Consider the following 72,089-nt stretch of genomic DNA (forward strand, 5'->3'; position numbering starts at 1 on the left):
CACTGGTTGTCATGCAAGGCGCCCTAACGGCCGTACGATACGTGAATGCCATCCTCCAACCGATAGTGCAGCCATACCAGCAGCATATTTGCGAAACATTCGTCTTCATGGACGACAGTTCACACCCCCATCGTGCACATCTTGCCAATGACTTCCTTCAGGATAATGACATCGCTCGACTAGAGCGACCAGAATGTTCTCCAGACACGAATCCTATCGCGCATGCTTGGGATAGATTGGAAAGGGCTGTTTATGGATGATGTGACCCACCAACCACTGAGGGATCTACGCAGAATCGCAGTTGAGAAATGGGACAATCTGGATCAACAGTGCCCTGATGGACTTGTGTATAGTATGCCATTATGAATAGAGGCATGCATCAATACAAGAGGACGTGCTACTGGGTATTAGAGGTATCATTGTGTACAGCAATCTGGACCACCACCTCTGAAGGTCTCGCTGTATGGTGGTACAACATGCAATGAGTGGTTTTCATGAGCAATAAAAAGGGCCACATTATCTTCATCTTGATATCTATTCCAATTTTCTGTACAGGTTCCGGAACTCCCGGACTGAGATGATGCAAAACTTTTTTTGGTATGAGTGTATTACACTGAGGTAGCCAAAGTCATGAGATAACGATATGTGCATATCCAGATGGTGGTAGTATCGCATATACAAGGTACAGAAGGGCATTTCGTTGGTGGAGCTGTCATTTGTACTGAGGTGATTCATATCAAAAGGTTTCCGACTTGATCATGGCCGCACCACAGGAGTTGACAGACTTTGAATACAGAATTGCATCTGGAGCTAGATGCACACAACATTTCGGAAATGGTTAGGCAGTTCTGTATTCCCAGACCATAGTGTGAAGAATGTGCCGAGAATACCAAATTCAAGGCATTCACTCTCACAACGGACAACACAGTGACCGACGTCCTGCGGTTAACGACAGAACAACAGCGTATGAGTAGATTTATCAGTGCCAGAAAACAAGCAACACTGTGTGGAATAACCTCAGAAAACGATGTGATATGTACAACGAACGTATCTGTTAGGGCAGCGTGTGAAATTATGGCATTAATAGTCATGGCAGCAGAGGACCAAAACGAGTGCCTTTGCTAAGAGCACAACATCGCCTGCAGCGCCTCTCCTCCGCTCCTGGCCACATTGATTGGGTCCTAGACGACTGGAAAACCGTCGCCTGGTACGATTGAGTCCCCATTTCAATCGCTAAGAGCAAATGGTATGGGTTGGGTTGTTTGGGGGGAGGAGACCAGACAGCAAAGCCATCGGTCTCTTCGGATTAGGGAAGGGGGGGGGGGGGGGGGGGAAGGAAGCCGGCTGTGCCCTTTCAAAGGAACCATCCTGTCATTTGCCTGGAGTGATTTAGGGAAACGACAGAAAACCTAAATCAGGATGATCAGACGCGGGATTGAACCTTCCTCCTCCCGAATGCGAGTCCACTGTGCTAATCACTGCGCAACCTCGCTCGGTAATTGTATGGTTCGAGTGTGACGTGGGCCCCATAAAGTCACGCACTCAGTTTCTCAACAAGGTACTGGGCAAGCTGATGGCGGCACCATAATGTTATTGACTCGACATGGAATGGACTGCATCCTCTGGTCAAACAGAACCGATCATCGACTGGAAATACTTATGTTGGGGTACTTGCAGACCATCTGCAACCATTCATGGACTTCATTTTCCCAAACGATGAGGGATTTTTCTTATGACAGTGCATCGTGTCAGAACATTCTGGACAGTTCGAGTGAATAATTTCGCCACCACGATCACCCGACAATTCCACCTAACATTTATGGGAGGAAATCGAGAGGTCAGTTAGTGCAAAAAATCCCAGACCGGCAACACTTCTGTAATTATGGGCAGCTATAAAGGTGACATGTCTCAGTATTCCTGCAGGGGATTTCCAACGATTTGTTGAGTCCATGCCACAGCAAGCTGCTGCACTATGCTGGGGAAAGGAGGTCCGACACGTTATTAAGAGGCATCCCATGATTTTTCTCACCAGAGTGTAAGGTTTACTCCGTTCTCTTTCGCGGATGGTAAGTGGAAGAAAGACTGTTCGGTGCCATGTGAGCTGTTAGTAATCATAGGTAAGTTCTGTACAAAACCTGGCATGGAATCCGTCAGAAATATGGACGATTTCAATTGCTCTACGACACCATTAGTGCTCTCGTCTTCGCAAAGGTAAGGCAGAGGATTGGTAAAAACATTCCGTGGTTTCGCTTTCACAACATCCGATGACAAAATTCAACATTTTGAATTTCACTTTACTGTGGTATCGGTGCCTGCCTCGTAAATAAATGTTAGGACAATTTTTTGTACCATTGGCAGCCTTAAAAGACCTGAATTTCCCTCAGTTCTGGGAGAGGTTCTACACAAAAATTTCACTGAAGTAGTTGATGAAGTTCTTATGTCGTGTCCCAAAGGCACCATAGCACATTTCCTTTAACACATGCCTTTCTGCGGTTATACTCTGCTTTTCTTTGCACCTGGTATGCAGTAGTGACTATTTATGAAGTAGCTGTCTGATGTTGTTTGTATACCAACGGGCTCTATACGGTTTTTGTAGAGCTTGACCATCTATTTGCTGCCACATCTACTTGCTGCCACATCGTTTTGCAATAATCACCAACGGACATCATCAGAACATTGCCATGGCCCTACATTCCACTCTTAGTGATCATCAAGTAAATGACATTGTCATATTACACTGATCTATGGTTTCTGGCGCTTTTGGGGACAGGCTCCCACAAGCTCACATTAACAGTACTGTGCTTTATGAAGATCCTGAGACTTTTCTTAACGCTTGTGAAGCTGTTTTGGAAAGGAAGACCCCGAGATTCGTCTACAACCCATGACAACCCACCATTAAGGGGGAGACATTATTTAAGTCTTTGGTGTAACTCATAATACACTACTGGCCATTAAAATTGCTACATCAAGAAGAAATGCAAATAAACAGGTATTCATTGGACAAATATATTATACTAGAACTGACTTCATTTTCACTCAATTTGGGTGCATAGATCCTGAGAAATCAATACCCATAACAACCACCTCTCGCAGCAATAACGGCCTAGATACGCCCGGGAATTGAATCAAACATAGCTTGGATGGCCTGTACAGATACAGCTGCCCATGCAGCTTCAACACGATACTACAGTTCATCAAGAGTAGTGACTGGCGTATTGTGACGAGTCAGTTGACCAGACGTTTTCAATTGGTTAGAGATCTGGAGAATGTGCTGGCCAGGGCAGCAGTCGAACATTTTCTGTATCCAGAAAGGCCCGTACAGGACCTGCAACATGCGGTCGTGCGTTATCCTGCTGAAACGTAGGGTTTCGCAGAGATCGAATGAATGGTAGAGCCACGGGTTGTAACACATCTCAAACGTAACGTCCACTGTTCAAAGTGCCGTCAATGGGAACAAGAGATGACCGAGACGTGTAACCAATTGCACCCCGTACCATCACGGCAGGTCATACACCAGTATGGCGATGACGAATACACGCTTCCAATGTGCGTTCACCGCGGTGACCCCAAACACGGATGCGACCATCATGATGCTGCAACCAGAACCTGGATTCATCCGAAAAAATGACGCTTTGCCATTCATGTACCCAGGTTCGTCGTTGAGTACACCATCGCAGCCGCTCCTGTCTGTGATGCAGCGTCAAAGGTAACCACAGCCATGGTCTCAGAACTCATAGTCCATGCTGCTGCAAACGTCGTCGAACTGTTCGTGCAGATGGTTGTTGTCTTGCGAACGCCCCCATCTGTTGACTCAAGGATCGAGACGTGGCTGCACGATCTTTTACAGCCATGCGGATAAGATGCCTGTCATATCGAGTGCTAGTGATACGAGACCGTTGGGATGCAGCACGGCGTTCCGTATTACCCTCCTGAACCCAACGATTCCATACTCTGCTAACAGTCATTGGAACTCGACCAACGCTAGCAGAAATGTTGCGATACGATAAACCGCAAGCGCGATAGACTACAATCCGACCTTTATCAAAGTTGGAAACGTGATGGTACGCATTTCTCCTCCTTAAACGAGGCATCACAACAACGTTTCACCAGGCAACGTCGGTCAACTGCTGTTTGTGTATGATAAATCGGTCGGAAACTTTCTTCATGTCAGTACGTTGTAGGTGTCGCCACCGGCGCCAACCTTGTGTTAATGCTCTGAAAAGCTAATCATTTGCATACCACATCATCTTCTCCCTGTCGGGAAAATTTCGCGTCTGTAGCACGTAATCTTCGTGGTGTAGCAATTTTAATGGCCAGTAATGTATTAGTATTGTGCATACAGCATTAGAAAAAAATTATAGCTTTGCAAATAAATCACTGCACACATGTCATAAAATTAGCTCGTATAAGAAAGAAATAAGTTTTGTAAATAAACCAACAAAAGTAAAAACTTTTAATAAAAATAATGAATATTGTTGTTAATTAATTGTATTGAAAAAAGTGTTATTAAAAGCATTAGTTAATTTGTGATATCACTGTCAATATCTCCAAACGTTGTCACTATAGAGTTATCATTAATAATAATTTGTTTATAACAAGCTGAATCTCTCCTTACAGTGACAGAACTCGAATGAAGAGTCCTAGTCAATTGAAGAAGTTATAAAGGATGAGAAGTGGAAAGATAGCTCGAATTTTATTGGTGCATCGGGTAGGGTGAAGTTTCCTACCATTTTAATGTGGTCCGATTAGGTGAGACATGGGCTGGGTTTCCCACCATGTTTTACATACACAAGATCGTTTAACCGGTATCGGGTTACATCACAACCTTTAATGTAACTAGTCCAATTGCCCCAGGCGCATGGATTGGACCAGGAGCTGGTCTGGGTGACACTGATTCCGTATTTCTACATTTCCGGAAAGCTTTTCACACCGTTCCTCACAAGCGACTCCTAATCAAGCTGCAGGCGTATGGGGTATCGTCTCAGTTGTGCGACTGGATTCGTGAATTCCTGTCGGGAAGGTCGCAGTTCGTAGTAATAGACGGCAAATCATCGAGTAAAACTGAAGTGATTTCAGGTGTTCCCCAGGGAAGCGTCCTGGGATCTCTGCTGTTCCTGATCTATATAAATGACCTGGGTGACAATCTGAGTAGTTCTTTTAGGTTGTTCGCAGATGATGCTGTAATTTACAGTCTAGTAAGGTCATCCGAAGACCATTATCAGTTGCAAAGCGATTTAGAAATGATTGTTGTATGTTGTGGCAGGTAGCAGTTGACACTAAATAACGAAAAGTGTGAGGTGATCCCCATGAGTTCTAAAAGAAATCCGTTGGAATTCGATTACTCGATAAATAGTGCAATTCTCACGGCTGTCAATTCAACTAAGTACCTAGATGTTAAAATTACGAACAACTTCAGTTGGAAAGACCACAGATAATATTGTGGGGAAGGCGAGCCAAAGGTTGCGTTTCATTGGCAGGACACTTAGAAGATGCAACAAGTCCACTAAAGAGACAGCTTTCACTACACTCGTCCTTCCTCTGTTAGAATATTGCTGCGCGGTGTGGGATCCTTACCAGGTGGGATTGACGGAGGACATCGAAAGGGTGCAAAAAATGGCAGCTCGTTTTGTATTATCACGTAATAGGGGAGAGAATGTGGCAGATATGATACGCGAATTGGGATGGAAGTCATTACAGCAAAGACGTTTTTCGTCGCGGCGAGATGTTTTTACGAAATTTCAGTCACCAACTTTCTCTTCCGAATCCGAAAATATTTTGTTGAGCCCAACCTACATAGGTAGGAATGATCATCAAAATAAAATACGAGAAATCAGAGCTCGAACAGACAGGTTTAGGTCTACGTTTTTCCCGCGCGCTGTTCGGCAGTGGAATGGTAGAGAGATAGTATGATTGTGGTTCGATGAACCCTCTGCCAAGCACTTAAATGTGAATTGCAGTGTAGTCATGTAGATGTAGATTGATCAGTTGTCAGAGATTCCCCAGGGGGAGAGGGGACGGTAGAGGGGCTGATCTTGAATGTAACTAGCTGAAGAGTGCAACATGACACCAGAATTTTAAATTGACCCTTTATCTCATCAGCAACCATAGATAAGTTTGTTATGGAGGTCAGAATATGTACTGCATGAATAAAACTCAACTCACCAGTTAAAGTATTATCTTGTCAGTGATCCTTTATTGAGTACTGTTTGAGTGTTTTGTGATCCAGAACTATATAACTACAGTGGACGAGTACTGGTTGAGGGTCCCGACGTCGAGCAACTTACGTTACTTCCAATTTTGATGTTGATGATCTCTGCATGTGTCATTAGCGTCAGTATCACCAAGCTAGGACGAGCTAGAGAAGTATACGATCAGTAACTGAGTAAGGAGGAATTGTTTTTCGATCAACAACTAGTCTCATGTGATTGGTATGCGGGACAAACAGATGAATTACGGCTCTGCTTCAACCAAATAGATGGTCAGGCTCTACAAAAACAGTTTAGAGCCCGTTGGTATACAATAGAGTGGCAGAAAGTGATGACACACTGGGGGTTGGGGTTGTTTATGGGTGTAGCAAATACATCATTGGTAAACTGGAGTAGGGCAATGAAAGCGTCATCAGTGAGTAATGTAGTCGTCGCAGGCACAGACTGAAGTCTGAACACATCCATCACATCTTCAAGGAAAACAATATTGATAAATATCATGCAGAAAAAGATATAAGCAGATTTCTGTAATGATACTTTATAGTTTGTCTTTTTTATTTACATTCAAAATTAGTGATGCCCAAATAACTCCACAAGTTTCTCATTTTTTTCCAAAATTTTATTGTAATATCTTACGCTGTAGACCACTCTAGCACTTAGATATGAAGGTCCATGATAATCATAAGATAGTCCAGGATGCAGAGAGTGCGGCTGCGTTGGCAAACGAGCTGGCATTACCAGCCCGCACCATGCTGGTGTTGGCAGACAGGGCTGTGGTGATATTCGCAGGTATCGCAAATAAATCGTTGGCAGACCAGGCTGGGGCGGACGCCGCCACGCAGACGCTGATGTCCATGGTCTCGCCACCGCGGGTGCCGATGGACGTCGTGTCACCTGGACTGCCTTCACCTGTAGCGGCAGTCCCCCTTACAGGGACAACCCATATTCTTTTACGCCACCAAACGTGCCCAAGCCTCCTCTTCCCCACCGACCGTGCGACCTCCGCCACACTCGTGATCTGTTGCACGAGTTGGTGTCTCGCAAGGAGCTAAGAGCGATTAACGCCCTCCCCATCTTCATTCCCGACGACTGGGAGCACATCTACCAGGTCGCCGAGAAGTGGCTGAAGGAGGAGTGGGTTTCCGGCAGAAGAAAACCTGCCCCAGAGGAAGCAGCCGCCATCGCCCACTTCGAGAAACTTCGGAAGTAACCTGAGGATCCGCGCTGGATTAGCCGAGCGGTTTATAGCGCTGCCGTCATGGACTGTGCGGCTGGTCCCGGCGGAGGTTCAAATCCTTTCTCGGGCATGGGTGTGTGTGTGTTTGTCCTTAGGATAATTTAGGTTAATCAGTGTGTAAGCTTAGGGACTGATGACCTTAGCAGTTAAGTCCCATAAGATTTCACACAAATTTGAACATTTTTCAGCCTGAGGACAATCCGTCCCAGATGCCATCCATACCACCAGCGACTACAAAGGAGTAACAGTAGCTTCGCTGCTTAGACTCCTGCCACATCGGACTTGATGACTAGTCCATGGTACAAGTGAGTGAGTGTCTGGTAGTCAGTTTGAAAGCTACTACTCTCGCAATAACATGAAAGTAATAAAAAGTTATTAACTATTACCACGGACTTGAGTCAGTGTTGTACTTAGTGATATTAGAAAGACGCGGAGTGTGACCGTGTGTGTTTTAGTGCTAAGTGTACTAGTGTTGCATTTTTAGTGAGAATAAAGTGTTTATTCGAGAGCAATTGGCATCTAATTTACCTACATTGTAACGATATAATAAAATGGATCGTTACGCAATAAGAAAAAGAAAAGTAGAAACATCTGAAGATTTTGGTCACTATTTAGCCGCAAAAGCACCAACAGATGTACAGGCAGAGCCCAGCACTTCATCGAAACTTCCACAACAAAGTTCACCGACTGATTACTTTAATCCCACGGATATTGGCAATTATTCGGATGTATTAGACTCAGGAAATATTAGTGACGATATAAAACACGAGCTCTAAGGAAATCTGAAAAAGGTTATATCTTTCCTACTTCCCAGCATAACAAGAGGGGACGGGTTGAACTCAGCCAAGTGCAGGATAATCAATTTGAACAGTCTCCATGGCTGGTGTTCCCACAAGTTAAAAAGAGACTTCTTTGCATTAACTGTTCAATTTTTGTGAATAATAAAATGGCTGGAAAAAAGAAATCCATTATCGCCAAGAAACTTGTGACGGAACCACTGAAAAAGTTTGCCAAACTCAGTGGCAAAGATGGTGACCTTGGCACCCACTCTCAGTTCAACTACCACGTTGAAGCATCAACAGACGCAAAATTATTTTTGGCTGCACAAAACAACAGCGAACTTCAGGTCATAAGTCAATTGTCAAGACAGAGATTGGAAAGCATTAGGGAAAACAGAGACCGTCTTCTACCTATATTAAAAACAATCGTATTTCATGGAAAGCAAAATAATCCTCAGCGGGGGCATAGAGATGATGGGAGTCTATTAGAAAATGAAAATCATCGTGAAAATATAGTAAGTAACGGGGGAAACTAGAGGCCTTCTAAGATCTAGAATTGACGCTGGAGACTTAAGTAAAACATCTTGAGACCACTAAAGCGAAGGCCATGTGCATAAGTAAAACAACGTGTAACGAACTTATTTCATGCTGTGAAACAGTGCTGTCACCGAGAATACTAGACGAAATCAAGGATTCTTGTTATTACAGCATAATTTTCGATAAGACTACGGACATAGCGCACATCGCCCAACTGAGTTCAGTTGCAAGATATGTTGATGGTGACTGCAGATTACACGAAAGATTTTTGGGTTTCGTTGACATTCATAAAGACAATGATTGTAGTGGAAACACTGACGATGAACCTGAAGCGAATCAAGATGTAGAGTGTAGTGTTACTGGTGAGGTATTAGGTACTACGATTCTAAGGCGAATGGAAAGCCTTTCTCTGTCACTGGAGAAATGTTTGGGTGAGTTACATGTGTGAGAAACTCACTTGGTACTGCCGGCTGGTGTGGCCGTACTGTTCTAGGCGATTCAGTCTGGAACCGCGCAACCGCTACGGTCGCAGGTTCGAATCCTGCCTCGGGCATGGATGTGTGTAATTTCCTTAGTTAGGTTTAAGTAGTTCTAGGTTCTAGGGGACTGATGACCATAGATGTTAAGTGCTCAGAGACATTTTAACCATTTCACTTGGCACTATTGAAGAAGTGGTATCGCTCTTTACAGCGTCTAGCAAGCAGTTCGCAACGTTGAAGAGTCACCTAGAACACTCGCTGCAGTCACTTAGTCAAACGATATGGGTTGAGCGACATGATGCTGTCATTCAATTCGCAGCTGATCTCTGAACAGTCTGCAAAGTTCTTAAAGAAATACAGTGTTGGAGGGATAGAGCAACGGCTGCCAATATTCCTCTTCCAGCTCTCTCTAATTGCGAGTTTATCATCACTCTCTTTACACTGAGTGACATTATGAGCATAACATATCCATCAGCAACATCATTCAAGATCCTAGCTTCGACGTTGCGATGGCAGAAGTAAAATTAGATTCGACGCTCAAGGCGTAGGTCGGCATGAGTGTTAATGCTGATAGCCACGTTGATCGTATTGTTGAAGAGGCGAAGGCCGTTGCGGAAGAGTTAGACACAGAGATGAGTGTTCCTCGTCTTACAGGCAGACAAAGACACAGGAAAATCTGCGGTCATAATCATGATGCTATGGCATACTGTTACGACTGACATGAGAGAACGTATTGTTGAAGAAAATATTTATCACTAGAAATTCAACATACTTTTGGCCTCAACTACTGAAACATGACGGTAATGAACTAGCACATAAATTAAGTCAGTGATTAACTAAAGTACCGTTCTTTGAAGAATTACTCCTTGCTATTAAAAGAGACTAATGGGAGAGATCTACAATACAAGCAAACGAGCACAAACGCCCTTGATCGTGATTGTGTTACGTAACCGTTGCCCGTTTGTCCTACTATCCTACTTTGCACACGCTGTACAAAATATTTGCTTGTCTATCTGCATCTATTGTTGCAGCAGAAAGAAGTTTTTCATCTTTTCGGCGTACAAAGACATGGCTGAGGTTGGCAATGAAGGAGGATCGATTTAATGGCTTAGCTCTGTTGAACACCCATCCTGACATTGATTGTACTATTGATGTAATTTAGCAATCTGCCGGGAAGAATAGGTGCATAGAATTCATTTAAGTAAGAGAACTACAATTGTAAGTTTTTCATATAAGATGGCATTGTCTTGTGTATGTGTGTAATCAGTTTAAATAAAACTTACTTAAGCTTTGCGCGCTACTTGATTATTTTTTGTGGTAAAAGTAAAGGTAGTTCAATATATCTTAAGCGCCCTCTCCTTGAGATTCTTGCGTATCTGGCGCTGCTCCTCTGTGCTACAGACAAGAGGGAGACTGAGTCAATAATTAAACCACTCAGGACTAAGGACTCTAATGAATATGATGGAGTACCTAGCAGTATATTAAAGAACTGTGCTAGACATGTTACCTCTGTACTTAGCCATATTTTTAATTTTTCCCCTTAGGAATGGTCAGTTTCCTGAATGATTTAAGTGCTCAATAGTAAAGCCGCTTTATAAAAAGGGCTATAGGAGTGGAAGCTGAATCCCATCTTCAACAGTGTTTCAATTGTACCTCAGAAATTATTTTTATGCGATGTAATGTCGACAACAAAGCGTAAAATTATGGAAGCGCAAAAGGCTATTTGGTCGAAATTACATTTGCTAACATTAGGATAGTTGCGAGATAATAACATCTCTCAGGAACGTTTAAAACAGTAATGGAAAGTCTGAAAAGGATCTCTCAAACAACAGATGGAGGCAGAGTAGTAGTAGTAGTAGTAGTAGTAGTAGTAGAAGTAGTGGTGGTGGTGGTGGTGGAAAAAGAAGAACAAGATGGAAGCACTAGTACTGATGACATTGGTGAACACAAGGGTAGAATGTTAGTCACCATAGGATAGTACAATCAGCTAATATCACTGAGAATGGCACAGTATTTAGGTAGAATAAATCAGCGATATGTGTGGAGACACTGAATAGACGATTCCGTTCATTTAGGGATAACATTCATTCAGTGTTATTATATTGCGGATTTTCGAATAGCACCACTGGATGAAGCTCACAATCTGAAGCCATCCCCATGCTGATATATTTTGTTATATGTTTTAACTGACCATAGACAGCATTATTTGCTAAGACATGATTTGCCTTTGAAAGTTAACACACGACTTGGTGAGAAATTTATGAACAGCTGTTAATAAATAATTTAGAAACGTTTTAGAAACGCATTGAGGAAATTATGATTTCAATCGCCTTTTCTTAATTAATGTAAAATATATATACTCCTCACAGATGCGCTGCAACACATACACTGGGAGATGCAAAGTGCAGTGGCCTTGCCTCTATCCAGTGTCCTGCAACATGCTGTGCATCAGGTGCTACATACTTCTCACAGCCGGTGCACACCAGCGGCGTCTCTCTCCAATTCAAAGGAGCATGTGCAAAAAAAAATCACGACACATTTATATACCAAGGTCAGCGCAGTGCTGCAATCCAGATCACACAGGCAGCAGGTGATATACATCACACATCTACATAGATACCCTGACAGTCACCGTATGGTGCTTGGTGAAAGGTACCCTGTACCACTACTATTCATTTCCTTTCCTGTTACCCTCGCAAATAGCGTGAGGGGAAAATGAATGTCCATATGCCTCCATATGATCCCTAATTTCTCGTGTGTTATCTTTGTGGTCCTTACGCATAATGTATCTTGGTGGCAGTAGAAACATTCAGCAGTTTCAAATGAAGATTCTATAAATTTTCTCTAGAGTCTCTCTTGAAAAGAAGGTTTCTTTCCCTTGAGGGTTTCCCATTTGGGTTTCTAAAGCATCTCCGTAACATTTATGTTTTTTTCGAACCTACCAGTAACAAATTTAGCGGTCCACCTCTGTACTGATCCGATATCTTCCTTCATTCTGACTCGCCGTCAAGGACAACATTATGTGTTCTATTATTTAAGAAGTCTTCGAGTTTCTCACACATCTGTGAACTTATTCCATATGCTAGTATCTGCATTAACTGCACTGTGTCAAATACTTTCTGGATATACAGAAATAAGGAATCTGCCCGTTGGTCTTCATCCATAGTCGCAAAATATCATTTGAGAAAAGGGCAAGCAGAATTCCGCGCGAGTAATGCTTTCTAAAACTACGCTGATTCATGGACATAAGCTTCTCTGTCTCAAGAAAATTTATTATATTCGAACTATATTCTGCAGCAAACAGAAGTTACGAATATTGGTCTGTAACTTTGCGGGTTGATTCTTTCACCCTTCTTGTATACTGAAGTCACCTGCACCTTTTTTCAGATGATGTATGTACTGTGTAAGTGTTTTAATATATGCCATGTAACACACTTATCTGCTAGCATTCTACAGACAGTTTAACCACGAGTTGTGTATGTACAAACAGTCTGATAATCCGATAATAATATCACTTTCATTTTTAAATTCAGAGCAAAAATGGCATGTGTGCTTGGTGGTCCCTCGACTAACATCTCACTACAGACCATAGGCCTTGTATAGAGAGCAACAGCACATGATGGCATTTATATAACATGAGATGGTGTGATGGCACTGTAACTCCAGTGTGATGCCACCATAACCCCGATATAATGCCGTCTGATCATTGAGATGCTTTGGGGCACAGGTCCTCTCATTGGAATTTCAAGCTACACTGTGCGTTGTTATTTTATTCTGACTACATTGTCATGCAATTGGAGTAAGTGGTTATATGCAGTGAGGATGGAAGGTTGGTCTTACCACCGCAGAGTTCAGAACTTGTCATTCCTATCGGACAAGAGCAAAAAGTTGTGGTGGGACAGATCTTATTCACACTGGCTGAATCATCCGTCTGGGTGACTGTGACACATCACCAGCGACCATCGACATGGCATGCACAATTGCATCACCTGTAACATGACATTACAAGTCATTTGACGCTTGTTGAGAACATACACCAATCCTCTAATGCCAATCGAAATCGAGTAGTTTTATCTCTAGCAAAATGATTTTTAGGCAGAATGGCATCCGCTTCGAGCTGTAGGCAGGTGACATTGTCATACCCCAATTCCACAGGTATTCTTAAATTGAGGGTTATATTTTGGTGCAAGTGTGCGAACTGGGCTGTTATGTGTATGGTATCAGAACGTAACATGTGTTGATGAATGGAAAGAATGTTTCTCTGAAACTATGAGGTTTTCTGCGGCATGGCAGCTATCTGCACCGTGCTACACATGCCTCAGATGCTACTTCCTGTGTGTATGCTGACCACTGCATGCCACAGCGAGCGACTTTGCACATCTATAAAAATATGGGAAGCCCACATATTAAACAATAAGGTCATATGTAAGCATCAGGCATCACTCGGAGTGTGCTAGCTATCATGGTATGCATCTTTTGTATCATAAGTTAGAATAATTTATACTCTGCCAGTGAGAATACACAACAGTGTTTCACAATGTCCAGTACTTTTGGATAATTGGTGGCACACAGATCACCCAAACCCCTACCTGCACTGCTCGCTACCAGGAGGGGTAGCAAACATCTGTGTCAAGGCACTGCTAGCCTCTAGTCTATGTTAAAATACGATAAAAACCTGAATGTTTCACCAATAAAATTCTGCGAGGCGTATTTATAAATCACTCTGTAGTATTTTAAATGAGTACACGAAGAACATGAGTTTGCATAATCATTTCCACATTACAGTTAAAATTATAGACTGATAGGTAATATTTTAAGTTAGACGCTCACTTGCAAAACACAGTTGAGTCAGTTATACATACTGAGACACGCACTTGCCGAACACAGTTGAGTCAGTTATACGTGCTGCTATGAAAAACATCTGAGTAAAGGCCTATGACGGCATCAAGATGGCAGCATTGTTTCTTATGCCCTGTAAATGTGAATGTACTTGCAATCCAATTACACTATTTTGTGTTTGTGCTGCGACATGGATATCACAATACTTCACAGCTACGGAAAGAATGAGACTTTTTGTACATAACTTTACTCATACTAATGAAGGAAAATTATTTTAATGCCACCCTGGTCCACTTTGTACCAAAAGTGTAACTGCTTATTTTAAAAAATTTTGATACATGTTGGTAGAGTGCTAAACACTAAAAATATAGGAATGGAAAAGAAGCTTGAAGACTGACATTTAAAGCTATCAAGAGACCTCATAAATTCAGCACTGTCAGAGCTAACCTTCCACACAGTAATGATGAGATATAGATAATAATCATTCCGACAGCATCTTTGTACTTCTGTCTCTCCCTTTCTCCATTGTGCATTAACTCTCACTCTAAACAGTCAGTTGTGGCGTGTCAAAAGTATAATTCCAGCAACTTAACTGATACTGCTGGGAAGAACAATCGATAAAACAATGGAAAACTGTCACTCAAAATGGTGTAACTGAAATATGTGTGTTTACAACAGGATAAAGTCAAATACTCTGTCTCCACAGCAAGCCGTGTGTATGTGTGTGTGTGTGTGTGTGTGTGTGTGTGTGTGTGTGTGTGTGTGTGTGTGTGTGTGTGTGTGTCAGCGATGGCTTTGGTAGTTAGCATTATGTGGGTTAACATTTGGAAGAAGTATAGTTTGTAGATCCTCTGGCTGAATTTGGTAACAGTTTGATGGTGAAAATAGCAAAAATGTAAAAGATGGAAAAATTCATAAAAACTGTATTCAAAATGGTAACAGAATATCTGTATTTATGCAGATGGAGTAGTCAAAATTTGTGGCATAAGCATTAGGTCAAATTGTCTAGAGATCTCTTGCATACTTTCCTAGGAAGCTACAAGTTTGTACCAAGGAAGAGAACTAGTAAAATCACAGCGCCATCTGCTCCCAAAATTATTGAGAAATCTACTCTAAAGGTTGATAGTGCTCGCAATAGTTGAAATTCGTGGTGTAAGAACCAAACATATGCATATATAACAGATATGACGTCACACACACACTTAGAAATAAAAAGTATTATACGGACACTAAATACGTCGTACAGAGGTTTTGTATGTGTTTAATGTAATGGCTAAATATAAGAGACGGAATGACGCAATATATGTTTAGCCGTAGGGCTAGGTACTGGCCCAACCAACCAGTTAGCGTGCTAGTTTGTGACGAATAATGCGCAACGGTATCTCCAACGCTGAGATGACAAGATCTTTATTAATACAGAACATCTTTTAGATGCAGTGTGCTTCAAGGCAAGACTCGCACGAAAGCGAATAAGTGACTTGACTGGTTACTCAAGAACCATGTATAAAAAAGGTACTTAAGAACTAACATGGAGAAAAGAATAACATGTAAAAAAACTATATGCTAAAAATAAATGGCACAGAGAAACGGACACAACACATCACTCCTAGCGCCCAGTGCGTAACTAATTTATCCCCGCAAAATAAATTACTTGCGGTGTGATGCACAGTTGGTGCACTCGTGAACCAAACTGCACTGCACTGGGCTGCACTGCTAATTATGGTCATTACAACAAAAAATGGTTCAAATGGCTCTGAGCGCTGTGGGACTTAACATCTGTGGTCATCAGTCCCCTAGAACTTCGAACTACTTAAACCTAACTAACCTAAGGACATCACACAACACCCAGTCATCACGAGGCAGAGAAAATCCCTGACCCCGCCGGGAAGCGAACCCGAGAACCCGGACGCGGGAAGCGAGAACGCTACCGCACGACCACGAGCTGCGGACGGTCATTACAACAGCCCCCTCCACGGGAGTGGAGCGCCATCCAGAAAGCACGCTGGGAAGTGGACACGCCGACCAGACCTCATGGGCACTGGTCCCCTGGAGCTGACGTCCTGCTTAGTGGTGGTGCCAAGAGTTGCTGTTGCCGGACCAAGTTCTGGGTGAAGCTGTGTTCGCCGAGTCTCAGTGGGGTGTGGCTTGTTGAGGATGTAGGCTGGTTTGACCCTGTCGATTGTAAGAGTGGCTCGTTTTACATTCGCAAGAATATCCAGGGAGCGATCTCTCCTACTGATGATTTGATGTGGCCCGGTGTACGGAGTCTGGAGGGCCGGTTTGACGCCATCAGTTCGTAACGTAATGTGAGTGCACGTCCATATGTTGTGTACAAAGATGGCAACTGTTCCGTGCCTGGATGGTTGCAGAGGAAGGATTTTCCTGACATTATCACGCAGGCGATTGACAAAGACAGATGGGTCTATATCAGGCTGTGTAGTCACGTCTAAAAACTCACCAGGCAGTCGTAACGACTCTCCGTACAATAGTTCTGCAGAGGAACTGTCTACATCTGGCTTGTATGAGTTTCGTAAGCCAAGCAGGACCATCGGGAGAGCTTCTGTCCACACGGCATCGTGGCACATCAAAGCTGCTTTCAAAGTGCAGTGCCAACGCTGTATCATGCCATTACTCACCGGGTGGTAGCTGGTTGTGTTGTGGTGGCTCATCCGAGAGAATGCTGTTAGCTTTGCAGACAAATTAGATTCAAAATCACCTCGTCTCCTACCTTCCAAACTTCACAGAAGCTCTTCTGCAAACCAGTAGAGCTTCTGTGAAGTTTGGAAGGTAGGAGACGAGGTACTGGCAGAACTGAAGCTGTGAGGATGGGTCGTGAGTCGTGCTTGGGTAGCCCAGTTGGTAGAGCACGTGCCCGCGACAGGCAAAGGGGAAAGGTCCCGAGGTCGAGTCTCGGTCCGGCACACAGTTTTAATCTGTCAGGAAGTTTCATATCAGAGCACACTCCGCTGCAGAATGAACATCTCGTTCCGGAAATCAGATTCAAATTGTTTACCACCATCTGTGGCGAAATGCAAAGGACAGCCAAATCGTGACATCCAGTTTAATATTAAGGCATAATACGCCAAGGTTTCTGCTGAGACATTTTCCGCTGGGGCCACTTCTGGCCTACACGTGAATTGGTCGATCATCGTCAGCAAATATCGATGGCCGTTTGACGGTGGTAACGGTCGCACGACGTCGATGTATATGTGCATAAAACGGGTGTTGGTTTCAGGAAAGTTTCCAATAGGTGCGTGCACGTGCTGCTCGACCTTGCTGCACTGACCCTGTATACAACTTCGGGTCCCCTCATGGCAGTCTTCCTTCATCCCTGGCCACATGAAGCCATCTGCGATTAGGTGCATTGTAGTTCCTGCTCCAGGAAAGCACAGGTTTTGCAAAGATGTAAACGAGTTTTTCTTGAATCTTGCAGGTAAAAATGATCGTGGTTTGGCTGCAGACACGTCACGGTACAACTTGATGCCTGTGCCAGGGACATTAACTGCAGATTCAATGTAGACTTGTTTTCTAGGCAACAGTTCTTGTAGTTCCGGATCTGTAAGTTGTGCTTTGTGAGTTCCGTGTAGTCTACGGTGGAGACGCTCCTGGCACAGGAGAGACGATCCGCTACTACTTTCTCGATCCTGGATATATGCTGGATGTTCAAGATGAACTGCGTGTTATAGAGTAATTGGTTGTGCTGCCTTGGTGAACAGTTGATATTATTCTGTCGAAAGGCGTATTTAGTGGCTTATGATCTGTGGATGTGGTGCACTCACAGGCCTCCTTCTGAAGACGTAAGTATTTGATTGCCTTGTATATCGCTAAGAGTTCTAGATCATAGGAACCACTTACATTGAGACTGCGGCAGTTTCTTCGAAGAGAAGGCTAGAGGTTGCCACGCATCATTGTTGTATTTTTACAACGCTGCACCCGCAGCTGTCTGGCTTGCATCTACAACCAACACTAACAGTGCACTTTGTTCAGGATGTGTCAACAATGCAGCTGCCGCTATCGCTTGTTTAGCCCGTTCAAACGCAGCTGTCATGCAGTCTGCCCACTGTATTGTTACGTTCCCTTTGCATTTCGTACCTTCCAGCACAGCCATTAATGGTTCCTAAATATCCACTGCATGTGGTAAATGTCTGTGGTAAAAGTCCACATCCCCAAAAATCGTCACTGCTCCTTAACTGTGGACGGCCGTGAAATCTGCAGGATGGCTTCCACTTTCTCAGGTAACAGTAGTGAGCCAGACAGAGATTCGGTGGCTAAGGAAATCTACTTGTGGTTGACCAAAAATACATTTAGCTGTGTTGAGAATGACGCCGTATTCGTCTAGCCGTTTAAAAACTTGTATGAGTTGTTCGTGATGTTCTGGCGAGACTGAAAATAACTTTCAAACACACGAAATGGCTATCTTCAGGATCTTTGGCGGCGGGAATCTGTATGTATGCCTTGGCGCAGTCCAACACGCTGTACAGGCGGGAACCGCTCAAAGTGTAGTTGCAATCGTGGAGTAACGGAACTGGGTAACGACCGGGCACTGTATAGGCGTTAAGTGCTCTACAGTCCCCGCACAGACACGGCGCACCGCACCACTCTGCCATGAGATATAACAGCGATGACCAAGGGCTACTGGACGGTCACATGATAGCCCCTCGAATCATACTATCAAACCTGGCCTAGGTGATAGTTAACCAGTCTGGGGCGAACCATAGAGGTCTACAGGATAATGGCAGCCTCTCGGTGGTCTTTATACAGTGCACTGTGCTATGCTTCACTTCTTTAGGCATACCTGGAGGTTTCGTCAGCGCCCGAAAATCCCAAAGTAAGACAGCATACTCGGTGTCTCCTGCTTTAATCAGTTTGGCGGATTGGAGGGTTGTATGCCACCGGAATCCTGCAGCTGTCAGTCTAGCGGCTTGAACGACCAGGCGTGTATGAGGCAGCAGGTAGTAATGTGCCAGGAAGTCCGCTCCTTTTATCGGCTTAGCGACGTCTGCGACCGTGAAATCCCACGCAAACGCTCGGCATAGCCTTAAACCTAGCTCAAGATGATATCTACCATACTTCGCAGGAGAACAATTGTTTGTGGCAGCTAGACACACGACGTACGCAGCCTACACTTGTGTAACAATGTTTGTGGGAAAATACACACATCAGAGCCTGTGTCAATCAAATATTTCTGAAGTGTCTACACCTGACCGCCCCTGGCATTTGGGTATGTGCAGGGTTTGGCATAGCAACGAGCTTGATCATCAAATCTTCTTTGATACCAACATAGTCCTTGCAGAGATTCAGTTAGGTGCAGATGAGGCAGCTGATGATCATCTGTGTGAGCAGTTCCGGTATCTTGGCTGGCCACTATCACTGTTGGTGTTACACTGAGACATCAATTGCCTAATCTGTTACATCAACATGTCCACCTTTGTTGTCGACACACGAAACTATGGCTGACTTGCTCATGCATTGCACAGTTGCTACACTAATAGGTGCAGCTGAGACAGCGTACTGTACCTTGTCTGCTCCGCCACCGTGTCTAAAGACGTTTCAGACTGAGACGCTATTACTGCTTTGATGGCAGGCAGCAACAGACTGCTCCAGATGGTTCTCAGCAGGCTGTCAGGCACAGTACCAGCATCGATATTACTTCACAGGCGCCGCAAGTACAGCGACCGTTTACGATCTATGTACTCCTGAATCAGAACTTTGCAGAGGCGTTCTTCTTGCAAAGCTGATACTCTGTCTTGAGCTCAGACTTGCTCTATTGCGGTGTGGTAACTACGTCTTGCACTTCGGCGACATACTGATGAGCGAGCTGGCTCACGACGAGTGCAAACTTGGTAGTGTAAGTGGTTACTCCTGAGTGAAAGAAACTAGCTTGAACTTGTACAAACCATAGCCGTGGACTATGAGGTCAAAAGGTGATAATCTAACGGCGAGTCTGGACACAGCAGGGTTGGTCCCGATCAGATTTTCAATCATCTTACAGTAACACTTCATTCCGTGCGTCAGGCAGGTGATAAATCACGTCGGGGTCACCAGTTTGGCAGCAGGGCTAGGTACTGGCCCGTCCGACCGGTTAGCCTGCTAGTTTGCGATAAATAACACACAACGATATCTGCTATGCTGAGATGGCAAGATCTTTATTAATACAGGACGTCTTGTAGATGCAGTGTACGTCAAGGCAAGACTCACATGAAAACAAATGACTTGTTGACTGGTTGCTCAAGAAATAAATATAGAAAAAAGGTCCTTAAGAACTAATATGGAGAAAGAAGAGCATGTAAAAAGACTATATACTAAGAATAAACAGCACGGACTAACGGACATATTGTTCCTGGCGCCTGGCATGAAACTAATTGATCAGTACAAAATAAAATACTTGCGGCGTGACACACTGGTGATGCACTCATGAACCGAACTGCACTGCACTGCACTGGCCGGCCTGAGTGGCCGAGCGGTTCTAGGCGCTTCAATCTGATAGCCGGCACGGTAGCTCAGCGTGTTCGGTCAGAGGGTTTAGCTACCCTCTGTAATAAAAAAACTGAGTGAACGGATCGAAGAACAAGCTGAACGGATGTCATCGGACGTCCGCAACGAACAAATGAGATTTTTAAAAAACGAACTGCGCGACCGCTACGGTCGCAGGTTTGAATCCTGCCTCGGGCATGGAATGTGTGTGATGTCCTTAGGTTAGATAGGTTTAAGTAGTTCTAAATTCTTGGGGACTGATGACCTCCACTGTTAAGTCCCATAGTGCTCAGAGCCATTTGAACCATTTTTTGCACTGCACTGCTAATTGTGGTCGTTACACATATTTCAACTGTAGGATGACAGTGCGGTTTAGAGAAACATGGTGATAAGATAAATTGTCATATTCCCACTAGTTCTTCTAGGGTGAGGATCAATGATGTTATTCCAAATCCACATTACAGGTTTAAAACATTGCAGTTTTCAAATGCTGTAGCAGTACCCTTACAATACATTCGCAGCTTCAAGACTCCATTGTGTCGTAAACTAGTAAGTATCCATATGGTTGCTAAACTACTAGTTCCATATATACGAACATACGATGAAAATGATGCTGACACATTAAGTCCTGTACCTCAAGTCATTTTATTACTGAGGAGTGCGATTATAAGATACCCTTTACTTGAATTCAAACTGCTGTGATGTTCTACTTCAGTATATGTGAGCTGCAAGTAAAACATTTGGAAGCAATGTAAAGCAGTACGATACCAAAAACGGAAAGCAATACATATGGAACAGATGTAGATACTACTAAAAATGCATTCATTAGAAGTTTACTGACGGAGGTTAAAAGTGGTCTGTGCACGACGTGGTTAAGATAATATTTTATCTATGTGACTGAGTAGAACATAATAGTAGTGCTGGATACTTGTCTAATATTTTGGAGTAGTTATTTTAGTTTCAACCACTTTTAGGTTGTTCTCTCCATCAGTATCGGTTGTACGAGGGTTGGAACTTAAATAGTGGCAACTATTTATTCACAACCGATACAAAGGAGTTACATGTTAGCACTTGTTACTGTCCTTTAAAGTAGTCACCAGCGTTGTGTAGAACCCATTGCCAGCGATGTGGAAGGCGTAGTATACCGTTAGCAGAGCCCGTTCTGTTGATAGTGCGAATGGAACGATTTACTGCCTGTCGAATCTCTGGAACAGTTCTGAAGTGAATGCCACGAAGTGGTTCCTTCATATTTGGAATCAAATGAGTCATAAGAACTTAAGTCCGGGGAGTATGGTGGATGGTACAGCACTTGCGAGTCCCATAGACCAAACAGAGCAGCCAAAGCTTGCACTGTATGTGCATGCTCATCGTCCTGCAAAATGATGGGTGAGTTGTGCAAAAAGTATCGCCGCTTCTTTGGCAAAGCTGGTCCCAGGTGATGCTCCAAAAACGAACAGTAATACTGTGCACTGACGGTCTGCCATAGAGGAACGTATTGCTCTAGGATAGCGCCATCATAGTCGTACACGAGAATCCCAGTAACTTCCAGATTAGATTAATACTTGTTCCATAGATCATGAATACGACACTTCGTAATGATGTGGAACGTGTCAGGTTAATAAAAGATGTCTGTACAAGATATTACATTAGAGAAAATATTGCATGACACTAATGTTTAAGTTAGTTTTTTTATTTATTTATTTTTTTTCCTTCTCCTCCCTCAATTTATATCTAAAAATTCAGCCAATGAGTAGAAGGAGTTGTCATCTAGAAATTCTTTTAATTTATTTTTAAATGTTGGTTGACTGTCAGGCTTTTGATGCTGTTTGGTAGGTGACCAAAGACTTTTGTGGCAGCATAATTTACCCCTTTTAGTGCCAAAGTCAGATTTAACCCTGCATAGTGAAGATCATCCTTTCTCCTAGTGTTATAGCTATGCACACTGCTATTACTTTTGAACTGAGTTGGATTATCAACAACAAATTTCATAAGTGAATATATATACTGTGAGGATCCCTAGATCCTTAAATAGATGTCTGCAGAATGACCGTGGGTGGGCTCCAACAATTATTCTGATTACACGTTTTTGGGCAATGAATACTTTTCTACTCAACGATGAGTTACCCCAGAATATTATGCCATACGAAAGCAGTGAATGAAAGTAGGCATAGTAAGTCCCATACTGAGGCTCTGACACACTTTGGATTTTCACTGTGACCCATAATGACGCCATTCGTTGGATTGGCATTTCAGTTTTGGCTCATACAATGTGGTTTATGTCTCATCCAGTGTTACGATACTGTGTAAGGAAGCCTCTCCTTCGTGCTCATAGCGCTCCAAGTGCGTCTGAGCAGCGTCGTAACGAATCCATTTCTGCATTTCCATCAAGTCATGCGGAGCCCACTGTGATGCAATTCACTTTCATCCAAAAGTTCCGTCGCACCATAATCTCCAGGTCCGAGTTAGTGCTTCCCGCACTAGCCATCAATGATCTAGTAGCATTGGTGGAGACCTCAGTACCACCCTCCTTGTATGATGATGACTTTCTCCTCTACCATTGCTTCTCTAATGTGGGTGTTGCTGAATAACTCGACTGCAAGGTGCCATATGAAAAGTACCAGCATGAGCCCTCACCCATGGCGTTTGATTTCCTGCCGCCAAAACTTACATCAGCAGAGTTTGATGGTGACCATTGTTAGTCGAGCAGTGGTCACGTACCAAATAGTTTTATCTTGTGGCTTTGGTTTTACATATCTTATGGAAAAGAATGACCATGAAAGCAGTTGTCTTTTTATTTTTTGTGACAATGATTTTATATCAGCTGGTTTGCCTCATATTTCATTATATCCAAATGGTTTATAAAAGTTAATCTACATTCAGATCCAATGATGGCACCTTTAGTGTGTTGAAACCGGCTATCCAGTAAACAGCATTTCAGCAATCTTGGCTTTTGAATTATTTCTACAACAGAGTGATCGCCCCAGTATGCACTGTGTGTTCATTGACAATTTGTGGCAAAACTGTCTTTCATGGTACCAGCAGGCACCATAAATGGTAAGAAACGTCTTGCTAATCTCCAGGTGGCTGGAGGGGTTTCAGGGGGAGGGGGGGGGGGGGGGGGGAGTGGGAAGAGGACTGCAGCTGTATGGGTGTGTGCCATGGCAGCTATCAGGTGGGTAGTGGGTAGCCATCGGGTGTGTAGGCATCACGGAGATCATGAGTGCCATGTACACAGTGCTCATGGGTATGCATGGCAGAATCATGCTAACATGCTGGGACAGGTGTGTGCATTTGAGTGTGGAAGTCAGTTTTGCCATCTTGCTGATCATGTGCATCATTAAGTGAGACTTCTCCACAGTGAAGTTGTGAGGTGTAGCAGGTGGGAGTGTCAGAGTTTGCTGCATGTTTGCACTGCCTTATGAATGACTATTGTAGCATTGGGCAACCATCGGTAAATATGGACGTGTGTGAAAGATCTGGGCAGTGTGGTGGTAGTCACTGAGAGGCCAAGCATGTCGAAGACTGACTGCCAAAAGTGCCATCTCATCAATGTTCATGTGATTTTGCATGGCTGGGGCCTGTGGATTGTGGTAGGCAGGCACGTGAGTCTCCTCAGGAACAATAGATGTTCAGGCAGTGATGGCACAGAGGTGTTGGAGAGGGTCACACATGAGCCCATTCTTTGGACAAAAGCAATGTACATGTGTGCAGCATCTCGAATGATGATAATGGTGATATCAAACAGTCTTTCAGCATGTCAAAACTGTTGGATTGTGGTGGGTTTGATATGATGTCATGCACCTCTATGGCAACTGCAGGCTGGAGTTGAGTGATTGTCAGTGCAAACTTTGTGGTTTCACTCATAACAGAGGAACCCACAAATATTGCTTCAGTGGAAGAACATTACATCCAGGAGTCATAGGCTCTGAACAGACTCTTTGGAGTATTGGAGAGGCAACTCACACCTGGGCAGTGATCATATCCTGTTAGCTCTGTGCCGTGACTGATAGAAGCCTGAAACCCAGCCATTTGAGCTTGAAGTTTGGGACTCTTGAGGAAGGGTGTTGCTGACCAGCTGAAGCAGCACTCAAAGGGCATGGCATGTTGGTGTTGGTGTTTGCTATGCAATAGCATCTGTAATTAGTGCTCCAGGTGATATAAGCACCAGAGTGTATGCCAAAATATTCACTAAAGTCATTGCAGCAGGGCACTTTCTTGGTGCAGGAACGTGCATGACACAAGCAGTGGAGTAGCATGGGTGATGAGGTGTGGTGGGAGAAGGAAGGTACTTAGTTTGGGCTGGGGCAATGAGTGGGAGCAGAAGCTTTGTCTGCACTGACGAACAGTACCCCACATGTATCAGCAAACAAGGCACAGCACAACACAGCAGCATGGAGCATACCCAGAGAGGATGAAGAGAAGGAGGGTGTGGAAGGCATTTCACAAAGTTCTATCTATTTCCAGGATCTTTGGTGTAGTGACTGATTTTCTGCTTGCTAGCACAGCTAGAAATACCCTACAAGCAAATTTCTGAAGGGAGATCATGCGCTAGGGAATGAGGAAAAATGAACCAAATGCACTGACATACAAACAGTATTTATTGAAGTAGACATATCTGCCACAGGAGACATAATGAATTAACATACAGCCATGACACATCTGGTTTCAGAGAGAGTTATACAAAATGGAGGGGAAAACACATATACAATGGTCCAGCTACCACATTCCAGCATGAAACAAACCACCTTTAATGACCCAAAGGGCAAAGAACAAAACTGGTGCATCACATGAGGCCTATCTCCATGACTTGCAACTACACACTGTGAACACTACATGCAATAGTTCACCCTCAGCATCTTAGATATGTCATACCTACATGAATTAATATTTACGCAAAGGCAAAGGTGTATTAGATAGTGAATGAACCTACCAGTTCAGACAAATGGGTTAATACATTGTTATTTCACAGACTTGTAGTCACACGCAGACTTGGTGAAAGTGTATGAGGACTCATGAACACTGACAGTGCACCATTTTGCAGATCTTGGTTGGCAAGGTCATGGGTGAGAGGGGGTGAGGACTGCCATTCATGCTAATGTTAATTTGGCAGTAATCAAGAAGTTATTCGTGGAATAACTGTCTAGGAAGAGGGGCTGTTATTACCTAGTTACATTTAAGAAGGGTAGGCTCTCTGATTCTCACTGACCACACAAGATAGCCTGCATTGTTCCTTCCATGTAGTCACACAAGGCTGACTTACCAGTAAGTAGTCTTCAGGCTGTACACCTATCTAGTGGCACTGTGCAGCAGGCCGTTAAGTTCTATGTCACATGATTTAACACTACATATCACTAAGTGACAGCATATTGAATCAAAACCTTCCAGCTACACCTTTCAGCTGTAAAAGCCCACCTACCTCAAAGAGCTGGCCAGAGTGCTTGCTATGCATATAATGTTTGGCACATCCACATGTTTTTTGGTTGGTTGGGTGTGGGATTGAAGGGACCAGACTGCTAAGGTCATCGGTCCCCTGTTCCACGATAAAATCACACGAAATAAAAACTGTCACTCGTTAAAAACGGAGAACTGAGACAAGGGACGACACAATACAAGAAAGACAGACAAAGACCAGACAAACGGAACTAAAATCACACCGAGTGTGAAGGTGGTTGACCGACCATGAAAATAAGGAAAAGCCAACCACCAAATGACATTAAAACCACAGGCCAAAGGCCCAAGTCAATACAGGAAATAAAAGGACAAACACTCAAATCATACGATAAAAACCCCCTGCCCGAATAAAACTCAACACGAGGTCCGCCATAGCAACGTCATCACATAAAAGGGCAGGGAGGGTATCAGGCAGCGCAAACGTCTGCCTGAGTCCTGTTAAAAGCGGGCAGTCGACCAAAATGTGGACCACCGTCAGAGCTGCCCCGCAGCGACATAGCGGTGGGTCCTCCCGGCGCAACAAATGGCCGTGCGTCAGCCACGTGTGGCCAACGCGCAGCCGGCAGAGGACGACAGAGTCCTTCCGAGAGGCCCGCATGGAGGAGCGCCACACACCGGTCGTCTCCTTCACCGCCCGAAGTTTGTTGGGCGTGGGCAGGGTGCGCCACTCGTCACCCCAGGCACCAAGCACTTTCTGGCGCAAAAGCGACAGGAGATCACACTCCATAAGGCCAAGTTCCAGAGCCGGTGAACTCACTGCCTGTTTAGCCAGCGTGTCAACCCGCTCATTGCCCGGGATGCCGACATGACCTGGGGTCCAAACAAAGACCACGGAGCGGCCGCAACGGGCAAGAGCATGGAGCGACTCGTGGATGGCCATCACCAGACGGGAACGAGGAAAGCACTGGTCAAGAGCTCGTAAACCACTCGGAGTCACTACAGATGACAAAGGACTCACCTGACCGGGAGCGGATATACTCTAGGGCGCGATAGATGGCAACCAACTCGGCAGTGTATACACTGTTCCCGGGTGCCAGCGACTGTTGCTCACAATGATCCTCTAGAGTAAGAGCGTAACCAGTGCGACCAGAGACCATCGAACCGTCGGTATAGGCCACGGCAGATCCGGGAAACTCGGCAAGGAGAGAAACAAAGCGGCGGTGGAGGGCCGGAGGAGGGACCGAGTCTTTCGGACCCTGTGCCAAATCCAGCCGAATGCATGGTCGGCGCACACACCAAGGGGGCAGACGGAGATTGGCCCGGAAAACAGGCGGGAGAGCTAAAAACTCAATCCCACACAGTAGAGCCCGGATGCGAACCACGATCGTACACCCTGACGGGGCCGCCTGTCTGGAAGATGGACGATCGAGTGCGGGAACAGGAGACGGTAGTTGGGATGCCCTGGCAAGCTACAAACGTGGGCAGCATAAGCGGCCAGAAGTCGGTCGAGCCGGATCCGCAATGGAGGAACACCAGCCTCCACAAGTAAGCTGTCAACAGGGCTTGTCCGAAATGCTCCTGTGGCGAGTCGGATCCCGCAGTGATAGATGGGATCCAGCAATTGCAACGCTGATGGCGATGCCGAACCATAAGCCACACACCCATAATCAAGGCGGGACTGGATCAGCGCTTGATACAGCCGGAGAAGGGTGGACCGATCGGCACCCCATCCGATGTGGCTAAGGCACGGAGAGCGTTTAAATGCCGCCAGCATGTTTGTTTAAGCTGCCTAATATGAAGCAGCCAAGTCAACCGGGCATCAAATACCAGTCCCAAGAACCGATGCGTCCCTACCACAGCAAGAGGTTCACCGTCAAGGTAAAGGCGTGGCTCAGGGTGAACCGTGCGACGCCGGCAGAAATGCACAACGCAGGTCTTAGCGGCCGAAAACTGGAAGCCGTGCGCTACAGCCCACGACTGCGCCTTGCGGATAGCGCCCTGCAGCTGGCGCTCAGCAACTGCAATGCCAGCGGAGCTGTAGTAGAGGCAGAAGTCGTCTGCATACAACGAAGCTGCGACGGACGATCCCACCGCCTCAGCGAGCCCATTGATCGCAATTAAAAACAGGGAGACACTGAGGACAGACCCCTGTGGGACCCCGTTCTCCTGAACCCGGGAGGAACTATGGGACGCAGCAACTTGCACGCGGAAGGAACGAGACGACAGAAAATTCTGAATAAAAATCGGGAGCGGGCCCCTAAGACCCCACCCATGAAGTGTGGCCAGGATGTGATATCGCCAAGTCGTATCGTACACCTTCCGCATGTCGAAGAAGACGGCAACCAGATGTTGGCGGCGTGCAAAGGCTGTACGGACGGCAGACTCTAGGGAGACCAGATTATCGACGGCAGAGCGGCCTTGACGGAACCCACCCTGAGACGGAGCCAGAAGGCCTCGAGACTCGAGGAGCCAACTCAAGCTCCGGCTCACCATACGTTCTAGCAACTTGCAAAGAACGTTGGTGAGGCTTATGGGGCGGTAGCTGTCCACCGCCAGCGGGTTCTTGCCAGGTTTCAACACGGGGAGGACGATGCTTTCTCGCCATTGAGACGGGAACACACCCTCAACCCAGATGCGGTTGAAAACATCTAGGAGGCGTCGCTGGCAATTCACAGAGAGGTGTTTCAGCATCTGGCTGTGGATGCGGTCTGGCCCAGGAGCCGTATCAGGGCAAGCAGATAGTGCACTCTGGAATTCCCAGTCGCTGAAAGGAGCATTGTACGACTCCGCGTGGCGCGTGTGAAAGGAAAGCCTCCAACTTTCCAACCGCTCTTTCCGGGAGCGGAAGGCCAGTGGGTAATTCGTAGATGTGGAACACTGAGCAAAATGCGCTGCTAACCGGTCCGCAATCGTGTCGGAGTCAGTACACACCACTCCATTCAGCGAAAGCCCAGGGACAGAGACAGGCGGCCGATAGCCATGGAGTCGCCTAATCTTAGCCCAAACCTGCGATGCAGAGGTACGGACGCCAATGGTGGAAACATACCGTTCCCAGCACTCCTGCTTCCGTTGGCGAATAAGGCGTCGGGCACGGGCACGGAGCTGTTTAAAAACGATGAGGTTCTCCAAGGACGGGTGCCGCTTATGGCGTTGAAGAGCCCGCCGGCGATCTCTAATCGCCTCTGCGATGACGGGCGCCCACCAAGGCACAGTCCTCCACCGAGGGGACCCGGATGAACAGGGAATCGCAGATGCCGCCGCAGAAACGATGCCGGTGGTGACCGACTGAACCACCGCATCAATGGTGTCAGGGGAAGGAGGTGTGATAGTGGCGAGAGAGGAGAACAAGCCCCAATCAGCCTTATTCAGAGCCCATCTGGAGGGGCGTTCAGAAGAGTGACGCTGTGGTAGTGACAAAAAGATGGGGAAATGGTCACTACCACATAAGTCGTCATGGACACTCCAGTGGATGGATGGTGAAAGTCCGGGGCTGCAGATAGAAAGGTCGATGGCCGAAAATGTGCCATGGACGACGCTGAAATGTGTCGGCTCTCCGTGTTTAAGAGGCAGAGGTCAAGCTGCGAGAGAAGAGTCTCGACATCTCTACCCCGGCCAGTAATCGCGGCGCTACCCCACAGGGGGTTATGGGCGTTAAAGTCGCCCAGTAACACAAAAGGAGGAGGCAGTTGTGCTATCAATGCAGCCAACACATGACGCGAGACATCACCATCTGGCGGAAGATACAAACTGCAGACAGTAATAGGCTGAGGAGTCCACATCCTTACAGCGACAGCCTCTAAAGGTGTGTGAAGAGGTACACATTCGCTGTAGACAGATTTAAGGATGTAGACGCAGACTCCACCAGATACCCTCTCATAAGCTGCCCGGTTCTTGTAATAACCCCGATACCCACGTAGGGCAGGGGTCCGCATTGCCGTAAACCAAGTTTCCTGTAGGGCAATGCAGAGGAAAGGGTGACTGCTGATGAGTTGGCGAAGCTCAGCAAGGTGGTGGAAAAAAGCGCTGCAGTTCCACTGGAGTATCGCTTTGTCCATGTCCGAAAAAGGCGTGAAGGGACCGAGGAGGCAGATCACGCCACTGGGTCACCTGCTGCCACCGATGGAGTACCAGTACAACCTGCTTCCATGGTGTCTGAGGGTCTGGCAAGATCCAGGTCCTCAGTGGACGCCCGGATCTCCACCTTATCCTCGGACGCAGGGCCTGTAGGGAGCAGTGGGGTGGATGCCACCGCGTGTTCCTTGGCCTTAGAGGTCTTCTTCTTCGTCTTGTCTCTCTGGTCCTTGGGTTTCATTGGCTGGGAGGGCTCCAGCGAGTCAGTCTCCGGGACGGAGGAGGAGCGGGAAGCCCTGCGACCAGCCGCTGGTCTGCTTTTCTTCCATTGGCTGACGTCACCCTTCCCAGAGGCGGAAACCTGGGAAGGAAGGGACCCAAGGGACCCTTTCCGTGCTATTCGAGCTGGGGAAGTTTGAGGCATCCCCAGCTTAGAAGTGGGGACTGATGTCCCCGATGGTTGGGGGGTTGCTGCTCCTGAGGCAGGTAGTGCAGGAGCAGCAGGGAGTGAAGTGCCCCCCACCATCAAGGGGGCAGGTGTAGCACTCCGGCTCTGAGAGGTGGCAGTCTGAGGGAGAGCTAATGGGGCCATAACAGTAGTAGCCGCGGCGTAAGAGGCAGTCATTCGAACAGGATGGAGGCGTTCGAACTTCTGCCTGGCCTCAGTGTATGTCAGGCAGTCCAGGGTCTTATACTCCATAATTTTGCGCTCTTTCTGGAAGATCCTGCAGTCCGGCGAGCAAGGCGAGTGGTGCTCTCCGCAGTTTACACAGATGGGAGACGGAGCACATGGAGTATTAGGATGTGATGGGCGTCCACAATCTCGACATGTGAGGCTGGAAGTACAGCGGGAAGACATATGCCCGAACTTCCAGCACTTAAAGCACCGCATTGGGGGAGGGATATATGGCTTGACGTCACAACGATAGACCATCACCTTGACCTTCTCAGGTAAAGTATCACCCTCGAAGGCCAAGATGAAGGCACCGGTGGCAACCTGCCTATCCCTTGGACCACGATGTACGCGCCGGACGAAGTGAACACCTCGCTGCTCTAAATTGGCGCGAAGCTCGACATCGGACTGCAATAAAAGGTCCCGATGGAATATTATGCCCTGAACCATATTAAGACTCTTATGGGGCGTGATTGTAACCGGAACATCCACCAGCTTGTTACAATCGAGTAACCGGCGGGACTGGGCGGAAGACGCCAATTTGATCAGAACCGAGCCCGACCGCATTTTGGACAAGCCCTCCACCTCCCCGAATTTGTCCTCTAAGTGCTCGACGAAGAACTGAGGCTTCATGGATGTAAAGGATTCACCATCAGCTCTCGTACACACCAGGTAGCGGGGCTAGTATGGTTCGCTGGCATCCTTAGTCTTTCGTTCCCCCCATGGTGTAGCCAGGGAGGGGAACGATTTGGGGTCATATGTAGTTGCATTGTATTGAGCCCTGGAACGCTTAGAGACTGCTGGCAGCTGGCCGCCAGCAAGAGATGATGTACCACGCTTCATTGCGGGTCATCCGCCCTGATGCCACCTACTCCGACCAAGGGCCCTCCCCACGGGCGCCACCCAGCCTCAGCAACGACCACCTGGCAGGATGGCCATTGCCGGGAGTCCCAATGCCCCAAGGAGATAGGCATCTACTCCTTGGCATACGTGGGGAGTTAACGGCGCTGGCATCAGCAGAGCGATCCCTGTGTAGTCAGGGGGCTACAACCAACAGGGTACATGGCGGCCCCACCACAACGGACTGGCTACCGTGCTGGATTTCAGGTGATGTAGTCCAATATCGTCATTGGCGCACAAAGCAACACAGCATAGCAGACTGCAATAAACTGCACCCAAGAACAAATCCACGCCCAAGAGATGGTAGGTGAGCGGGACTGCTAAGCGATGACGACAAACCTGGCTAGAGATGGTAATGCATGATGGACACATTGCTCCTTGTAAGGCGCCCTTCCCCAATCGGCTCGCTCTTCGGAAAATTTAGAAGGATGGAGGTCAAACCCGTTAGGGGACCATCTCACAAGGCCAAAACGTTTGAGACTCCTTTTAGTCGCCTCTTACGACAGGCAGGAATACCATGGGCCTATTCTTACCCCCGATCCCACAGGGGGGCACATGTTTTTTGCTGAAGTGTTTGCATCTTGTGCTAGGGAAAAGGATTGGTAGGCATGAACTTTGGGGCACATGTTACCACAGCACTAAATGACACTAACTGTCAAAAATCAGCTGGTGGATATGGGATTCCAAGTGAGCTCATCAACAGTTTAAACAAAGGAATGAGTAGATACTGAATTAGAGCAATAACCTTTATGAGAAAGGGTAGTGGCCAGATGACATCACAGAAACAGTGATAGTACTAATACAAAAGAAAACAATTGCAATGTACGGAATATAGAACAATAAGTCTGATGTCTAATTTGCCAAAAATTCTAGTAAGAATATTGAAAAGATGATTACAATCAAAAGATGAGAGAGACTTGAACAATAGTTATTTTGGGCAAAGGTACATGAAAAGCAACTGGGAAACAATACCTAGAAGATGTGTTACTCCACCCCTGTGTGTATTACCTTGAAATATGCTACACATGAGCTCCGGGTGGTGCTAGACAATCCTTGTGATATCCTAGCACAACACATCACTATGGGTCCTATTATCAGCAATGGTTCTTTTAAGCACCAAGACCCAGATATTTAAGAGCCTGTAGTAGAATGTTACAGATTAATGAAGAGAACTATCAGGTCTAAATTCCTTATATTCATGAAAACTTTTCATGAAAAATAATTATGATGTCATCCTTATCCAAGAAACAAAATCAAATGATGAAGACTAACTCATGTCTAGAAGTAAAATACCAGGATATACTCTTGTAACCTATGGGATCACTATGAACAGGCACATTACAATAGAGAAGGCTTTGTTAATCTTGACAATAGCTACTAATGATATCCATTAAGTTGTTATAAAAATTGGACATTTATATATTGTAAACATCTACAAACCTCCAGCATCTCATATCCTGTAAAAACACTCACCAGTTACCCACACAGGTAACTTCAACAGCCAATGTGAGAAATGCTACCCCAATGGATAAGCTTTAGTTTAATGGGCAGAAGAAAATAACCTGGGCAGGGTACCACTGCAGGTTATGGCCACAAAACTGCTGACGTTGGAACTTCCTGGCATCAGCTTTCCTGAAATTGCTTCTCCCCTCCCCTCTCCATTCCCCCAACCCCTTCCGCTTCGCCATGTCACCATGGCATTGATGTCATCATGCTATCTGTCAAACACTTTGGGGCCCAGGGGCATTTACATCTCAACCAATGGCATGCAAGCTCAGACCCCACACTCTTCAACCACATTCAACAGTAATTCAATTGTGCTGTCAATTTGTTGTCTGTATACACATTCAGGTCTCATCTACTTAATTGATGAGATGCTTGTGTTGAGCAAAGAAAGTTTTAACAATCTATTTGTTGTAAGCATCCATCAGAGATGTTTTCACATCTTTTTGTGACAAGAATGGAAAGTCATAATAGAGGAGCATATGACAGTTTATCCAGCAATCAGGACTAAAATTGTTCAACAAATAGTGGTTACACTACAGAATAGCAAGAAGATGCACTACCTGGTTGGGTCCTCCATCACAAAAGTTTCATTTACTGCAATAGTCTCCCCATTTTAAAACCTTGGTCCACTCTCCTGCTATGTAAAGAGTGGTTGCCAATAATCCACTGAGTTGTTTAGTAACACAGGAATATTTTTGTTTAACAAATAATGGCACTGCATTACCTGATTGGACTCTCCAACACAATTAGTTAAAAATGCTGGAAATACCTTTCAGTATGTATTCATTCACCTCTAATTATTATTATTATTATTATTGTCAGTGGCAGCTGCTGAGGCATTCCATTGGCAGTGCTAAAAAAAGCTTAGTTTGGTAACATTGTATCATATTAAGGAATTTTGTCAATAATTCACATATTTTGTAACATACTATATCAAACAAAACATAGCGAAAAAAAATAAACACTTATTACAACAGTGCCCTTGTTATGCACAGTAAGACTTTGATATATTCATAAAGAACATGATGGCAAGCTATGGTATAAGAGTGAGAGAGAGAGAGAGAGAGAGAGAGAGAGAGAGAGAGAGAGAGAGAGAGAGAGAGTCTTTTTTGCATGTCTGCATGAGATATAAAATGTAACACTAACTCTGAAAATCTCTCTTGCACACCCAAATGCATGCATGTGCACACGTATCAACAGCACAATTCTTCACAGCTCACTGGGTATGTGTGGCCACTTTTACATGGCAATTGTAAGTGGGACATGTTTTGATGTATGGTTGCTTAAGATACCAGTGGTGATAAGGTCTGAACTACCACATTAACAACACTGCCGAACTCAGCTAACAATTTCACTATATCCATTACCAAATGATTTATGGATACCTCTTTGCTTTGAGTTGTGCTTGCTGGTTGTTTCCTTTTCATGTTCATGACTTACTGCCAGAAAAATGTCTGCTACAACATGAGTGCCTATATGAGATATAATAGAGCATGTATAACTTATTCAAACTTATAATCTGATTTTTGTGAATCAAATTTAATCACTTTACCAACATTTAAAATTAAAATCCATTGTACTCACCAAAAGCAGCAACTCCCTGACTTTGGGAAGACATCTTCAAAATAAGGAATGGTATTGGAAATCCATTCATTGCTCCTTCTTGTTGGCAAATAAATATGTCACTCTCAAACTGAAATCTCCAATTTTACACGTGAATGATTTTTCACAGGATAATGTTCATAAAACACTTAGTTGTTGTTCTTTCATGGTGTTTCATAGGAACATTTTAATTCTCTTGAACACTGAAACGCACCATTCAGATTCTGATGTTGAGACAGGTGTTGTGTCTAGCAGTTTCAAAACTTTAACAATCTCATGGAATGTGTTCATCCTCTAGGATCAGCGACAGAAATGCTACTGTGCCAGAAATTGCACTCAACTCATGCCTACCACAGAAGACCTGCAGCTCAACTTTCAACTTCCTTTTTTCCAGAAATGTATATTTGTCTTCTATTTCAAGGTATTTGCGTGGAAAATTTGTGATGTATTTGTCAAACTGATTTACAACAAATAACTTGGCTGCAATGAGGTGTTCAATGAACTGAAAACATAATTTTGAGAAAAGCTGGCATCACACTCTTCCCAAGCACCTCTTTTTATGCTCATCAAGAATCTGTGGCTTCTTGGCAGTCAGTGTTTCATCATTTTTGAAACTAATCTCGTTCATGATGGACTCAATGTCATCTCTGATGTTTTACATTACTGTTTCAAAGTTCTACATGTCTTGTTTTGCTTTGGTCAACTCAGTTATCTTCTTCTGAAGCAGATTAAAAAGCATGTCTGCATGAGGCCTTATCTTATAGAAAAATGATAGCCAAAGAATTAATTCATTATCTTGCAGTCTTTGTTAGTATGAACTGGTTTTCTCAATAGTAGAACATAGTTCTATGCTCTCACTTGTTTCATGGTTTCCATAACAGTAATACGATTTTCCTTGTTTTCAAAAACCTCTTATTACTCGTGAATGGCAATTCCATTTCATAACACACACATGGAGCAAGCTTCTTTGAATAATGCAACATTTTATCTCTATGGTTAGTTAGAAAAAAGAAGAAATACCTGAAAGATATACAAAAATGTAGTAACACGGTTCACACTTTCCATCACACTTCAGAGTAGACCGGGAACTGTCTCATAGGCATGCCCAATGTGTACTGACTGGGCACGGCCTGTGCTGTCCGAGTTGTTGTTGTTGTTGTTGTTGTTCCGCTGGCAGAGGTGACGGGCGAATTCTTGCGTGCCCTCTGGTGGACGGGACTGTTTGCGGCAACTACCTTCCATGACGCGCAGTGCCGATGTGCGCCTCCCACGATCTTTGTGGTGGCTACTGCACTACTCCTCCTTTGGGGGGTAAAACCACTGTGATCCACTGCATCGGGAGGTGGAGTGTTGTGCAGGAGTGATGACCTCCACATCCATCGGAAGGCTAGAGTCGAGGGGATCTGCCAACCCTTGAGCCAGAACCTTCTAGTACGGCTGGAAGTGACCCACACGAAGAGGCGCCCGTCATCCCACCACCGGAACCTGGGACAGAACAGGAGACATGCCGTCGAACTCTGGATCCTGGTCCACCCCGGGAGGGGCAAGACCCAGTGGCGGGGGCGATGGGGAAGGGACGACCACAGGTGAACCAGCCTCCTGAGAAACCGGGCCTGTGAGGGGGGCCGGCTCTCGCTGGGGCATCACTAATGATGGCGACGCCAGTGCTGGAGCTACTGTAGGCTGCCAAGGCTGAGAGCCATCGCAGTGTGGCGGAATCACAGGGGGGAGGGGTGATAGCGTCTCCTGAGAAACCAACACAGGTGCCGGCAATGGGGAAGTCGGTGCCCAAGGGGTCAGAATGGGTGGCCAAACGTGGACGTAGCTGATTTTGGTGATGACGTACCTTACGGTCCCCCATCTGCAAGGTATAGAGCCAGCGGCCATTTCGGCACACGAACAACGTGGATTGTGACCAAACCCACATACCCAGACTGACATACCCAGTGGAAAGCCGGGTACTCCATTTTGCGAAGAATGGCTAGGACCGGGCTGAAGGAGGTGCAGCAGAGTCCTAGGTTGACACCCGTGGAGGAGCTCTGTGGGGATGCGTTCTCCCATTGGTGTGGTCCGGTATACCGTCAGGAAAAACGTCAACGCCTCCTCCGCAGGAAATTCGTGCACATACTTTTTCATCTGTGTCTTAAATGTGCGCACCATGTGCTCAGCTTCCCCATTCGATTGTGGATGAAAGGGGGGAGAGCAAACGTGCCAAATACCGAAGCGCCTACAAAAATCCTGGAAGGTCTGCGACATAAACTGAGGTCCATTGTCCGAGACCAGGGTGACTGGCAGACCTACCACAGAAAAGATTTTTGCTAGTGCCTGGATTACAACGTCTGAAGTGGTTGAGGAGCAGCAAACCACATACGGAAATCGGGAATAAGCATCAATGACAACGAGCCAAAAGCCATTGTGTAACGGGCCTTCAAAATTGATATGAACACGTTCCCATGCCTGGGTTGCAGGCAGCTGTGAAGAGAACGCTGACCTGGGAGATGCCTGGTGGCTTGCACACTGGGAACAGGCGTCCACCAAGTGCTCAATTTCTCTGTCAATACCAGGCCAGTACACATGTCTGTGAGCCAAGGTTTTAGTACGGGAAACACCCCAGTGCCCCTCATGTAATAACGTGAGGACTTCCCTTTGCAAACTTGCAGGAACAACAACGCAAGGAGCTGTATCATCGGTAGCCAGAAGGAAAACTCCTTCCAAGAGAGAGAGGTGGTCTCTTAGAACAAAATAATTATGAAGAGGGGTCCGAGGCCTGGCCTGGAGGTCGGAATGACCACCCCTGCTGAATGAGGCGACCTACTTGCCAGAGAACCGGGTCAGCTGCCATTTTCCTGGCGACTCTAGAACTAGTGATCGGGAAGCCATCAACCGCTTGGTGGGACACCACATCCAAATGAAAACACATAATCTCCTCTCGATAGAACGTAGGATCCGGGCCCACCAGAAGATGGGAAACAGCGTCTGCATTGGCATACTATCCGGTAGGGCGAAAATGAATGTCATAATGGTACTTAGAGAGGAACAAGGCCCAGCGCTGTAGTCTGTGGGCCGCCCTATCTGGAATCTGAGAGGCAGAGCCAAATAACGATATTAACGGCTTATGGTCAGTGATTAACTGAAACGTAGTGCCATACAAGAAAGGATGAAACTTGGTAACAGCGTAGACAATGGCCAAAGCCTCTTTTTCCACCAGGGAGCAATGGGCCTGTGTGGGACTAAGAGTTTTAGACCCAAACGCCAGTGGCTGCTTGGAACTTTCTGCGTTGCGATGGGCCAGGACCGCCCCCACCCCATTCTGTGAAGCATCTGTAGCCAGGACCAACGGCTTATGGGGGTCAAAAGGACCAAACACGGCGCTGACGTGAGGAGGCCTTTCAACGAGGTGAACGCTCGCTCGCATGCAGGCGACCTATCAAAAAGAACACCCTTGTGCAGAAGGCAGTACAGGGGGCGGGCGATGGTGGAAGCCCTGGGAATGAACCGGTGGTAATAAGCAATCTTGCCTAAAAAAGCTTGTAACTCCTTCAGCAAAGCGGGCCGCAGAAGGTCGACGATACCTTTGACCAAACTCCCTAGGGGTTGGACGCCGTGCCGAGAGATTGTGTAGCCCACATACTCAATGGACGGTTGGAAGAAGTTTGACTTACGCAGGTTGCAACCCAAGCCCACGGACCTGAATTTGAGGAAGAGGGTGCGAAGGTTGTGCAAGTGTTCCTTCGTGCAACGACCTGTGACAATTATGTTGTCCAGTTAATTAATACAATGAGGGATTGTGGACGTGATGTGCTCAAGATAACGCTGGAATATCGCCAGGGCACTGGATATTTCGAAGGCCAACCGCTGGTATTGGTAAAGGTCAAACGGGGTGTTGACAACCACCAGCCGTTTGGAGTCCTCATCAAGAGGTATCTGACGATAAGCCTCCGAAAGATCGATTTTCGAAAAATATTGGCCTGCCGCCACGGCGGAGAACAATTCATCAGCACGAGGCAAAGGATAGGTGTCCACCACCAATTGGGAATTAATGGTGGGCTTGAAATCGCCAAAAAGACGTAATTTTCCCGAGAGTTTCCTGACAATAACGAGGGACGAAGCCCACTCACTAGAAGAAATGGGAAGAACTACCCCTAGGTCTATCAGTCGGTCTAGCTCTTCTTTTACCTGAGGGCGGAGAGCCAAGGGGGTCTGCCTCGCGCGTAGAAAACGCGGGCGAGCCGACGCCTTCAACGTTAAGTGAGCTTCAAAGTCTGAAACACGCCCCAGGCCCTCTTCAAGGATATCCGGAAAGTCAGAGATCAAAGATTCTAATGATTGATAGGGAACGTCTTGTATGGTGTCAGTGATAGAAAACCCGAAAGCTTAAAAGGCATCCGAGCCAAAAAGGTTAGCGGAGCTCGCATCACTGACAACATAAAAGTAATAGGCCGAGTGACTGATTTGTAAGTCACTTCGGTAGTGAATTGACCCAGTAGGAGAATGAACTGTTTACCATAACCGCGTAGACGCCGGTAAACTGGCGCCAACGGGGGCGACCCAAGGTCGGAATAAGATTGTGCATTCAACAAAGGAACTGCCGCGCCCGTATCTACTTACAGTTGTAATCGGCGCGACCGAACCGACAGCTCGATAAAAAGTTTGTGTGCCGATGTCTCGGGAGCCTGGCCCGATGAAACTTCCTGAATGTCAACGTCCATGTCCTCTGTACCTGCTTCCTTCGATTCTTTCGAGGCTGAGCGGCAAACTTTAGCAATGTGTCCTTTTTTATTACATTTGCGACAAACGGCCCAACGCCAGGGGCACTCCGACCGATCGTGATGTATATAGCACGACGCACAGGACGGCAACCGGGCCCGGCGGCCGGAACTCTACTCGCCGTGCAGGAGCGGCCGTAACGGCCGGGTTGTACCGCTCGCACGTCGTCCACTTCGGACACAGTGGACGCAGCCGCGCCGCCCTGAACCGCCGCGGCATCGTACCACGCTTCCAACTATTGACCAGCGGCTTGAGAGGCTTCATGCGATTGAGCAATGGACACGACTTCCTCGAGGGAATGGACTAACTGCAGGGCCCGTTGGCGGACCTCCCTATCAGGGGCCGAACTCACAATGACGTCGCGCACCATAACGTGGGCATACGACTCTCGCGACTGCTCCGTGACAAAATGACTCTTGCAACTAAGACCGTGCAGGGTAGCGGCCCACACCCGGTAAGACTGATGGGGCTGCTTCTTGCATTGATAGAACTCGAGCCTAGCCGCAACAACGTAAGTGCGGCGGCGATAATATGAAGACAGCAATGAACACAATGCGTCAAAAGACAAGGACGAGGGTTCCCGCAACGGCGCTAGCTGCCGCAAAACCTGATACAGCGAGGGAGATATCCGAGAAAAGAAAAGAGCACGACATACCTCCGCATCGGCAACATTAAACGCCTGGAAATGCTGCCGAAGGCGATGTTCGTACGCGTCCCAATCCTCCGCCGTCTCGTCAGACGGGGGAAAGGGAGGAGGGAACGGCGCTGGAGCAGACGGCGTGGAGAGCAACGCCGGAAGCACTTGTTTCATGGTTGCCATGACCTCCGTCTGCTGCTCAACCAAAACCCGCACTAAATCCTCCATGCCGCGGATAAGTTGCGAAACCGGAACAACGACGCAACACGCGAAAGAACGTCCCTACTCGTCGCCAATTGTGTAGTAACACGGTTCACGTTTTCCGTCGCACTTCAGAGTAAACCGGAAACTGTCTCATAGGCATGCCCGATGTGAACTGACTGGGCACGGCCCGTGCTGCCTGAGTTGTTGTTGTTGTTCCCTGGCAGAAGTCGCGGCCGAATTCTCGCGTGCCCTCTGGTGGACGGGACTCTACTTGCGGCAACTACCGTCCGTGACGTGCAGTGCCGATGTGCGCCTCCCGCGATCTTTGTGGTGGATACTGCAAAAAAGATGCTGGCTTTGTGATTAACAGAGGTTGGCATAGACGTAATAAGGTTTAATTGATGTGCTTGACAATGGATATAATTTTCATTTGGGTGTTTGTCTTTAATTAATTTGTGTACCCCATTCGAATTTCCACTCATAACATTTGTACCCTCGTAACTCTGAGCTATGACTTTTGGTCATCGCCAAATAATGGTTCAACTTCTTTCAGAATACTCTCAGTTATAGTATGAGTAGTCTGACTTTCTGAATTAACAAAGTTCCACAATTTTTAACTGGTTTCCCTACAACAACAATAAGCAATTGAAATTCACGAGACACATCTGTGGTTTCATCCGCAATTATTGCAACAGAATCATCAAATTTTATTTGTTTATGAACTTCATCATGGTACACTTACTACATGCATTGCAGTAGTTTGTTCTGCTCAGTCTTAGAAACGCCTTTGAACACTAATGCTTGACTGAGATGAACTTGAAGATCTTTATCGAGCTTCGTGCCCAACTGAATTAACTCACGAAAAAATCCCTTATTTTGAGAGGCATCAGAGTCATCATAGACCTGGAGACGTAGTTCCAAAGCACCACACAACTAAATATAGTTCACAATTAAATTCAATATGTATCTGCTCTTTTCTGCACATTTGTTGTACTGTCATTTGCTTGTCTGTATTGCAAATCTAATTTCTGCTGAATGTTGGTTTTGCCTAGAAATGAAAGACTATGCCCATTATTCATGTGTCACTTTGACATTTCATGTATTTTCATTTTACACCATATATGCCCAATATCAGTTACTCCAGTGTTGCACCAGTGAACATTTCCCCCAGATAATACAAAAGGAAAACAAAAACCATTGTTGCTTTCTTCACAGCTACAAATCCATTTGTTCTTTTGGTAAATTACTATACTGAACTTAAGGCCTCAGTTTTTTTTATTGCTGCTGCAGATTCAGATTTGGGAGTGGCCTCCCTAGTGTTTTCTATCCGAAATTTTTCAGTGTGAGTCCTGTTGCTAAATGGTGTTCTTAATAACCCATTTTCTTGTTCATGTTTGCTAATTTCACAGTCTACTGAATTTTCCCTTACAGATAACACTATGCACACAGTTATAAATTGTTAATTACCTGACCTCAGAATGACTACAATGTGTTTCTACAGAACTGCATTACATGAACATAACAAGTTGTTGTTGTTATGGTCTTCAGTCCTGAAACTGGTTTGATGCAGCTCTCCATGCTACTCTATCCTGTGCAAGCTTCTTCATCTCCCAGTACCTACTGCAACCTACGTCCTTCTGAATCTGCTTGGTGTATTCATCTCTTGGTCTCCCTCTATGATTTTTACCCTCCATGCTGCCCTCCAGTACTAAATTGGTGATCCCTTGATGCCTCAGAACACGTCCTACCAACCAATCCCTTCTTCTAGTCAAGTTGTGCCACAAACTTCTCTTCTCCTCAATCCTATACAACACCTCCTCATTAGTTATGTGATCTACCCATCTAACCTCCAGCATTTCGAAAGCTTCTATTCTCTTCTTGTCTAAACTATTTATCGTCCATGTTTCACTTCCATACATGGCTACACTCCATACAAATACTTTTGCAAAGGACTTCCTGACACTTAAATCTATACTAGATGTTAACAAATTTCTCTTCTTCAGAAACGCTTTCCTTCCCATTGCCAGTCTACATTTCATATCCTCTCTACTTCGACCATCATCAGTTATTTTGCTCCCCAAATAGCAAAACTTCTTTACTACTTTGTCTCATTTCCTAATCTAATACCCTCAACATCACCCGACTTAATTCGACTACATTCCATTATCCTCGTTTTCTTTTGTAGGCAGATTGTTTCATCCTGTATCCTCCTTTCAAGACACTATCCATTCCATTCAACTGCTCTTCCAAGTCCTTTGCTGTCTCTGACAGAATTACAATGTCATCGGTGAACCTCAAAGTCTATATTTCTTCTCCGTGGATTTTAATACCTACTCCGAATTTTTCTTTTGCTTCCTTCACTGCTTGCTCAATATACAGATTGAATAACATTGGGGAGTTTCTTCAGTTTTAATCTACAGTTCATAACCAATAGATTGTGTTCAGAGTCCACATCTGCCCCTGGAAATGTCTTGCAATTTAAAACCTGGTTCCTAAATCCCTTACCATTATATAATCTATCTGATACCTTTTAGTATCTCCAGTGTTCTTCCACGTATACAACCTTCTTTTATGATTCTTGAACCAAGTGTTAGCTATGATTAAGTTGTGCTCTGTGCAAAATTCTACCAGGCAGCTTCCTCTTTCATTTCTTAGTCCCAATCCATATTCAACTACTACGTTTCCTTCTCTCCCTTTTACTACTACCAAATTCCAGTAACCCATGACTATTAAATTTTTGTCTCCCTTCTTTTATTTCATCATACATTTCTTCATCATCTGCAGAGCTAGTTGGCATAGAAACTTGTACTACTGTAGTAGGCATGGGCTTCGTGTAAATCTTGGCCACAATAATGTGTTCACTATGCTGTTTGTAGTAGCTTACCTGCATTCCTATTTTTTATTCATTATTAAACCTACTTCTGTATTACCCCTCTTTGACTTTGTATTTATAACCCTGTATTCGCTTGACCAAAAGTCTTGTTCCTCCTGCCACCGATCTTCACTAATTCACAAGTATAAACAGAAATACTACACTGTTGTTTGGAAAACAGATGCTCAGCAAGTGGTGAATATGTTACTTTTTTGTTGTTGTTGTTGTTGTTGTTGTTGTTGTTGTTCTGTAGCAACAGTCCTGCTGTTGTCAAATACACTGATATTGAAATAATGCCTGTTAATTTCAAAATGTAAAGGCATAATTATATTCAAATTATGTATAACTATTTATAATGATATTTAAGTATATTATTTCTGTATTTGATTTAATTAAGCATTAATTTGCATTTAGCATTGCTGTAGTATTAACTTGCAGATGGATTGTAAAATTGTGCAATGTGCAATTCACGTAGATTGGCACATCCTCAGAAGCCACCCATTATTGTTATTACTATTATTGTTATTATTATTATTATTATTATTAGCAAAGAAAGTAAAAATAAGTCCACCATCTGCCAAGGAACCACACTGCTATTACATTGCATTAAGACAATGGAAATAACATAGAAAAAGACTGAGGAAAGTCTTAGAATATCATTTTATGGGATACCAGCACCGATTCAGAAGTAACATGGGAGTGGAGATGAGTGGACACCCATACCTTACAACGTCATACTGGTAGGAGAGAAGATTGACTGTGCAGGAAGTTTCAGTTATTTGGGTAGTGTCAAGTAGTCTTAAATGGAATAGCAAAAGGATTCATCTTTTTCCACCAAATACAAAACCTAACCTTGGCCAGGGGTTCCAGTAAGAGCTATACAGACCATGCATCATAAATACAAGAGAAGAGAATCAGTTACAGGCATGTGAAATGTAGTTCCTTAAGTCAGCTCTACAAAAAACCAGGAGAAACAATCAGAGTGAGTACATAAGGAGAGAGGTGCAGGTGACCTTGGCCATGGAGAAGAGAAAGAGCACTGCAAGGCCAAAGTCTCTGCCAGTATTGCTTTCATTGTGGGACTTGGTGCTTAATCATCAGCCACTGTGTGACTCCTGTTGGAGGACAGTGGGTCACATCCCACACACAGCAGTCACTATGCACCATTGCTGTGAGTGTATGTGGGGCAGAGTCACAAGAAGAGGGTGTTTCCTCATAGAACGTCTTTGCATGACAACATGCAGTGCCCCTGACACCATGGATGTGGCCTACTGAGGTTGCGAGAAATTCTCCAGCCTTGGGTCAGCATCATGGGTTACTTACATGAACATCTTCCCAATGGGTGGAAGCAGCTCACCTTGAGCCAGCACTGACCAGGATCAACACAGTGAGACATGATGAATAACTGTGTTATTATAAGTACATAATTTATTATTACAGTTATTGTCAATGAATTAGTGTTTGAGTCACTTCCTCTGAATGCATGCCACTGGGAGAATGCTAGCTTTCCATTTTCTTTTCAAAAACAATGATCTGGAGTTATACCTTAAGAGGTTGTATTTAAACACTTCATAAAAATCTTAGGTCTTGTTATGATGAATTTTTTTCCATTTCATGGAATTGGTCTTTATTGTGCATTTACTTAATCTTTCATATCACTTTTGTCGTTAGACTTGCTTAAATATTAAAAACAAATTTCTTGTCTTCTTTGAAAAACACTCTGGCCATAACTGTTTCCATTTTCTCAGGGCTTCCTCACAATCTTGGTTGTATCATCAGTGTATCTTAGTCCTCCTTGTCAAAGCTGTTTCATCAGAAATCTTCATCATCCCACCCTTCTTCTCTTCTCAGTATTTTGGAGTTTCAAATAGAGTTCATGATTGTTACCAAACAATGGAAAGTCCATTATGGACTGTAACAATATTATGAGAAGGAAAGTTGCTACTTGCCATATAGCAGAGATGCTGAGTCATAGATAGACACAACGAAAAGACTCTCAGAATTATAGCGTTCGGCTGTTAATGCCTTCGTGAACAATACACACACACACACACACACACACACACACACACACACACAGGTTAAGAGGAGTCTTGATTGAGGAGGGGGAGGCAGAGTATGTTGGGAATTGCGGACAGTAAAATGCTGCAGGTTAGACTAGGGGCAAGGGTGAGGTGGGGAGGGGGGTTGGGAAGAAGCAGAATAGGAGAGAAATAAATAAAAAGACTGGGTGTGGTGGTTGAATGATGGGTGCATAGTGCTGGAATGGAAACAGGAAGTGGGCTGAATGGGTGAGGACAGTGACTAATGAAGGTTGAGGCCAGGCAGGATACGGGAATGTAGGATGTATTGCAGGGAATGTTCCCACCCACGAAATTCAGAATAGCTGGTGTTGGTGGGAAGGATCCATGTGGCGCAGGCTGTGAAGCAGTCATTAAAATGAAGGATGACATGTCTAGCAGCATGTTCAGCAACACTGTGGTCCACTTGTTTCTTGGCCACAGTTTGTTGGTGGTCATTCGTGTGGACTGTTAGCTTGTTGGTTGTGATGCCTGCATAGAATGCAGCAAAGTGGTTAAAGCTTAGCTTGTAGACCACATGACCAGTTTCACAGATAGCCCTGTCTTTGATGGGATAGGTGATTTAGTGACCGGATGGAAGTAGGTGGTGGTAGGGGGGATATATGGGGCAGGTCTTGCATCTAGGTCTATTACAGGGGTATGAGCCATGAGGTAAGGGATTGGGGGCAGGGGTTGTGTAAGGATGGACAAGTATATTGTGTAGGTTTGGTGGACAGCAGAATACCACTGCGGTAGGGGTGGGCAGGATAGTGGGCATGACGAGAGGTAATCAAAACCCTGGCGGAGAATGTAATTCAGTTGCTTCAGTGCTGGGTGGTACAGACTTATAAGGGGAATTCTCCTTTGTGGCTGGATGGTTGGACTTTTGGAGGTGGTGGGAGACTGGAAAGATAAGGCATGGGAGATTTGTTTTTGTACAAGGTTATGAGGATAATTAGTCATTGAAGGCTTCAGTGAGCCACTCGTTATATTTCAAGAGGGGTTGCTTGTCGCTGCAGATTCAACAACCATGGGTGGATAAGCTGTACGGAAGGGACTTCTTGGTATGGAATGGATGGCAGCAATGAAGTGGAGGTATTGCTGGTGGTTAGTAGGTTTGATATAGACAGAGGTACTGATACAGCTGTCTTAGAGGTGGAGGTCAACATCTAGGAAGGTGGCATGTTGGGTTGAGTAGGACCAGGTGAAGCAAATGGGGGACAAGTTGTTGAGGTTCTGGAGGAATGTGGATAGTGTGTCCTTTGATCCAGACAGCTAAGATGCCATCAATGAATCTGACCCAGATGAGGGGTTTAGGATTCTGTTTTTTTTAGGAAGGATTCATCTAGAAATTCCATGAAAAGGCTGGCATAGGATGATGCTGTGCCCTGGATTTGTTTGTAGGTAATGCCTTCAAAGAGAAGTAATTGTGGGTGAGGATATAGTTGGTCATGGCGACTAGGAAGGAGGTTGTTGGTTTGGAATCTGTAGGGCATTGGGAAAGATAGTGTTCAATAGCGGTAAGGTGATGGGCATTGTGCGTGTTAGTGCACAGGGAGGTGCCATCAAAAGTAATGAGTAGAGCACAATGTGGTAAAGGGACAGGAACTCTGGAGAGTTGGTGGAGGAAATGGTTGGTATCTTTTATATAGGAGAATAGGTTCCAGGTAATAGGTTGAAGGAGTTGGTCTATGAGAATGGAGATTCATTCAGTGGGCTATTATATCCTAAATGCCTCACCTGGTTGAGATTCACAGATGACATCTTTATTATCTGGATCGAAGATGAGGACATTCATCCAGAACCTCAACTACTTCTCCCCCATCTGCTTCCCCTGGTCCTACTCAACTCAACATGCCACCTTCCTATATGTTGACCTCGACCTCAAAGATGGCTAAACCAGTACCTCCATCCATATCAAACCTACTAATTACCATTTATACAACTGCCACCCATTCCATACCAAGAAGTCATACCATACAGCCTAGCCAACTGTGGCTGTTGCATCTGCAGTGACAAGCAGTCCCTCTCGAAATATATCGATGGTCTCACTGAAGCCTTCACTGACCATAATTATCCTCCCAAACTTGCACAAACACAAATCTTCCATGCCTTATCTTTCCAGTCTCCCACCACCTCCGAAAGCCAAACTGTCTGGCCACATAGGAGAAGTCCCCTCATAACTCAGTACCATCCAAAACTGGACAACTGAATTTCATTCTGCCAGGATTTTGATTACCTCTCATCATGCTCTGACATGAGAAATGTCTTGCCACTATCCTCCCCACCCATCCCATAGCGGTATTCCGCCATCCACCAAACCTAAACAATATACTTGTACATCCTTACACAACCACTGTTCAGTTTATCCAGAATCTCTCTCCTTAACTTCCTGCCTTCCTGCTGCTTCTTCATAACCAATAAATTACAGTGAAGTGTTTACATCAACCACTGAAAATAGGGGTATTTTGCAGTATTGAAACCTCTGTCATACAAAAGTTATATAAAATATCTGAAACTTTTTGGTGTATCCAGGCCTTATCCAAATTCTTTCAAAATTCTTAAACCACATGTAGACAATAATTAGAATGACATCCAGAAGCAAACTGTTGCAAATCCACTTTTTCTCAAAAATGAATTGTTTGCACCATTTTGTTCTCTGTGGTGTTATCTGTAAATTACATCCTTAAAATGTACCAGTAAAATAAGCTACAGCTGCAAAAGTCAATGTATACACATCTGGTTGCAAAACAAAACTAAGTAAATCCATTAACGGTAAAGGAAAAGATAAATTTCTACTTACTGTAAAGGTAACAAATTAAGTTGCAGACAGGCAGACAAGCTTTCAACCTCAGCTTCATAAGAAAAAGAGAAAAGCATACCATTCACTTGCACAAGCAAGCACATCTCATGCACACATGACCAACATCTCTGACAGCTCAGGCCAGAATGTCCAAGCTGCCAGAGTTGGTGGTCATGGGTGATTGAGGTGTCTTGCTTGTGGGAATGAATTAATGATGTGTATTTCTCTTTATTACAACAAAGACTGAGGCAGAAAGCTTATGTGTATTTATCTTTTAATTGCACCTGCCTGCAAGTTGGGCCTGTTATCATTACAGTAGTTAGCAATCTATCTTTTCCTAGATTTTTTTATATTTAACACCCAGCTGGCGTGCATGTGGACATACCATATTTTTTCTGATGCAATATACTTACATATGATAATCACACTACCTGTCGGGAACATTATGCCATTGGAACATAATGCTACTAAGGTTGGTCTTCTGACAAATCACCAGATGTGTGTGGGAAATGATCAAACTACTATTCCTGTAAAAAAATTACAATGTCTAACAGTAATTGGAGAATTGTTTTGACATGGGGAATTGTGACTCCAAAGCATTGACGAGTATACCTGACTGTAAGAGGTGATAGATTCATTTTGTAAACACCTGCACAATGTAAAAACACAAGGGTTCAACTGGATCTGCTATAGCATACAACATGGCAGACAATATATCTGTAACATCATGGATATGTAGGATGTCCTCTCATTCATTTTGTAAACACCTGCACAATATATCAACACAAGGGTTCAACTGGATCTGCTATAGCATACAACATGGCAGGCTATATGGCTGTAACATCATGGATATGTAGGACGTCCTCTCACTGGCTCCCCTAAACAGAGCCCCACATATTCTTTGTCACATTATTGACTGTGATGTTCATTACAGTACACCAACTCACATCAGTGATGTCTTTCCACCCCATTTGTCCACGGGAGCACTGTTCATTATTGCATAGTGCTGGACTCTTGTGCTTAATAACACTTGTTTGACAGAGTCTTGGCAGGATGTGGAAGCTTTTGGAAGTGCTGACTGAAAATACTTGCAGTCTGTTCTCAAATCTGGTCACCTGGTAGATCTAAATGTCAAATAATTTCCTAGAGCTGAGGAAAATCGAGGCACCTAGCTGCTGCAAGTGTGGATGTATCAAAATTTCTCGAATGATATATGCCTATAAATGATAGAACTGTTATGCTGCTTGAATGTAAAGTTGCTGTTGCTTATGTTCAACATGTGCAAAGAAAATGACCATGTCCAGTCATAATAAATGGTTCAAATGGCTCTGAGCACTATGGGACTTTTGAGGTCATCAGTCCCCTAGAACTTAGAACTACTTAAACCTAACTAACCTAGGGACATCACACACATCCATGCCCAAGGCAGGATTCGAACCTGCGACCTTAGCGGTCGTGTGGTTCCAGACTGTAGCGCCTAGAACCGCTTGGCCACCTCAGTCATAATAGATGTATGGGTTTGACATGGAATACTATGATTTTGATGCTTTGATAGCCATTAGGAGTATGAGAGTTCCTCCATGTAAAATTATGTCCATTCATAAGAGTAGTGTAGATATTGATATTTCAATGAGAGATTCATCACAAGGGTGTATTTCCAATACTTCACTTATTGTCAAATGCCATCAGACAGGTAATGTAATTATAATATTTAACTGTATTTAAACTGATAAATATGTAGTTGAATTCCTAGAAAAGCTGCAGGAGCATGGTGGAGGTAGCCAGTAGCCTGAAGGCATGGACACTTCCAGCTTAGGGTGCAAGTCACCACTGAGTCTCCTGAACTGAAAACTGAGGTACAAGAACACAGTAGACCTAACCGTGTCACCCTCTCAGCCAAAGACTGGTGAACTAATACACAGTATGTGCTGTACAGCCTTAGCAGTTGCATGTGTTGTGAGTATTTATTTGGAAATTTGAGAAGATTCAAAATGTTGTGTTTGTGCTGTACAATAATTCCCTCCCACATGCAATGATGGGTTGGCAGCTTGGACACGGTGGTAGTATCTGTGACCTATGAGATGGGAGATGGGCATGCACCTGCCAGCATAGCCAGTACTTGGTGGTGGTGCATGGGGGCCCATGGAAGTTTCCATGATCTCTAACATCCAGCAGTGACAACTACAGTGGAATGGATTGTTGTTAAAATATATGTGTTTACAAAGTGCCCTGTCTGTATGATGATAGCTGCTGTCTGTGGCCATTGAGTACTTCTCAGAACATGCCAGTGGACTCTGTCTTGCAGGGGAAAGATGGGGTGGTATTTGGTTAAGTAAAGTTGGATTTGTTATTGTTACTGTTGACCACATAAAATGTAACTAGCATCCACTGCCATGGGCAGCGGAGCTGTCTGGCTACTCAGAATGCATCTTGTTATGAAACTTCCTGGCAGGTTAAAACTGTGTGTCCGACCGAGACTCGAACTCAGGACCTCCGTCTTTTGCGGGCAAGTGCTCTACCATCTGAGCTACTGAAGCACTCTGCTGCAGAATGAAAATCTCATTCTGCATCTTGTTGTTCCCGTATTGATCAACAGTCTCTGTATGGTCAACATGCTAATATCTGAAGATGTGCTCTTAAGGTAGAAAACTTGTGTCCCTCGTCTTACAGTGCAGTGTGGTCAGAAGTCTGAAAGCAGATGATGCATGGTGTGGCCTGGCAGATGGTGGACGGCACATATGTTTAGTGAAAATGATGTGGTATTGGAGGAAGATGTTTATGTTCTCAAATGTTGGTGCATACAAGACCTTGGATACATTTAGCACAACAATATATTTGCAGCAGAAATTAAATTAGTTGATTTTCATAATGTTTGCATATAATTTTCTCAAACGTTGAAAATTTGTTTTGTTATAATGAAGGATCATTGTAAGGTGGTAGTAAGTGTTTTGAACAATGTATTTGATTACCGTAAATTGTTACACACTTAATTTGGTACTGTAGTGGAAATAGACTATTTCTGCAACTTTTTTATACCACAATTTCACAATCTCTCCCTTTGTCCACAGCACTAGCCAATAGGAACACGGTATTCTGAGGAGGTATCAAAACATCTCCTGTATGTCTGGAGACGCTGGTTAACAATTTTATTTTATTACAATGTGTTCTGCCTTGGTAATTATTTAAGACCAATTACAAGTTCCCACCAGGTAGGAGAAATGTGATATAAGCATCTTCCAATGTGTCTGTACATTTTCCGGAAATTGGAACATGACACACTTTAATTTTTTTGTATTGTTCTTTGTAGCTTTACTGCTTAAATAATATCTGTTTAGTATGTGACTCTCTTAACTTTATCAAAAAAAAAATTCCAAATCAAAAGCTTCATAAACACAAGAGTTATGGGCATGTATGTAGATAAGTATCTTTTTGTATTGACATTCTAGCTGAGCCCAGTTATCAGGACATCACTTACTGCAGTTATTGTTGTTTGTATTTAATTAAGTGTCAAAGTGAGGTTGGTAGCATTACTGCTGTAGAGTCTTTGGTGAACTGAGCAGTGTAAACTTTACTGTGTGTCTTTATGCCTTAAGCCCCTTTTACACTGGGGCAATGTTGTTTGACATTGTGGACTGCAAAAGTGCCACATTGTACATGACGTATGTCGTCGTATGATTCATACGGCATAGACAACATCATGTGTCATGTTGCAAGCTGTTGTAATGTGCTGTAGCTAGTTCCCAAGCTTAGTGAATTAATGTGTAACATTTTCTGTGAGGCAGCAGTAAATTCAAAAATATTTAGCGTTCATATAGGAATACAGACAAGCTGATGTTCTGTGGAACGTATGTGAAAGTAATTTTAAAAATAATGCAGTGGAAAGAGATGTCATACAAAATGTCACTTCTAAATATGAAATTGATGAGAACATTCTCAGGAAGAAGATTAAAAATCTGAGAAGTGCACTTCATCGCAAACACATGAGTGTGATGAAGAAAAAAAGCAACTCTGTGCCTAATACAGATATGAATTATTAAAACTCACCCAAGATGTGGCAGAACCACATGCAAGAATGGACAGCTCAATTGTAAGTATCTCGATTTCAATAACTTCATATTTGTTAAGTGAGTAGTGTAGTATACCAATCCATGGCCAGAAACTATCAAGAAATATCAATATTTGAGAAACAGGAAATTTTATTCTATTCTTAGACAGTCCCACTGTTTTTCAATTGTTGTAATGAATGAGCTACATATAGTACCTTCCACCAAATGGATTTGAATAAATATTTATTTTTACTTATTTTTTATTTATTTTATTTATTCATCCGTTGACAATAAATATTGTATGGATGTTGACAAAAGTACATGTAAGCCATTTCAAAGAAATGGGACACAAACAATATATACGTAAAAAAGCACAAAACAAAATAATACAATGAAGTTAATAATAATACAATGAAATTAATATAGCCTATATACATCCCAGCTTGTTATTTTAAATGCATAGTCTGTTTTTCATAAGGCTTTAGTTTTGTCCTTCCTAAATGGCAGGTACTTATATACACAACACTGCTTAAGTATATATTTACATCACACAACAGCTGTCCTTTAAGTATGTAAATGTAATGAATGATTAGGTAATGAATGATTGGGTACAGATAGAGTATTTTCCATTTTGCCTTTATAAATATCATCAGAAAAAATTTATTGACCTACATAGTCATTTACACAATAAAAACATTGTTCTACAAGAAATTTTTTTAAATTCTGTTTTAAATTTGTTATCATCTTCTAACTGCCTGATGTTGACTGGCAGTGCATTATACAGTTTTGCACCGATATGGTTCACATGCCTTTGTGTATTCGTTCTTTTTTGTTTGTTGAGTATGGAGTGCTGTACTATTACGGGTATTGTAGTTATGAAAGTCAGCATTTGTCTGAAAATCTACAACGTGGGTCCTGACATACAATACACATTTGTATATGTATAATGATGGTATAGAAAGTATTCTAAGCTTTTTGAATATGGGTTTGCAGTGTGTCTGTGGATGACTGTGAATTATTATTCTGATGGCCCTCTTCTGCAACAAAAAAAATTTGTTTTAGGTGCCCTGTTGTGGAACCCCAAAATATTATTCCGTATGTGGCAAGAGATTGAAAATAGCTGAAATATTCCATTCTGGCATCATCTGAGGTACAAAAATTTGCAATAATTCTGAGGGCAAAACAGGCTGAATTAAGTTTCTGTGCAAGTTTTATTACGTGGTCATTAAAATGTAAGGTTTAATCCACATGAATCTCCAGCAATTTTGTGGATGTCACTCTGTCTAAGGCTTTGTCACCCCACAACAGATCGAGATTTACATTTTGACATCTTTCCCTAAACTGCATACAATTTGTTTTATTTACATTCAGTGTCAACCTGTTTGCATTGAGCCAAGAGTGGATGTGATTTAGTACTTTATCAGCAGTTATTAGGAGCAATTGCTTTGGTGCACTTACTATCACACTAGTATCATCTGCAAATATTATTGCTTTGGCTGCATCATCTGAGGTGTGAAAATCATTTATATAGACAAGAAACAATATTGACCCTAGGATGCTGCCTTGTGGTATTCCTATTTCTACATTTTTTTCCTCTGATACTGAATTTATTTTCTGGTTGGAGTAAGTTGATGTCAGTCCTACAATCTCTGTTCTGTTTTTTAGATATGATTCAAACCATTCTTTTCCTATCCCATGTATACCCAACGCTTCCAATTTTTCTAAAAGAATGCCCTGGTTCACAGTGTCAAAAGCTTTGGAGAGGCCTAAATTTACTCCTACTACACTGTAATCTTTTTCTAGATTTTTGATTATTTGTTCAGTGTAGCACATTACTGCTGTTTCGGTATTTTTATGTGCTTGGAAGCCATGCTGATTTCTGTTAAGCAAACTATGGTCATTTAAATATTTGTTGATTCGGTGCTTCATCAGTTTTTCTAATATTATTTGAAAATGCTGGGAGGAGAGATATTGGGCGATTTTCTACCTTACACCTGTTGCTGATTTTAAAAAATGGCTTCACTTTTGAAATTTTCAGCCTTTCTGGAAAAGCTCCTTCACTTAATGATAAATTGGCTATGTGTGCAAAGGGCTTTGCAATTTGTGGTGCTGTCCTTGTTATGATTGACACAGGCACCTCATCTATGCCAGCCGACATTTTGAGTTTCAAGCTTTGTATCACTTTCAACACTTCACCCTCATTTGTTGGCTCTACCCTCATCCTACAAGCTGTTTTTGGATATTCAGGTTTTTCTTCATTTGTAAATTTTAAGCTTAATGAAGTTGTTGCATTTATGAAATAATTGTTAATATAATTTGGCAAATCTTGTTAATTAATATTGACATTTTTAAAATTTTTGAGGCTAATGTCCTGGTTTTCACAACTCTTCCCCATTTCAGTCTTCAAAATACCCCATATGCCTTTTGATTTGTTTTCAGACTGTCTTATAAAACTATCATTACTCATGAATTTTGCTTTAGCAATTAGTTTTCTATATACCCTCTTGTAATTCCTGACAATTTCTATGAATTGTGTGGTCTGTGGATGTTTTCATTTTAGAAATTAGTGTCTTTAGAGTTCCCCATGAAGTTTTGATGCCAGCTGATCCAAGAACTTGGCTTTGTATTGCCATGTGACCGGATTTTTGACAGCTTTTTTGGAAAACACATTTCAAAATATCCCATGAAAATGGAAGAAAATGTGTTATATGCATCATTTGTATTTGTTAGGGATAGTACTTCTGCCCAAGGCTCATTAGTTAGCATATTTATGAACTCTACACAGTTCTCTGTAGAAAAATTTCTTTTATACATGAAGTGTGTTTTTTTCTCTTCCGGTGGCCTTGAAGGGATTTTGAGGACAAGAGCACTGTGGTCTGATAATCTCAAATCAGTAATTGTTACTTCAACTTCTGTGCATCCTACATTTGAAAATATATTATCGATAAGACTGACTGTATTATTTGCTATTCTTGTGGGTGAGTGTTTGTGTGGAAGCAGGTTGAAACTACATAACAGATTTAATAACTGGTCTTTTAGCCTACTTTCACTCATAAGATTAATATTGAAGTCCCCACACACAACTACAGTGGCTCTATTGGTGAACAGTGTGTTAAGCAATATTTCTAACTGGTTAAAGAATATGTCTGCATCACCAGTAAGTGGTTTATATATTGCTATGACTATGATTTTTCCCTGTATTTCATTCAACTGCACAGCTGCACCTTCAAAATGATTTTTCACACTCAACGATTCAGCTTCACACCTTCTTTTATAGCTGATACTTGGTTTGGTAAATATACATACACCTCCATTTTTGGAATTTTTTCTACAATATTGGCTTGCCAACTTAAATGGATGAATATTAATGCTACTTAGTTCAAAACGTCTGCACCAATGCTCCACAATGAACATGCAGTCAATATTTCCACTGTTCATATGTAGTCGATACCTGTAAAAAGTTGTTTTAAAATTCATTTTACTATGGTAGACCACACAAACAAGTTTGCAGGAAAAAAGTTTGAATTCATCTAGATAATTCTATTTGTGTAAATGAGTATACATTATAGTATGAATGTAATTAATACACACTGAGGCAGGATGATTGTATTGGTATCTCCCTTGCCACTCAATCTTTTCATGTAGTGCCATAAAATATTCTTTGAATCCCTTTCATACTGCCTGTGGCTCACAGAAAGGTCTTCCAGGTACCTTTGATAAATTTGTTAAATATATATAGCTGTGGGTAGCTTTTACCCACTCTCCAAGAGTAATTATATCATCATCTATATCTTCTGTGTCCAAACTCCTTTGATGTGAGTAACTAGTTTTGGATGTTGTACTTTGCCTTAAAAAATGTGGAGATACATACAAGCTTGCATAACTTTTCAAACATTCCCAACTTTAAGTAACACTGGCAGTGCTAAACACTCTCATAGCCAAGGGCATTATTTCGAAAGAATTTTTGATAATATATTGTACCTGACAAAGTCAGCAATTAAATATTCTTTCCTCGGTAACCACCCGTATATGGTTTCATTAAATTTATGGTCAATGGAAATGCTCGTCCATTACTAAAACACATGGTGTCAAGTTTTCTCTTCCTGGAAGAGATTCTGGGGAATGAATGTTTAATTTATTTTCTGTTAACACTTTATGAAATGAAGAGTCCTTAAAAACTCCTCCATCTGATACAAGGCACTGACAGCCAACATGTACCAACTGAAAGCAGTAATTTGCATATGCAGTCGCCATAAAGACAATGCTAAATGCCTTTTTACAGTCAACACATTCCAGTATTGGCAGGGCACAATTCGTACATGTTTTCCATCTATGACTCCTATACAGGAAAGGAAGTTCCCCTTCACTGAAATTTATGGTGACATTCTTACATTCTTAAGTATTCTTTGGAATCTGAAAAGTAAAACATAATTGTTACTTTCCCTGCTTTTTTCCAAATGACAACATAGAGGACACAGAAACAAAAGATGAAGATGCAAGTCAGCCTTCTGAATAACATGCGCCTCAAGCACCAACTATGCCTTATGAGGAAACACAGTGCATGAGAATTACTAAACCTATAAAAAGAACAGCTCAGGAAATGGAAAGAGATGCTCAAGCCGAGGAATATTACCAGATTTTAAAAACTGTTGACAACGGAGATGAGTGGAGGGTTCATCGCCAATGAAATAAGAAAATTACCTCCCGACAACACAAACATTGCTATTCAGAGTGGCTTAGGGGGAGTATCAGAAGCAAACTCCCAGCATCACATCACTACTGATTATCATATTGGGAAACAGTGTAAAATAAGCTCTCCAGAAGCTGACTGTGAAACTATATATGTTGACAATGATACTGGTGAGAGTAAAGAGTTTGCTGAAGTACCAGTTACATCATAAGAGTTCTGTCAGTCTTTGCAATTTAAACAGTATCTGAAACACTTTGTAAAAATTATTTAAATACGGTCAGTATTGAATGCAGTGTACTTACATTTATGTAATTCTTCAGAACTGATGAAATAGCTTCACATACTTCTGGTACTATGAAGGAAATAGCAGAATATGAGACTTTGAATAAGTACATAAATGACTTGTATGAATTCTCAGTGGCTAAAAATGTGATGCCCAGTTGAATTCTTGGTGAAATATTACCTGGGCACTTGGTATTTTTCTTTAGAATAAGATGTGTAGTTAACTGCAGTAAATAACTGAAGTCTGGATTGGACACCCTAAATAATTACTAAATAATGCACCATCATCTACTTCTAGATCTCCTAGTATACTCATTCATGGGCCTTCTTTAAATATTCTTCACCTCCGTCATCATTTCCTTCCCTGTTTATTTTCATTTCCATTGTTAACTGCACGTGTGATGACCAAGTAAGCAACCACTGCTGTAACTTTATCACCCATTCTCCTGCAAGACCAACCCAGTCTGATACAAATTCTGTTGCTCTGATATAAATTAACCTGCTGCATGCAACATAGGCTGCAAGATGTTGCCTTTTGTAGCATGCTACAAGGAGACACATGCCACATATCAGTAGCATGCCACAGTGTTGCTAGATGTTGGCTCAGTATAAACAAGCCTTTAGTGTTTGGACATGTGGTTTACAAATGTGAAATAAAACATAAAATACAAACAAGTGCAATCTCTTCTTTCAGCCTAAAACTATCATAAATGTAATAGGTTATGGACCCAATTTCATTTATGTGCCCAAAATTAATTAATGACTTAAAACAGTCAATGAAAATTTGACAACATGTGATATGAATGAAAACTGTGTTAGTGCAAGTAAACATTAAAACAAGTGATTTTTCACCCACCAGCAAATACAGTAGTCAGAATTAGAGGCTAAAGTTTCATCAGCTCAGTTTTGAGTAAAATACTGGCAGCTTAGTTTTGTGGTTAAAAAGGTCAACAGCTGAGTTTTAAGTTAAGAGATGCACTCAGAAGTAACTTTTAGGCTGCACAGTGTATTCTGAGATAAAATTCTCCAGAAATAGATATGTCAAAAAATATTAAACCACTAACTGGAGCAGGGGACTGAACATTTTGGAAAAGGAAAATAAGACACTTGCTGATTTACCATGAAGATGCATTGGACACCACTGATAAGAAATTAGTGAAGCCCAAACGACTGGAAGTGCAAGAGACATAGAAGTTAAAAAGCATAAAGAACAGTCTGGAGTGTATTGAAAGGTGAACAGCTATGCAAAGAGCATGACAAATAATGCAATGACAAAGCTTATAAACAGTTATAGATAAAGAAACTGCCCGTGATACATAGGATGCCTTAAAACAGAAGTTTAATTTTCAATCAAGGATCAGTTGTTCAAAATCTGCACCGACTTTATCTCTTTAAGCTGGTTATCAGGTGAAGGTGTGTCTACTCACATAGCAAAACTGTGGATTGAGTTAAACAATGAACTTAAAGCTAGAAAGGCAAGTGTTTTACCAGACTTAATGCTAGCTTGCTTGGCCTTGCATATTTTACCATGTGAATTTTAAAACTTTCAATCAATTTGGATGTTGTTAATGCAGGATGATAAGAGAACATTTGACAATACAGTTATGTATGTATGAAAGAAATTTCATGAAGAATGCCAGCAGTGACAAAACACCACCAAACAAAGCATTAATGGTAAATGTAAGCAAGCAAAATCCAGATGGCAAAGGCAAGTTTATTAATAATGAGTCAAGAAGAGGTGACACTTCCGATTACTGTAAACAATAGGGCCACTGTGTGAAGGACTGCAAAAAGTGAATTTCTGATGGAAAATCAAAGAAAAATAGAAGTAAAAACCAGGAATATTGCACAACTGCTAGTGCTGTGTTCATGTCCATACGTGAAGAGGCCTGTTCAGTTGAAGATTCAAGAACATTGTGTGTCAACAATGGAGCTACAAGGCATGTCACCAACTCTTCATAGTGCTTTACAGAATTTTTAAAATGTGACTCTCTATGTGGTGTAAAGGTGGCTAGGAAAGAAACCCTAATAGCAGTGGGAAAAGGCAATATTAAGTTATCATCACTGACTGACAGTCAGGATATTATGTTGGTGGAGGTATGGTATGTTCCATAACTATCAAGAAACTTGCTGTCAGTAGTGGCTGCTCATGACAGTAATATAATAGTGAATTTAAGTCATCAACAAGGAAGTGTTGCCATAAAATTGATGACAAGGATGGAAACCACTAGCCATATGGAGCTTTTTAAAAAGCAAACATTAAACCACATTTGCCCAAAGAAATGGCTGTGATAAATGCTATAGAAGAGACTTCATTATTGCAGGTGTACCATGAAAGATGGGGACTACAAGATAAACACAATGTCAGAATTATGTTAGAACTGGAATTAGGCATAAGTTTCCCTTGGAAAAGGCATTTTGGCAGCCTTGCATTTATGGCAAATCACATTATTTACCTTTCAGTCAGAGAGAGAAGACAACCAAGGCAGGTGAATGTGAAATGATTCACTGAAAGGTCCACAGACATGAGTGGATAATTTCAGAAGAAGAGATATATGGTTATGCTCAAAAGCTACTATACAAAATTTAGATATTGACACATCGTAAGACAAAAATGAGAAGTTAAGGATGTCTTAAAATTTGTTCTTCAACATTCAAAGATGTTGGGCCATACAGTCAGAGAACTGCTAAATGACAATGGTGGAGAATTTGATGCTAGAGAAATTCAGGACATACTGCATTCAGAAGGTGTTACTCAGAGACTGGCAGCACCCTACACTCCACAACAAAATGGTGGAAGGGAGCATGAGATGAAAACGTTAGTTGAAAAGGTGAGGACCTTCAAGTATTTGAGTAAGGAAGAAAATTTCCTAGCAGCCATGTGGCCAGAATTGGTTACAGTATCGAACTGGAAAATCAGCTTTGGAAGGAATTAGTCCTTTTGAGTTGTAGTTTGGTAAGAAGCAAAGAATAAAGAATTTACATATAATAGGATCTACATGCTCATCTTAGTGCAAAAAATACAAAAAATGTATAAGAAAGCTGTCATTTTGGCTAAAAGAAGAAAACAAAGTCACTCTCAGCAGTTATTTAACCTTCCACAAAAGGCCTGAAAGTTGTGAAGCATAGGTCACGTTACCATTGCAGTACATTGAGCAAAACAATCAGGAACTTACACAGCAAAAGAATAAGATGAAGAAGGCCCCAGCAAAAAAGAGTCTTAAGAACCAGAGATTGAAGAGGACGGTGCTGATACCAGAGAAGAGGAAGTCCGTGCTCAGCCTCATCACCAGCTGCAAAACTGCTCAATCATTGTGAAACCCTCATGGCTGAAAGACTTTGTGATGTTCACTGAAGATATGATAGGTCAAACAAATGAAGAGCTAGCATCATATGAAGAAGCTGTAAACAGTACACAAAGTGTTCACTGGAAGGAAGCTGTGAGAAATGAAATGAAGTCATTACAAGATGATAAAACATGGGAATTAACTGCTCTACCAGAAGGTGCAAGAGTGGGTTTTCCATGTGAAGACTTCTCTCAATGCAAGTATTGAGAAATGTAAAGCAAAGTTTGTTGTCAAAGGTATTAATCAATGATATGGTGTAGACTACAGTGAAATATTCAGTCCTGTAGGTAAGATGAGCATAATTCATTCAATGCTAAGTGTTTCTGCAGCTGAGAAAATGCATCTGATACAATTTGATGTATCTACAGCATTCTTGTATGCAGAATTAAAAGAAGTAATATATATGCAATAGCCAGAATGGTACAGTGATGGAACAGAGAAAGTTTGCAAATTAAAGAAGTCTTTATGGACTTAAGCAAGATCCAAGATGTTGGAGTAAGTGTTTTGGAGCATTTCTTTTTTCTGAAGGTTTCAGATGCAGATCCCTGTCTACATATCAGAGAACAATGTGACAAGAAACTGTTCATCACACTTAATGTCAGTGATGGGTGAGTTATGGCAAGTGATCAGCAAGGTGCCAAGAAGTTTGTTGATGAACTGAAGGCTGAATTCAAGATCACTGTTAAACCAGCATCATATTTCCTTGGACTTGAGATAAAATCCTTTGATGATGGTCCAATCAAGATAAAGCAAGAAGCCTATCCAAAAAAGATATTGGAGCAGTTCAATTTTCAGGACTCCAAAGCACATTACAGAGAGAAAGGAAGAATGCACAGATGTGCATCTTTCCCTGTTGACAAGCAGTTAGAGCACTGATGTACCTGATACTTGGAACAAAACCTGACCTAGTTTACAGTGTGAGATTCCTGTCTCAAACCCTGGACTCAGGATCAGCAGAAAATATGAGGTTGAAGTGGCTACTCCACCATTAGCAGGTACATGTGACCTAGGCATAATCTATCATCCAAATTTGTGTAGTGGATATTAGATTGCTACAGTGATGTTGCCTTTGAGGGATGCAATAAAACTGGATGGTCAACATCTGGTGTAGTTATCACACACACAGGTCAAGCCATCACCTGTCTCAGCCAAAGACAGGCAATGACTGTCATATCTACAACAGAGGCTGAGTTGGTAGCTGCAACAGAAGCTGCTAAAGAAATAATTTATCTGTGTAGACTTTTTAGAGGAATGAGTAAGCTAGCAGAAGTTCAAGGTTCTTCAGATTGACAATGGAGCAACAGTGAAAATTGCACAAACTGCTGAGTTCTACCATTGGGCAAAACATATAAAGAGAAAGAATTTTTTCACTAGAGAAAAAGTGTTGGAAGGAGAGATGGACACTCAGCACATTTCAACTGAGGATCAGTTAGCAGATATACTGACAAAGCGTCTGACAATACCAAGACTTAGTTTTATGTCAAAAATTGGGTCTTTCATGTTGATATGTTTGTATTTCTCATTTCCTCCTTTATTCATAATCAAATATGGGGAAGTGTTGTAGTTATCTTTGTTTGTATTTAATTAAGTGTAAAAGTGAGGTTAGCGGCAATACTGCTGTATACTGTTTGGGGAACTGAGCGATGTAAACTTTCCTGTGCGTCTTTGTGTCTTAGTGTTTGAACATGTGGTTTACAAATGTGAAATAAAACATAAAATAGAGACAAGTGCAAGCTCTTCTTTCAACCTGAAACTATCATATATGTAACATCATTTCATTTAAAAATCTATATAAAAAGAGTTTTAGTCTGAGAGCAAAAAGATTTTGTATAAGTTCTTATAAGTACAAGCAATTGTGCAAGGTTTGATGAAAATCTGAGATAATGGGTGATATGACTTGTGTTATTTGATGTGGAATGACCCATCAGTCAGTACATAACCCCAGTCCTCTGGAGCTGGCCACCTTGTTCTCTATACCCTGCTTGGCACCCAAATAAGACTGTCGTTAGATCTTGCTACATACTTGCTGCATGGATCACTGTACCCATAAATTAAGTGCCAGATATTATTTCCTTGTCCAAATTGTCTAAATTATTGTCCTGCAACAGTATGAAAGACACACAGCTCCCTTACTGGACCTACTGGTCTACCTTACAGGGCAAGGTATGCCAGGAGATGGCTAGTTTGATGCTGACTGTATTAGTTATCAAAGTATACCAGATTTGTACTACAACAGTATAAAACATGTGACTCATTTATTTGCTCTGTATTCTTTGCTGACTGCACCACAATACACCAGTATTGATTAGAGCAAAAGCTTTCTAAATTATTGCACTTATTACCAATCTTAGTTTCACTAGATTATGAGTTCACAAATCTCATTAAGTTTAAATAGATGCTTAGTGTTACTTACCAAATTGTCATCTTTTACATTCTATAAAATTGGCCTGATCTCAGTTCCTGTTATCACTCCCAAATTGTATATTTCAGAAACAATTGATTTAAAATGTCAGTTACCACAGTGAGGTCATGTGAACACAATAGCTTTAAAATTGTGATACAAATAAAATGCAAAAAAAAAACTTTGACAGATTGTTTCCAACAGATTCTTCACTAAATTTTGCATTAGAGTTTCATATTTTCAAATGTTTTGTTTACGTGAAATATTTTCTAGAGAGGGATTGTGTATCTGAACACTTACAGGACTGTAAATGTGATTGTAAATATATTTTCTACATTATGTTTGTGACATCCAAACAAGTAATTGCTGTAATGCTAAATAGATGGGTGCTTGCGCCTGTGTGAGTCAGTATGTGTTAGCATGGAGTAGTATGAGAGACAGTCAGTTTGTGAAAACTGATGTATTTGTGGAAATGTTTGAAGTCTTACAGGCCTAAAATCCTGATTTTATTTCACCTTCAAGGATTCTAATGTTACTAACTGTATGCTATTATGATGTTGTTTGTCAGTATTTGTAAAAAGCTTCATGAATTTCTCACATTTTAGAATAGATTTTTGACATAAATGTAGCACACCATTATTTACAACATATTGTTACAGTTGTTTGTTGGAACTGGGATAACTGAATAATTAGGATTTGGATTTCAGATAGCAGTCATCTACAAACTTGGGACATTCTGCAATAATGAAAAAGACTATGTGGGAATACCAAAGATCATACTGGGTGCTGTAAGGAAAAGAGGATTCATAACTCAAGTGAAACAAAGTGATGGTTTGCTGATTGGACCAGGACTCCAACAATGTCTAAAGCAAAAGGTAAGTACTGTTTTTGTTAGTTCCTAGTCATGTGCAGCGACTTTAGGACTTCACATGTAAAATTATTTAATTTCTATCATCGAACTGAAAGAATCATGCAAAAATGATTAAAGAAGAACCATTTTCATTCTGTGGTGTAGGGAGGGATTCAGGTTATGAACAAAGTTTCAGTGGTTCATCTTTAGGGAACAGCATATGTTGCACTAAATAAATAATAAAGTTGATCAAAACAGATGAGAAATTGAATAAACTGGGTTGTCATGTAGTGAAAACCAGAAATGAATTAAACATGGAGTTGAACTGTGTAACATCCTAATGAAACCCAAAACACAATTAGGAAAGACCATCATAATTTAGAGAAAGGAAAATTTATCCTGACAGGTACAACAACTTTGCCAATAATATAACACCAGAAAGTCTTGATAAACACCAACAGCTTGACAGAGTGTGTTTTGGTAGAAAGGAAGAAGAAAAATGGTTCAAACGGCTCTGAGCACTATGGGACTTAACATCTATGATCATCAGTACCCTAGAACTTATAACTACTTAAACCTAACTAACCTAAGGACATCACACAACACCCAGTCATCACGAGGCAGAGAAAATCCCTGACCTCGCTGGGAATCAAACCCGGGAACCTGGGCGCGGGAAGCGAGAACGCTACCGCACGACCACGAGCTGCAGACAAAGAAGAAAGAAAGGTCATCTTTAGTTATTTGCCAAACATCTAACTAATAATTGCAAATTAATAGCATGGAAGTTAAGTCCAAAGAAATGTTGGTCAGAGGATTATGTGGAAAAGAGTTGAAAATGCAATGAAGAAATTCAATGTGTCTACAATACTCATTCCCAGAAAAAATAAGTCGCTTGCTAGCTATCATGCCATCAAGTCATATGAGAGTAGCGCTTGCCATAGTTGAGCAAATGGAGTGTGATGAGATTGTTTTACTTTCAAGAGTCATTGCTGCATTACGTAAATACACGGATTTTGTGAACTGATATTCAGACTAGAGACATGAACCAAGATAGTATGCTGACTGTGTATACCAAGCTCTTGGAATTTATTAACAGGAGGAGGCAATATTGGACTTAACATTCATATAAGTGAACTTATAGACAGAAATGGACAAAGTTTCAAAAAACTGTAATACACGTGTAGTCTTGAGTAGGAGACATTGACACGAATACATGAAGAAGATACAACTATGCCAAGAGTTAAAGCTGTCATAATTGTGACGATACTTGAAACTAACAGAACTGCCAGTGCTAATTAACTGTGTGTGCATGTGGCGTGATGTTTATAAAATATTTAGTGAAAAGGAACAACAAAATTGTTCATCAAAAGTGAAAATTCAATGTGTCGCCTCCATCATTCTATGAATATTTGGTATTTTCACATCAAAAGTTAATGAACAGTGACTATTTAACTTGGAAGTAAATTCATGGATGGTTAGTTGTGACAAGGAAGGTTTGGACATATATAATATTATGCTGCAAGATAGTTAAGACATTGTTAAAGAGTATCTGTTTATCTCGCATCATTAGAGCAAACAGTTTTGCTTAGTGACAAACAAACAATGACCAATATGATCTGCAATTGAACTTTTTCCTCACTTTTGGTGTTGTGGATGATGTGCATGAGGGAAGATTCATCAATAACTGCACTAAAGTGTTAACTGGGCACATAATAATTCAACTTCAAACCATAAGAGGCAATCAGAGTGTGCAGTTCGCATTAATAAGGAAACTCTGCTGACTTTAATCATTACACAAGGAAGGATTTCTTAAGCGCTTTTTCAGGTCTTATCTCTCGTTAACCAAGGAGACATCCATCATCGTGCATTGTGTCTTGACTCCAGCAATGGAGCTGTAGCAATAATAGCTCCACAGCATCGACAACACCAGCACACAGCAGAGAGGAGACGTCACAAATGTCAGCAGAATTAAATGACAAAAATTTTGACAAAATATTGTGTGTAACAAGTGAATTATCAACTGAAGTTGTAAAAATTGTGATAATTGGAGATAAAATAGTCAAACTAAGTATCACTATAGAAGTAGGGCAAAAGAGCTGAATGCTTAAGTGGAATCTCATTCAAAAGAAGTTAGGGTAAATCAGGGTGATATGGTGAACAAAAAATTTGGGCCTCGTAGAAGACACACACACACACACACACACACACACACTACACACACACACCACACAAAGTACATGGGTGAAATGGCGAATTCCCTTTGGGTAAAATGGTGAATGTATTTCCCTTGCTTTTTGCTTCTGAACCCCGATATTGCATTCTCTGTTGTAGCTGCTTGTATCTATGCCTTTGTAAGCAGTCCTCCGAACACTAGTCTGGAAATTTTTCTATTTGGATTAATTTTAATGTATGAATTGCAAGCATTGTAGTAATAGGATTTCAGAGCTTTAAAAATGCTCTGTTTAGTGGCTGCAGATAGTGTGTGTTGTAGCTGAATAGACAGAGCAAAATTATGGTTTTTTTTTTTTCCTCCTGCAAACTCTAATGTATCCACACTGCTGCAGTGAGAGCTATGTCCATCCAAAATAAGCATGACTGCTCCCCCAGGCTTCCTTGGCACAAAATGGTTCCTCAGCCACAGAACAAAAATATCAGTTGTTATGTCCACCGACTTTTGTGACATGAAAATCACAGCAGCATACCATCCTTGTATTCGGCCTTTTCATTTTTCCCTTCAAAACACAAGCTTGGGGTGAAAACATTCCCTCTTCATTGCAGCAAGCAATTACAGATATGGTTTCGCCCTTTTCACTGGATGTTATTGAAAGGACACTCTTAGACCCCTTTTCTGCCAACATGTAAACTGGTCTATTATTCAGCTGAAGTCCGGACTCATCTATGTTGAATATATTTCCCAACTTATCAAGGAGGTTATGCTCTACCAAAATGTTCTGCAGCAGTGAAAAATAGTCTGAAACATTTTTTGTACTTAAACTTCTTGTCTGTGCTCGTGAAACTCCTTCCGATTTGCAGATTGAGAGTTCCAGATTTCTTTTTCAGAATAAACCTAGCCAGTCCATTCTCAGTTGAAAGAGTGATTTTGGTTATATTTCTCAGCTAGTTTATATGCCATTGTACTTACTTCCATCCTTGATGGTACAAATCTGAAGTTTTGTAATTTTATGATATGTTTTACCAACTTTTTCTCACATTCTTGTGTTAGTACAGGCGACCCACCCGAAGGTTTCTTTGTAAAGCACCCATTTGCTAATCATCTCTTCAGCATTGACCATGGAACGTAAAACCCCTTTGAGGCCTTATTCAGGCTCATTCCATTTTGCACCACTTTTATGGCATCATTAAGTTGCTCCTCTGTCCAATCAGCACAGCTGGATCCTTTTTGTCTTTTGTAAAATGTAGGCATCTTTGCCTGGAACAATGGTGGTAGTTAGAACATTTACTTTTTTAACCACTGACAAACCAAACTGCACTCACAAAGAAATATATAAAAACTAATTGATAAATTAATGATATTATTGAGATGTCAGATAAAACAGAATAAAACTCTCACATGGGATAGGAAATGCTAACATTTCATGACTTGTGAAAAACCCTGGTTGGGATGAACCTAAATAAAAGCTTTACACTTTACATATTTTACACATAAGAAAGTCCTTCACCATATCACCACTGCCCGAGTTCACCATTTCTCCCATTTGATATGGGTGAAAAGGTGAAGAGCATGGCAAGAAGTTCAAAGCACTAGATGCAACAATTTCTAGGTTGTGTAGTACATAAACAGTATAAGAAGGCAGACTACATCAAAAAATACCCCGTGGACTACACTACCTGAAGTAACATCTACAAATGCATGCAGCATATAAAAATCATTTAGCATCAAAAACAGTTTTGTACCAAGTACTTACGGTTTTTAAAACAGAACTGATTTTCAACATGTGCACACTGCACAGATGACCAGAGACAGTTGGCATGCAGACATACTGAGACGTCTGTTTAACCAGTAAAGAAGTAAAGCAATTCACCATTTCATCCAATTCACCATATCATTCTGACTTACACTATTAGTGAATAAAATGATGTTCTTATGGTAACTAAAATTAATGATAATATAATTAATTTATTAAGGATGGTTCAGAAATTGACATTTTGATTGAAGTGTATTATGTTGGCGGCCAGTACCACAGAAGACTTGATACATACACAATGACTTATTGATCTGTATAAAATAAAAGCATCATAACTTCTGAACAGTTTGCATTAGGATGTTCAAAATGATAGGCTGGCCATGGGGTATGATGGGAATTTTGATGTGAATATGGTTTGGTTTAGCAACAAAGCCAGCCCACTTTCATTTTAATGGGTTTGTCAGTAAGCAAAATAGGTGCATTTGGGGGACTGAGAATCTGCATTTTGCAATCAAGAAGTCTCTTCACCCTCAACGAGTGACTGCGTGGTGTGCAATGACCAGTCACTGAATAATTGGTGTGATATTACACAATGGCAAGGTGACTACCAAACAGTAAATGAAGGTTTTGGAAGATGATTACATCCCCATTATCCAAAGTAACCCTGATGTGGTTCACGCAAGATGGAGCTCAACCACATCAAAGCAGGAGACTGTTTGACAACCTTGAGGAGCACTTTGGGGACCACATTCTGGCTCTGGGGTACCCAGAGGCCACTCGCATGGCCCTTGATTGGCGCCATATGCTCTGAATCTGAACACATGTGACTCCTTTTCATGGGGCTATATTAATGGCACGGTGTACAGCAATGCCTCCAAAAACATTGCTGAACTGAAAACAGTCACACAGGAGGTCATCAACAGCATCAGTGTTCCGACACTTCAGCAGGTAATGCATAATTTCGCTACTTGTCTGTGCTGTGTCATTGCCAAGGATGACAGGCATATCAAACATGTCTTAACCTAAATACGAATATCTGTAGTGACATTTACATGTTAAAAAAGTGTGTATATGTAGTAGTTTGTAACTAATTTACTTTTTTTCCTATAGTTAATAACTGTCACCCTGTATTAACAATATTTGTAGAAAGATCTATTTTAATTTTAAAAAATGAATCTGTTTGGAAAATATTGTCAAAATCTTATTAGCAACTGCAGCATAAGTGCGGTAGATGTTCTCAAATGAATTCTGTAGTCAGATCAAAACTAAATTGAAATAAATTTCTATTAATGTAGTGTGTAACATAGATTTTTGCAAATATCTGGTCCTAATGATAAAATGTGTAATTGCATTTTGAAAATTTCATTCACTGGTTAAAACTCATACAGCCCTGCTCCAAAAAAAATTTTTAGTCATGCTGTAGGTGTTTGTAAGTGGCCCGGAGTGATTAATTTTGACGTAAAATTTCACAATTTAGACACATCGAGTTACAGTCAATTCATTACAGTTACACCATTGTCTGCATACAAGTTATCATTTCTGCTTTCTGAGTTCATCGCAGAGGATGTAACAGCAAGAAGCATCATTCACCTCTCACAGTCTTGTTAAGGAACCTACCACCCTCACAATCACAACATGAAAGAAACTGTTGTCATATTCAGTCTCCTGCACTTCAAGTCAGGAGTGAACATTCAAGGCACCCACATTGCACATAGTTTTCAGCCCTGTAGTTCTGTACATGCTCTTACACTGACCTGAGAGCATTGTCTGTTTACCTGATGATATTCTCTGATGATTTCATCAATCCAATTCTGGCACATCTCATCAGTTGCCTTACAGGGTCATCCACTCACAATCGCCATTGTACACAGCTTTATTTCTTTTGTGGATTTAAATGGGAGGTGGTTTCTGCTGTTAGAAACTACATGCTGTTTCTCACACTCTGACAAAGTTACGTCACACACTGCCATTTTACACACTTCAGTTGGGAGTTCTGTAGCAGCAAAGGATTGCAGTTTGTATCAGTGAAGTGGAAAAGTTGACAAAGTAATATGCATGGCATGTAATACCTAGTCCAATATTGAGAACAGAACAAGAAATGCAGTAGCATTTCATTTCAGCATGCCCTTGAAATTTCTTCTCTTCTTTCCCTCCATCTAATTCACTGGCTGAGATAACTGCTTTTATGAATTGGTAGTGAAGCCTTCTTGTTTACTATAATTATCACACTTAGTTTAGAGGACATTTTCACATATACACACTTAATTTGTCAGATTGCGAGCTGTAGCAATTTACAGAAATAAAAATTTACGATTCAATTTACTCCATGGATTTTTCAATTTTGAAATATGTGTCCCTTTTGTACTAAAATACTTCACAGACATCAACAAAGGATTTGAGCACTTCTTTCAATGCACTTTGACCTGTATTCAGATGTATTAATTCCTGCAAAGTTTTTTTGTATGCATTTACAGTTAAACAAATATGGGATTGACGTCTGCATTATTTAAAAAACTTTTAATGCACTTTCATAGGGCACACTTTGTATGGCAGTTGCACTTATGTATGGTTACTTAATTTAATATTATTTTTTCTAATTGGGGCGACTGTTAACACTTGCTTTTCTGCAGATGAAATAAAATTGATTTTCAGGCTTGTAGGCCTTCACACAAGCACTAACACAGTGTGAAAATGATCAAAACATGCATAACTTTTCACAAATACATAATTTTGACAAACTAACAGGCAACAATAGAGTATCACATAATGCTCAACACTCACACTGACTGACTCACTTGGGCTCAAGCACCTGTCCATTTAATCACTACAAAAATTTGTTTCTTGGATGTCATTATAAACAAGGTTTGTGCAACTTACCAATAGAGTCTGTGTGAGGAATTTTGAAAGAGGGATAAAACAAGGACCAACTTTTTAAAAACATTGTCTTCACTAAAAGTAAATGGTTTAAATTGTGTTGTTGTTGACACATTTCTTCTGTGTGTAAAAATCTTGATTTCATTATCATTCTATAAACTCATAATATTTTGCACACTTATTTGAGTAATGTAGTTTAATTGACCGTTCCTCACAAGTGACTTCTAATCAAACTGCGGACCTATGGGGTATCAGTTGTGCGACTGGATTCGTGATTTCCTGTCAGGAAGATCGCAGTTCACAGTAATAGATGGCAAATCATCGAGTAAAACTGAAGTGATATCAGGTGTTCCCCAGGGAAGCGTCCTAGGACCTCCGCTGTTCCTGATCTATATAAATGACCTGGGTGACAATCTGAGCAGTTCTCTTAGGTTGTTCGCAGATGATGCTGTAATTTACCATCTAGTAAGGTCATCCGAAGACCAGTATCAGTTGCAAAGCAATTTAGAAGAGATTGCTGTATGGTGTGGCAGGTGGCAGTTGACACTAAATAATGAAAAGTGTGAGGTGATAGACATGAGTTCCAAAAGAAATCCATTGGAATTTGATTACTCGATAAATAGTGCAATTCTCAAGGCTGTCAATTCAACTAAGTACCTGGGTGTTAAAATTACGAACAACTTCAGTTGGAAAGACCACATAGATAATATTGTGGGGAAGGCAAGCCAAAGGTTGCGTTTCATTGGCAGGACACTTAGAAGATGCAACGAGTCCACTAAAGAGACAGCTTACACTACACTCGTTCATCCTCTGTCAGAATATTGCTGCGCGGTGTGGGATTCTTACCAGGTGGGATTGGTGGAGGACATCGAAAGGGTGCAAAAAATGGCAGCTCGTTTTGTATTATCATGTAATAGGGGAGAGAGTGTGGCAGATATTATACGCGAATTGGGATGGAAGTAATTACAGCAAAGACTTTTTGGTCATGCCAAGATCTATTTACGAAATTTCAGTCACCAACTTTCTCTTCCGAATGCGAAAATATTTTGTTGAGCTCAACCTACATAGGTACGAATGATCATCAAAATAAAATAAGAGAAATCAGAGCTCGAACAGAAAGGTTTAGGTGTTCGTTTTTCCCGCGCGCTGTTCGGTAGTGGAATGGTAAAGAGATAGTATGATTGTGGTTCGATGAACCCTCTGCCAAGCACTTAAATGTGAATTGCTGAGTAGTCATGTAGATGTAGATGTAGATGTAGATGTAGACCATGTTATCGCCATTTTTTCTACCATTTAGAATACAGTATTAGTTATGTTGTTTCAATGTTCGATAAGTGAAATGTTTTTTACACAACAGAGTTATCCTAGTGCTTAGAACAATGCAAAAAACACTATTAAAAACTTGCAACAATTTATCCATAGACAACAAGTTTTTACACTCTCTTGCTCTGCTCCATGCATAATTTTAATGCAGGAGATTTTTGCAAGGTGTGTAATGTGGCATAATAAGAACACTGTAATTAAGTAGGCAATGCCAAGAATGGTCCTGATAAACAGGTAGTGTATAGAATGAATGCTTTGTACATTACTTTTTATATTGTCAATTACTTGCTTTGTACATTACTGTTCATATTGT

The sequence above is a fragment of the Schistocerca gregaria genome, chromosome 1 (genome assembly GCF_023897955.1).
Source record: "Schistocerca gregaria isolate iqSchGreg1 chromosome 1, iqSchGreg1.2, whole genome shotgun sequence".
NCBI lineage: Eukaryota > Metazoa > Arthropoda > Insecta > Orthoptera > Acrididae > Schistocerca > Schistocerca gregaria.